General features: G+C 45.5%; 1 protein-coding gene across 1 annotated transcript; it reads left to right on the top strand.

Annotated features, from left to right (window-relative positions):
- The first annotated feature begins 33,426 nt into the window (after positions 1-33,426).
- LOC142432400 (uncharacterized) lies at positions 33,427-46,455 on the top strand. The gene is made up of 5 exons (XM_075537572.1): positions 33,427-33,490; positions 36,683-36,747; positions 39,835-39,964; positions 40,917-40,997; positions 43,420-46,455. The coding sequence occupies exons 2-5, from the start codon at positions 36,733-36,735 to the stop codon at positions 45,384-45,386; spliced, it is 2,193 nt and encodes a 730-aa protein (XP_075393687.1). The 5' UTR covers positions 33,427-33,490; positions 36,683-36,732; the 3' UTR covers positions 45,387-46,455.
- Positions 46,456-56,124: the final 9,669 nt, after the last annotated feature.

The raw sequence follows: 56,124 nt of genomic DNA, 5'->3' as shown, positions 1-56,124 counted from the left end.
GATTATTGGATGCTTATCTTGGTGGCTGCCCCTGCAATGGCCAGGAGGAAAATGAGAGCTGCTATGTTGCAGTAGTGGATGGGAATGCTGCATCTGGAATGGCTTGGGGCGAAAGCCCAGCAGGATCAGCAAGAGGACTGATGGAGCCAGGATCTTCTGGTTCAACCCACGCAGCACCCTAAGGCTAAATGCTCACGAATGGTAAGCGAGTCAGAAGGTTGAGGGAAAAAGAAAGCAAAACTGGAATGTTTAGAAAGACTATATGAATGTTACATATAAATGTACTCTCTTTGACTGAAGGAATGATTTCTCTGCCTGGTGCAAAACCGCTCTGAATGTGTGATGGAAAGGGATGTTGGGTATTTTGTAAGAAAAAACAAAACAACAGCAGAGTATGTAACCCCATGCTTCAGATATGCTCCAGGAGGAAATAGGACATGGAGTTTATGCCCAACATTTGTGAGACCAATAGATGTGCATTTGAGAGACCACTCGATTTTGATTAAGAAGAGTCCGGTGATCGAAGATTTGATTAACCAAAGAGCTGCTCAGTGATTGAATAGTAAAACAATGTGGGGCACAGACCTAGGGAATCAGAAATGTGTGTTGAATAGGACATGTCAGTGCCCACCAGTAGAACCCCTTCCTAAGACTGGAATTTAATGGAAGCTGACAAGTAGATGGCTCGGTATGCGTCCCTCAGTTGACTGCCTGGGTCTACAATGCGAGTGGAGGCAGGGGAGGTGCAGGGATGAAGATGTGGACCTTATCATTAGACAGGTTCCATTGTACTCATTGATCTAGCCCTAGGTGGGTACAGATGAGAGGGAGAGAAAGGCCTGGTTGAAGTGCAGCAAGTTGTGTGGACGACCCAGTGACTTAGCTTGGATGGTGAGGCAGGACCTGGTCTCTGCTAAAAGAGGATGAGATGTGTGGGGTCCAGCCTCCACAACAGAATGGGCCCACAGGGTGGTTGTGTATTTGAAGGGTAAATTAAAGAGGCAAGACATGCAAAGGCTCGCCTCTTCCATGGCAACTGGAACCAGAATGAGCAAGGAGTGTTTTCTCCCATAAGTTTATATAATCTCAGACATGTAAGTCATGGTAAGCAAATACATAACAGGAAGGGGAGGTATTAGATGCATACATGTGACAGGAAGGTATATATGTAACAAGATGGGCAGGTTCTAGAGTTAAGATGGCAGTCCAACCTTGGTCAACTCTGAGCTGGCTTGACCTTAAGTGCCCCTGAACTATTCTCCAGGGGAATAATCTATGATCCTTATCAGAAGGGATTGGGCCCTACTTAGGGTGGGACAGACAATAGGGTCTGATTGCTCTCTGTGGAAGTCAACCTTCAGGCAGATAGCCTTCAAGCATATGGTAGCTACCATGTGTTTACAACTATCTTAAGATTGGCATTATTATGGGAGACATTGTGGGGAACAACTTTTACTTAGGAGAATGTGAGTGGGATGCATCTTCACCCCATGAACAGGAAGGCCTCCCAGACTTCTTAACATATGAGCTTAGAGAATTTGTCCGCATAACCTCTCTTCCCAGTTCTGTTTCCCACAGTGATGACCTGTTCTCAGGTCAAGGAGGAAGAGTGGGAGAGATGGCTGACACCAGGAGTGTAGCTTGAGGCAATTTGATGGCTTGCCTTGGACTGGGCTTTGCTTATGGCTCCAACTTTCAACTGGAACCGAAGATGCTTCAGACCAAGAAACACACTTAGCTCCTCAGATTACCGGTTTGATTAGAATGGGCAATTTAAACACTGGGTGTCTGAAATAGAGGCGATAAAGACACCAAGTGGCTGATTTACACACTTTTGTGAGTGCTTACACTTCAAATGAGGATGACAAGAGAGGACCCACAGAATACATTATTTATCTGATGGGTCTGGGGAAGACAGGATGGAGGATGATGCTGAGCTGTTCATATTCCGCGGTGAGTAATGATCGTTCGCTTGTGTTAAAAACTGTCATTGGAGAAGTGACAAAGAGCAGACAGTGGATTGGAGTACAGTGGCCAAACCTAAAGTTCTGTAAAGGTTTTACTATGCCAATAACTTGGGAGGCCAGAACAAGGGAATACTATCCAGTAAAATTTTTACCTGCCTCCAGAAAGGGAGACGCTGAGGTGACTTTTAGAGAAGCTGAGCAGAGCAGATGGACACCTGAAACAGCTGAGTGGCTGGCACCTGAGTGACTGCACCTGAGAGTTTAAGTTCAATGTTTACGATGGATTTGAACTGGTAAACGCTATGTGAAACAACCATGGTGAAAAGGTGGAACTGTAGGGAAAGGCATCCCTGGTTGTGGTCTTTTGACCTTGTTCTTTGGAAAAAACAGTTTGAGAGATTGCTCCTGAGGCTGCAGCTCTGTGTTTCTTAGCCCTAATTTTCCCATCTCAGAGGGCTTTTTAACTTTTGGCCAGGTGGCTTGGCATGTTCCCAGTTAAGTTGTAAACTTGAGTTTGGTAAACTTGAGTTGTAAACTTGAGTTTTGTTTGGCTCTGGGCTTCCGCCTCTGAGCGATAGGCACCTGACAGGGATTGGACATGAAGCAATGCAAATAAAGTTATTATAACCTACTATGCAAATGAAGTGTCTGGGGCCTACAGAGAGGGGATTGGTCAGTTTGTGGCCCTGGCGGGAGGGCCATACCCTGAAGTGATAGAGAGTTTAGGTGTATATGCAGTCAACCCCACAGAGGTTTCGGAGACAGCAGCCAAGCAGAAGCAGAAAGAAGAGGGAGTAAGCTGAAAAAGAAGAAACGAACCCCCGAAAGGATCTGTCACATGAGTCAAGGGCTGTAACACAGAGCGAGAGACCTGGAAAGTGCCCTACAGCAGAGTTGGTCGTTGGCCCAGGAGGGGCCCAGCAGCAGAGCTGGTGGTGATTGCAGGAGGGCTGACTGTCCTCGGAGCTGAGGAAGCCTGTTCTCAGAGGCCAAATGGAGGCTGAGAATAAGCCTCTCCTTAAGGTACTGTGAGGAGCCTGTCCTGGTGGACTGAGAGGAGGCATACACAGCAGAGAAGGGCCCGTTTCCTTGCATGGTCAAGAGGCACTGAGACACCTGTCATGTAGTGAGTAGGGAGGGATGTGAGGGGAACCATTCATACTTCCTCATTTTCATCCCGAGTTGTAGATTGTTGATCCCGATCTCAAGTTGTATCCTATTAACTTAATAAACCAGTTAATTGTAAATACAGTCTGTGAGTTCTCTGTGGGCATTGCAATGAATTGTCAAGCCCAGGAGAGAAATGGTGTCATGGAGGAACGACTTGACCCGTGTCAGAAAGGTTAGAGAGTCAAAGTATATCTCTGACCACCGCATTAGGAAGGAGCTTGGGGCTGATCTTTAAGTCTCATCTCTGTCCCTAAGAGTTAGTTAGGCAAGGTCTGCCACTATCAATTCATAGAAATAGCTTTAAAATAAATTGAGACCGTTCTTCCCAATAAAACTAAAATACTCTCATACAAGGAACCAACGAGTAGCATTAATAACATTTATTTAAGGCAACAACATTAATTAAGACATTGACCTCAATTCACTGTCATTGATTCATTGCCAACTCATACTACTCTACAGGACAGGGTAGAACTAACTGCCCCTTTGAATTTCTAAGTCTGTAACTGTTTATGGAAGTAGAAACCCTGCCTTCCTCTGTCAGAATAGCTAGTGGTTTCAAACAGCTGACCTTGTGGGTTTCAGTCACTATACCACTAGGACTCTTAAAGACATCAAGTGGAGGAAAATCTCACAATACCGTATTTTGCAGTAACATTGGGTCTGGATCCTGTCTTACCCACCCCATTTTCCAACAGGCTGATGTTTTTATCATTTAGGATGGTCTGTACAGTATACTAACATGTGCAGAGTGAAGAAAAAAAACAACCCAACAGTTGCTGCCAAGTTGATTCCAACTCCCGGTATGTGTGGTGTGTGTGTGTGTGTGTGTGTGTGTGTGTGTGTGTGTGTGTGTGTAGAACCCTGCTCCATTGGGCTTACAGCGGTGGAATTTTCTGAAGTAGATTATCTCCCCTTCCTTCTGGGGGTCTCAAACTAACAATCTGTGTCAGCAGCTGAGTGTGTTAGTGGTGTACCGCACAGAAACTCTATCACAAAACTATAGTTGTCACTTCATGAGAAGTACAGGCAACGGGAGAAAGCTGAGGTATTCCAGATGCTACACCAACCCAACCCAACGGGCCTTGAGTCTATTCTGACGATTGGGCAAAGTAGAACCGCTCCCTAGGGTTTGCAAGGCTGCAAATCTTTCTAGAAGCTGACTGTCTTCAGCTTTCTGCAGAGCAGTTGGTGGGTTGGAACTACTGACCTTGCAGTTAGCGGCCTAATGCATAGCCCACGACACCACCAGGGCTCCTTTCAGGGTGCTTTAAACCAGCGATTCTCAACCGGTGGGTTGCGACCCTTTCGGGGGTCAAACGACCTTTTCACAGGGGTCACCCGATTTATCACAGTAGCAAAATGACAGTGAAGAAATAGCAACGAAAATAATTTTATGGTTGGGGGTCACCACAGCATGAGGAACTGCATGCAAGGGTCACGGCATTAGGAAAGTTGAGAACCACTGCTTTAAACCAAGTTCACTGGCAATGAGTCCATGCCGACTCATTGAAGCCCTACTGGATTGGATAGAACTGCCCCTGATACTAAATCTTTATGAAACTAAAAGCTTCATCTTCTTCCGAGTGGTTGGACTTTGGCAGCGCACTACACCACCAGCTCCTGTCAGGATGCCAAAGGAGAGTATAAACTAGGTCATGCATGGATTCCCAAACTTATTTGGCTTACTAGCCCCTTCTCAGGAAAAAAGAAATTACTCAGTGTCTCCCGCCTGGCAAGGAAAAACTTTTATACTATATATAGCTCATAACCCAGGATAAAGTGGTAGTGGTGGTGGCATTTTTCACCTGATTTTTCAAATTCAGAACCAACACACTTTCACTTGTCCTTAGGAGATTGTTACAAAAAGATTCTGTTTATCGATTTCCCACCTACACCCCACCAAAGCAAAATGACAGCTCCACGAGTGGAGGAAGATTTTTGGAACACATTCTGACATGTACCTATAAGGTTAACAGACAGCCTTTCAAGTGTCAATCTATAATGATAGGATGCTCACTTAAGGAGAAGTAGGTCAGTGTGGAGTACAGAACGATTGCCCCCAAGTTGTCTCCCTCAAATATATGCCAAACCTAAGATGCTGCTTGCTACACATGGTAAATGACTGTACACTGGGAGGTCAACGAAAGTAGGTCAGAGATTATTCTCTCTGGGGGTTATCAGCCATCTAGAGCAATCAGACTGTATAGTCTGTCCCACCCTAAGTAGGGCCCCCTCCCTTCTGACCAGGATACTAGTAAATTGTTTCCCTGAAGAAGAGCCCAGGGAGGTCAAACCCACTCAAGGGTGACCAAGGTTAGGCTGCCAGATTGAGTCTATGGTCCACCCTTCTTGTCACATGTGTACCCCTAGTCCCTCCCCTTCCTATCACGTGCACACCCCTAGCTCATCCCCTTCCTGTCATGCTTATGCCTATTGTACATCCCCTTCCTGTGACGTGTGTGGGTACCTTTAATCACGCCCTTAAGTCTATATGGGCTTTGGCCAGAAATAAAGACGAGACCCTCCTGCCCTCTCGGCCCCCGCTGTGCGTGGACCTGGCTCTTGAGATCATGGCTGTCCAGATGAGCATGTTACCATGAAATGCGTCTGACTCCTTCATTTTACTCTCCTATCTCTATTATTCTCTATGACTTTACTATAATCTTTATATATTTTAACTGTACAACTGTGCCTATGGGACCCGTGATATAGTTGTGAGGGGCTGGCTTCCCCCACAGGTTAGAAATGAATATATGGTAATATATAAATATGCAAAGATATGTAAATCTATGCAATGTGCATAACAGTTGGTTTTGTCTGACAAGGGAGGATTTGGGGTGACTTTAAAAAAATCATTTTATTGGGGGCTCTTATAGCTCTTATAACAGTCTATACGTCAATTGTATCAAAAACATTTGTACATAGGTTGCCATCATCATTTGCCAAAACATTTCTACTTAAGCCCTTGGTATAAGCTCCTCTTTTCCCCCCCTCTCTCCCCCACCTTCCCACCTTTGTGTATCCTTGATTAATTATATATTGTTATTGTCATTTAGTATCTTACACTGTCCATTTTCTCCCTTCACCCACATTTTTGTTATTCATCCCCTTCATGGTGGGGGAGGGGGACTATATATCCAATCTTGTGATGGGTTCCCCCTTTCTCCCCCTTCCCCCTCTCTGCCTATCCCCCTCCCCTGATGATATCGCTCCTCCCATTACTGCTCCTGTTTATCTTTCCTGAATTCCATGTGTCAAGAGCTGTTATCCACACCAATGTATGTTCTCCGCGCTAAACAGATTTATGTTAGAACTGGGTCATGTTAGTGGCGGGGAGGAAATATATAGGAACTCGAGGAATGAGGTGTGATTTGTCGGTGCTATACATCACGAGGGTTGAATCATCGCTTCCTTATACCACTTCTGTAGGGTGGTGTCCATTTATCTACGGATGGGCTTTGCTCTCCACTGCAACCCCTCTCTTTACAGTCATTTATTTCTTTATTAATATCATTATTATTATTTAGCCATGAATGCTATCAAATTCCCCAAAGCAATTGTTGTTAGGTGCTGTGAGTCAGCTCTCTTGAATATGTATAACCTTATGTGTAACAGAACGAGGCATTCCCGGATTCTGCACCATCCTCACTGGGATTGGGCCCACTGTTGCAGCCACGGGTCAGTCCATCTCCTTGAGGGTCACTGTTTTTATGGTTAGTCCTCTACCAAACATAATGACCCTTTCCACAGACTGGCCCCTCCTGAGGATGTGCCCAAAATAGGACAAGGTCTCAGCTACGTGAATCAAATTAAGAAAAATGTAATGAAGTAAATGAAAAATCTCTTAAAGTTATTCAAACTCACTTCCATGGAATCGATGCTGATTCACAGCAACCGTATGGAACAGAGAAGAAGTGCCCGTGTGGTTTGCTGGCTGTAAATCTTTCCAGGAGAACAAAGCCTTCTCTTTGTCCTGTGGAGCTTATGGTGGTGACCTTCAAAGTGCTGACCTTGGGGTTAGCAGCCCACGTACCTACTACACTACCAAGATGCCTCTTTTAACATTTGGGTCCCTTAAAACAATGTATCTCTAATAATGTAAAAAAATAATAATAAGATGTCACCATTCAGCAAGCCACCCAATGTCTTGCCCTATTTCCATTTTTCAGTGTCTTTTCTTTCCCCATATACCTTCTTGAGGAGCCGTTGGGCTGCTCACTGCAAGCTCAGCAGTTGGCAACCACCAGTCACTCTGTGGGAGAAAGATGGAGCTTTCTACTCCCATAAAGAGTTACAGTCTCGATTTCCAGGAAGATGGCGCCGAGTTAGCCCCCCCCCCCTTCCCCTCTTCCCTCTCCCGGCTCTCCAAACAATATGTCGACTCTTCCAAGATGTCTCCAAACTCCGCCAGCCCAATTAGCAAGAAATGTACACCATCTTGTAAGACCCGGAATTACTACCTCCAACCCCATCACCCTGCCAACCTGGTGAGATTGTGGCTGCTAGCTGAAGATCCAGAGCAGGCTGGAGACCTGTGAGAGGCCAGAGATCGGGAGCAGAGCTCTTGTCTTCCCTTGGCTGCAGATACCGAGCTAAGTCAGTATCCGAGGACATCTTCAGCCGATGAGAGCACAGTGGACAAACTGCCCAGCCTCACATCCCCTTGCAACCCCAAACATCAGAAATACAGCCGACTCACTAACTCACTCTCTCACTGACTCACCAACTCACTCTCTCACTCACTCACTCACTCACTCTCTCACTCACACACTAACTCACTCACTCTCTGACCCATTCTCTCACTGACTCACCGACTCACCAACTTACTCTCTCACTCACTCATTCTCTCACTCACTCACTCACTCACTCACTCACTCACTCACTCACTCTCTCTCTCTCTCTCTCACTCACTCACTCTCTCACTCACTCACTCACTCTCACTGACTCTGGAACTCACTCTCTTTAAAAAAAGGAAAAAAAAAAGAAATACAGCCAGTGTGACCCTGAACCACAAAACAATTATGAACAAATTGTTTATAATTTCTCCGTACTGGTCCTCAAAATGACCAATGAAATACTCCACCCCCCCCAAAAAAAAGCAAGTGTACGGGGGTGCGGGGAGGGAGGGGGAAAAAGAGGACTTGATGCAAAGGGCTTAAGTGGAGAGCAAATGCTTTGAAAATGATTAGGGCAAAGAATGTACAGATGTGCTTTATACAATTGATGTATGTATGGATTGTGATAAGAGTTGTATGAGTCCCTAATAAAATGTTTAAAAAAAAAAGCAAGTGTAAATGTAAAAAGAAATTTTTTTCAGATGGTCTCAAGATTCAGGTGGGGAATGCTCAAGATTATACTTGCGCTCTTGTGGACTTATTTTTCTTCAGCTTCAACCTGAACTAACTTATGAGCAAGTGGTCTATTCCACAGTTGGCCCCTGGCCTTGTTTTGCTGCTAAGTTTAAGCTTCTCCATTGCCTCTTCCCACAACTGAAGTCAATTTGAGTTCTGTGTATTACATCTGGAGAAGTCCATATGTACAGCTGCATTTGTGTTGCTGAAAAGAGTTATTGACAGTGAAGTTGTTGGCAATATTCTATTATGTTGCATTTCTATCAAGGCTATATGTTCCTACCCCTTTCCTTCCTCTTTGTTTCCAACTTTTACATTTCAACCATCAATAATTATTGATGCATCTTGATTGCATGCTTTATCTATTTCAGATTGTAGAAGTTGAGAAAATTCTCCAATTTTTTTTTATCACTACTTTTAGTGGTTGGCGCATAAACTTAAGTAGTAGTTGTGTTGACTGTGAAGCGAACTAGTCATAGTAACTCCATTTTGTTGACTGCTAGGTGACCTGTCCCCCTTTCCCTTCCCTTCTTGGAAAGCCCCGCTGACGACGGTTCCTGAAATGTACCCTGCGTACCCAGAACCAGGACGTGGTTCAGAATGTTAAGCTTAATCACGCTGTTCGTACTCTGTAATACCTGTCTGCTTCATAGGAAAGTTCCTATGTGGTTCTTGCCTTTACAAAGTTGCGTGTAACTGCTTTCACTGCAGCTGTTCAGGAGAGCACTTTAGCTTGCTGCGTTGCAGTTGGCTAGCCTAATCAAGACTGCAATTTTTGTTGGACGTTATTGTGGTCATTTACATGAACTCTCAACAGCTAGATTTCTTTTATGTAGTGAGAGATTATCCCATCGCAAACAGCGTTGACTTTCAAGATCGTCAGGGGAAGCCAGCCCCTAACACATCATTACAGGTCCGGTAGGCGCAATTGTACAGCGATAATAAGTAAAGATCATAGTAAAGTTATAGAGAGCATGAGAGATACAAGTATAGAAATAAATGGGAGTCAGTCACAATTTTCATGGTAGCATGCTCACCTCAGCTCCACTTGATGGTCCACGTGGAGGGAGAGTCTTTCTTTAATGTTAGCCCATGCTTTTTATATTCTCTAGGGACGTGTAAGCCTCCTAATCACAGGTGAGTACATACGTCACAGGGAGGGGTTGTACCATAGATAATACAGTAATGAGACGGGGTTGTCTAGGGACATACATGCAACAATAAGAGGAGGAATTGGGGGTATACATGTGATAAGATGGGCGGATAACTTAACTTTGGATGTCACAGAGTCAGTTTGGCCTGTTCCCTGACTCAGTTGATAGAGATCATTATTGGTAGGGTGAGAACACTTGGTCTCAGGCCTCAAGGAGGAATAGTTTATTGTCCCCAGGAGCAGGAAGTGAGGCCTGCCATATAGTCTGGTTGACTAACTGCCCTAGAGGCCTACCCTGTAGTCTGGTGACTAACTTCCCTCGGGAGGATGTCTGTAAGTGTTTGACCTCTCCCCACACAAGATATATCTGGAAATATCAATTTTGATAATGAATGTTACATTAAAGAAAAAAAAGATTTACAATCTCAGAAACCTACAGGGGCAGTTCTACCCTGTCACTATGAGTCAACATGGACTCGTTGACAGTTTGGTGGTGTTTTGTTTTTTAATTTATGTTCTTAGAAATAATAAGCCCCACCCCCACCCCTGGGGACTTCATAATTTACCAGGTTCGCTGCCAATTATACATCTAATAGCTTTGTGTCTACCTTCTGTGGGTTCTAGCAAGGGATGCATGCAGGGAGGAGCTCAGGGGGCCTTAGCCACAGGCCAAGAGCAGCTCTGTTCTGAGCAACTTGGCTTCTACGTTTCAATTGCTTAAGAGCCCAGAAAACTGCTTTCTAAACCTTTCCACCCAGGACTCTGATGAAATGATCTCCTTTTTTGCTTTGGTTCTTGGGAAAAACCAATGGGAAGATTATTGTCTGTTTTGTTGTTGTTGTTGTTTGTTTGTTTTTAATAGCAGCTTAGGGTATGGGTGGTGGGACTTCCAGGTGGTTTTCTACCCCAGAGGGTTTGCTACTTTTGCACAAGACAGTCTCTGGGTTGATTGACATTTCTTGGGTAAGCAGTAAACCACTTGATGATTTGATACATTTGTCTGGCCCTGGACCATAGCCACCCTGCCCCATGATTGGTCTATTTAACTCAACTGGATTGGTCGGTTTAGTATTCAGAAAGGAGGTGGTTAAACCCATCCAATAAGATTGAGCAACTTGTGGTCCACTGAGATGGGTCTGTTCAGGGTCCTCCTGGGAGGGCCGTGCCTTGAAATCGGCAAGAAGTTTGCTGCTCCATAGAGGTTTGCGGTTTGTTGTGGTTGTTTTCTTCACAGTTTATTGGCACCGAATCCACATGTCACACAATGAAGTTGTTGTTTTGAAGAAGGAAGGAGAGCACCTGAAAACAGTAAGAGCCTAGTGTGAAGTGGTTTAGACCCAGGTTCCTGTGTGGAGAACCTCCTAAAAGAGCTGCCATATGGGACCAGGGCTATAAGATCAAAGACAGTATGAGGCCTGAGTGGGGCTTTGGTAGCAGATCCAGCAGCAAGAAACCGGGGAAGAACCTGGGGGCAAAGTTGGAAGCTGAGAGGACCTGCTACATTGGCTATGAGTTGGGCCATTTAGCAGAGTGGCCTACGACAGAGAGCAGCTAAGAGAGCTGTCTGGCTTTGAGGCTGTCATGCATTTTGTTTCTCTAGTCTACCCGGACTGACACACTCTATAACATGTCCAAAGTATGTGAGATGACGTCTCACCAACCTTGCCTCCAAGGAGCATGTGTTAGTCTGGTGTGGGAAACAGGAAGGTTTCACTCCAGGTTGCCATGCTGTTTGCCAGTACATTGTGAGTTCTGCTGCTTAGACTTTTTCTCCCTGAAGGCATCAGCCACCCAGAGCAATCCCACTATTGTCTGATCCACTGTAGGTGGGGCTCACACCCTACTGATAAAAGCATAGTGATCGTTTCCCTGGAGAGCCCAGAGAATAAGTGTAGCCAGCTCAAGGACGATCAAGGTTAGGTTGCCATCTTGAATCTAGGATCCGTCCATCTTGTCACATGTGTACCCCTAATCCCTCCACTTCCTCTTGCACCTACACTCGTAGATCATCCCCATCCCATTGATGTATTGCCTATGGTACAACCCCTTTCTGTGATGTATGTGATTACCTGTAATCAGGGGACTTTCATGCCCCTAACTATATATAAGCCTTGGTCAGAAATATAGTCGCTCTCTCCTCCTCTCATCTCCCACCTCCATGTGGACCACCAAGAGGGGATGAAGTGAGCATGCTACCATGAAATGTGTCTGACTCATTTTATTTTATTCTCTCTCCTATCTCTCTTATTTTTTATAACCTTACTATAATCTTTATATATTATTGCTGTACAATTGTGCCTATGGACCTGTGCTATTGTCTGGGGCTGGTTTGCTCTGACAGTCTGGGTAGACTAGAGAAATTTCACAAACACTCATGTGTATAAGAAAGGGCTTTATATAAAGAGTAATTGAATATTGAGAAAACAACCAAGCCCAGTCCAGATTAAGCCCATAAGTTCGATATTGGCCCACATGTCTGATACCAATCTATAAAGTCCTCTTCAGACTCACGAAACACATGCAATGACGCCAAATGCAGGGAAATCACAGGTCAGTGGGTGGTAAGTCTTGTGGGTCCAGTGGTGGTGGAAGCATCTCAGCATTGGCAGGGGTCTCCACGTGGCTTCTCCAGCTGAGGGCACTAGCCTAGCTTCATGTATCTTGTCAGCTGCAATGTCTCCCAGGGATTGAGTGTCTGTCCTGCCTCCAGTGCGCTATTTATCTCCTTAGTGCCTCCACATGAGGTCATCAAGCTGTGACCTGACTGACATGATAAGTTCCACCCCTTCACTCTTAATCCTCTTAAATTGACAACAGAATATATATTACCACAGAGTATATGTCTGTACTTCTTCCAAGATAGATCAGGTTGTTCTTCTGGCAGCCCATGGTATTTCAATATTGTTCATCAACCCTGTAATTCAAATGCATTGATTTCCTTTGGTCTTCCTTAACAGGCAGACATAGGTTAGAAGGCCACGTGAGTACTCAAGGCGGATGTCCAGTGAGTTTTTAATTAGGCTGAAACAAAGTAAGTTCTAATTTGTTATAAGAGAAATAATTGTGTGGGTGTCATTAGTTTGGTTACCTACCACTGCCGGAGAGGTGGGAGAAGATGAATAAAGTTGAATAGGGGGAAGAAGATATTAGTTATATGCCAATGGTCACGTTATTGTGTTAAATTTGGAAATTAATGAGAGTTTATCTTAATAAAAATGTATCCTTCCTTGTTACCTTAGACTAAAGAAGATGAGAAATCCCTGCCCCATTCATTTGGAGAGATAAAAATATGAGAAATCTTCTCACACAAGACAGAATGCACAGAACAATTTTGGAGAAATATTGAGCCAAAGATCTTGCATGTCAATGGGATTTATAGATATTTGTGTGTGTGTGTGTATATATATATATATAGTGTGTGTGTGTGTGTGTGTGTGTGTGTGTGTGTGTGTGTGTGTGTGTGTGTGTGTGTGTAAAACCATGGACTGTTAGAAGATCAGATTTGTCTTAGAAGAAATTTAGCCAGGTTGCTCCTTCATGGCAAGATTGGTGAGATTTCAGGTTACATCCTTTGGAGATGTTGTCAGGAGAGACCAGTCCCTGGAGAAGGGCGTCATGTCTGGTAAAGTAGAGGGGCAGCGAAACAGAGCAAGACCCTCATTGAGATGGGTTGACCCCATGACTGCTGCAGTGAGATCAGGCATAGGAACAGTTTTGAGGATGGCACGGGATTGGGCAGTGTTTCGTTCTGTTGTGCATAAAGTCACGGTGGGTTGGAGCTGACTTGATTGCACCTAACAACAACAACAAGAACAACAACAACAATATATGTAATGATAATAGCAACAAAAACTCACCGTTCTCCAGTCAATGGTGACCCTATACGACAGAGTAGAACTGCCTCTGTGGGTTTCCCAGACTGGAAATCTTTAAGGGAGTAGAAAGGTGCATCTTCCTTGCTCAGAGCAGCCTGTAGTTTCAATTGTTGAACTTGCAGTTAGCAGCCCAATGCATAAACCGTTATGCCACCAGGGCCCATATATATATTACATATATATATAGATTCACAGGAACAATTGTGGACACTGTTTTGTTCTGTTCTGCATAATGAGATCAAGACGGGTCAGGGGTGACGCGATGGTACCTAATAGCAACAACGACATAAACATATACTTGTTGTACTCTATGGTATAATCACATTGATATATTATTAATATCATTCATTATATAGAACATTATAATGTTTAGAACATTAGAACATTATTTTTATGTATAAATACAAAAATAAGATAACTGGAAAGTAGAATCAATTATAGATAAAATAACACTCTGTGAGTATAGCATTAGATACATGAATGTCACCATACCATGGATTACCTCTCTGTGTGTATTGCTGTTTGAAAATGTTTGTCTATTCTTATGTAGCACAGGCTCATACCGTCTGCTTCACGATTTTTAACTTCTGACCCAAAATCTGCCCGTCTATTTGTTCACACACAAGAGAGCTTCAAAAAGTTGGGGTGGCGGTGGTATTAAAGATAAAGAAAGCTTTCTATGAATTTTTGAAGTCCTCGTGTATTTTTCCCCATCAGTTTTATTGGCACCCCATTTGCATATCATAGTTCCATTGCTCAATCGTTCGAGGCTCTCAAGGAGAATTGCAGTCATTCCCACAGCAGTTTCAGAACACCCCCCATGCCGCCCCTGGGGTTAAATTGCCTTTAAAATGTTGCACCACCACAATCCATTCTAATGCTCCCTCCCTCCTCCTGCCTTCATTATTTAGTCCTGAAATCCCCTTTCCCTTCCTATCATCCACTCCCCACTCTTCATGTATTTTTAGTCCTACTTCTAAACTTGTTAGTTCTGAGAACAGATTCTTTTTTTATATATCAGTAAGGAGCCCGGCAGAACTGCCTGTCCAACTTTTAGAAGAAATTCCAGACACTCCACTCTTCCTTCTCTGCCATCAGGGTGTCCTGGAGTCAAGGATGTGTGTAGACCTCACCCTTCAGGTCCCCCTCTGGATCAATAGCCAGCCCTCATTCTTAGCCCACCCAGCACATCACAGTCTGTATTTCTCTCCTGTGGGAGTGTTCGTCTTTCCTATCTTTGACTGGGATTGACCACAGAGAAGCTCTTGCCTGCTCTTTGGTCCAGAGCTCTGTGCAGAAAAGTTCTGTTCACCAGGATCCCAGGACACCTGGTGGCGTAGTTGTAGGCACCAGGCTCTTCTAGGACCCGGGGACCACTTCTCTATGTCTTTCTGTTGGTAAGTGGATCTTGCTTTATTTGGGGATTCCCTAGCCCTAATCCAAACACGGATCATCTATCTGTCCTTTTCTATTTACACCCAAGATCTGAAGGAATGAGTAGACTCTTTAAAATATGAGTGCAGAGCTAAGTGGCTTTTTTGTCAAGGGCAGAACACAGATCCCAAACAGACCCAAGCTCACTGTCTCAGAGACAACCTTTAAGACACAGAGTTTGTGAAGAATTCTCACATTGGCCCCACTTTCAGAAACTCATCCACACAGGCCCGTCTTTCCTCCATTTCAGATCAGAGCATCATGAGGGCTGTTTGTGGTGAGGGACGTTTGCACCTGTCCTGTACAATGTCATGGCCTCCTGTTGGGCATTCTCCATTTCTTGGCCAAAGCTTAAACCTAAGAAGAGCTCACCTGCCTGTAAATAGACGTAGATTTGCTGCCAATGAGTCCATTCTGACTCAGCAGCACTATAGGGCAGAGTAGAGCTGCCCTAGGTGGGTTTCTGAGGCAGTCAATCTTTGTAGAAACAGAAAGCTCATCTTTCTACTGTGGGGAGGCTAGTGGTCCAAACTGATGAACTTGCTGTTAACAACCTAACATGTAACCAACCCTCTATGGCATGCCACCAGGGTTCCTTAGGCCTGGGTATGGTTATATTAAAATGCATGTGATTAGCATAACTCACCATACAAGAAGACATTAGTGCTAACTATGAAGACATCAGGGAACACTATTATATAAACTATCATCTGTCTGGGAGAGAAAGACAAGGCTTTCTACTCCCATAAACAGTTACAGTCTTACCCCCCGTCCAGGGGGATGGACAACAGTAAAGTGTGTGAGGGAGATGGGTCGGTGTAAGACATGAAAAAAAAAATGATAAAATTATCAAGGGTTCAAAAAAAGCAAAAACAAAAAAATTATCAAGGTTTCATGAGGGAGGGAGAGGAAGGGGGAAATAAGCTGATATCAAGAGCTCAAATAGAAAGAAAATGTTTTGAGAATGATGATGGCAACATACTATACAAATGCGCTTGACACCATGGGTGGATGGATGGAGTGTGATAAAAGCTGCAGAAGCCCTCGAAATGATTTCAAAAAGAAATGTTTGGAAACTGATTGTGGTAGCAAATGTTCAGTTCTGATGGGCATGGTTGAACTAAGGAATGATACGATATATGCATTACTTTCCAATCAATAATAATAAAATTTCTCCTAAAAAAAGGAGTTACAGTCTTGGAAACTCACTGGGACAGTTCTACCCTGTCCTACGGGGTCGCTATGAGTTGGAATTGACTTGATGGCCATGAGCATCTGCTTTACCATGGCATCTTCATAACCACTCCATGTGGATTGCTTTTATTCTCTTCTGCTAGGAAAGTCAAGTCCCCCTTCTCTCTGGCATACCAAATGTGTTGACCAATTCCAGTCAGTTCACGATTCATTCTGTTCTCCTCATTCCACTTCAGCTCTGGCACCCTATACAGTTGCAGCCTGTAGAGTAAACCAGCCTCTAACAACTGAGTGAGATGTGTAGATGTGTACAGTTTGACAATATAAAGGTCATAGTAGAGTCATAGAAGATAGGGGAGAAAGCAAAATAGAGGAGTCAGACACATTTTATGGTAGCATGCTCACCATAATCTCAGCAGCTAGGTCCACGAAGAGAGAGGGAGGAGGAGAGTGCTTTTTTACTTTCTTGGGATATTTGTAGGTAGCCATAAGACATGCATATTCAGTAGTTACATACGTCACAAAGTGGGTGGTAACCACAGTAAAGTCTCTGAGCTCACAGGTGAGGAAACTTAATACCTGCATTGGAGAAAGGCACAAGGTAGGATGGATGCTGAGGCAGGAGGAGATAACAAAAATGTCTGCTTCTAATGGAGACAGAATCAACCATGTGCTCGCTTTAAGGCAGCCTAGCTGTTAGGGGAGATTCTGTGGGGAGGATATTTAATGCAGGATCATGTACTTGGACTTTATCTCTAACTTACCAAAGTGGTGGGTTTCCTACGGTGGAATACTAGTGTCCCAGATTCCCTCTGTGATTATAAGTTAGGGAATAGAGTCCTCGTCCTAGTTCCCTCAGTGTTAGTTTCACACTGCAGCACTTCTTCCTTCCTCTGAGACCCACCACGCAGCGCTAGGTCAGATCTCACGTTACATGACCTTGTCCTTAAGGTTGTTAAGACTGTCCAGGACCTCAAAAGCCTGTCAGCAGGTTGGGAATCACAGGGACAGCTTCACTTGTGATCTACTGGCTACCCATCCAGGGCCCTTTTTCACTACCCCTTCCGGATGCCAGCTGCACGTTCAGGAATCTCCAAGGCTCCTCTGACTCCGGATTTGCTGACTACAGATGTGGGGCAACGATTTCCTCTACTAAAATGCCGTCCAAAATAAGCTCAGGAGTGGGGGAGCACTAGGATGGATTCCAATTGCGTAGCTCATCTCGGAGCTGACTTAACCACAAGAGAGAGGATGTTCTCAACAATTTGATGTGGGGTGATTGTACAATTCTCCTTGATATTGAACGATGGAGCTATTGAATGATATGATATGTAAATTGCTTGCCAATAAAACTGTTGGAAGAAGACCATATGGCCGACCCCACTAAGAGACACGACATCCCTCACTGACCCATAGCCCTACAGGGGACAACACTGGAGACACAGTGTGGGAATTGCGTCCAATCTGATCCCACCACACCGAGGCAAAACACTAAGGGTGTGCAACAGAACAGCAAAGGGAACAGAGCAATGAAGTCCCCGGGGAATGCCAAAAATAGACTTTGGGGCCAGGGTGTGGCACCTCATCAGACTCTACCAGAAAACACTCCCAAAGGCCAACACACAGTCCTGGAACTAATTACCAAGTTTTTCTTTTGTTGTTGTTGTGTTTCTTGGTCATTGGTGGGTTTTTTTTGTTTTTGGTTGTTGTTTTATTTTGTTGCTTTGTTTTGCTCTGTCTTGTTTTTATGCATGTTATTATCTGGGCAGGTCTGTCTAGATAAGATAGGCTGGGTGAACAATCTGGAGGAGAAAAGAACAGGGCCGACAGTTCCGGGGGGACATGGGAGAGGGGGAGGTGGGGGAAAAGGAAGTGGTGTTAACAAACCCAGGGACAAGGGAACAACAAGTGATCCAAATCCGTGGTGAGGAGGGTGTAGGAGGCTTGGTAGGGTGTGACCAAGGATAATGTAACCAAGAGGAATTATTGAAATCCAAATGAAGGCAGAGCATGATAGTGGGACAAGAGGAAAATAAAAGGAAATAGAGGAGAGAACTAGGAGGCAAAGACACTTACAGAGGTCTAAATAAAGGCATGTACATACGTAAATATATTTATATATGAGGATGGGGAAATAGATCTATGTGCATATATTTATAGGTTTAGTATTAAGGTAGGAGAAGGACATTGGGCCTCCACTCAAGTACTCCCTCAAGGCAAGAATATTTTCTTCTATTAAACTGCCATTCTATGATGCTCACCTTTCTGACGACAAATGGGTGCCTAAGCAAATGTGGTGAAGAAAACTGATGGAGCTCGGCTATCAAAAGATATAGTGTCTAAAGTCTTAAAAATTTGAAGGTAAACAAGCGGCCATCTAGCTGAGAAGAAACACAGCCCAAATGGAAGAAGCACACCAGCCTGTGCGATCACGAGGTGTCAAAGGAATAAGTTATCGGGCACCAAAGAACAAATAATCAATGTGAATGAGGGGGAGTGCGGGGTAGGGACCAAAGTCCATCTGTAGGCAACTGGACATCCCCTTATGGAAGGGTCGCAGGGAGGATACGAGCCAGACAGGGTGTGATGTAGCAACAATGAAACATACAACTTTCCTCTAGTTCCTAAATGCTTCCTCTCCCACCCCCACCCCCACTATCATGATCCCAAATCTACCTTGCAAGTCTGGCTAGATCAGAGGATGTTCACTGGTACAGATAGGAACTGGAAACAGGGAATCCAGGACGGATGATCCCTTCAGGACCAGTGGTGAGAGTGGCGATCCCGGGAGGGTGGAGTAGAAAGGGGGAACTGATTACAGGGATCTACATATAACCTCCACCCTGGGGTGTGGACAACAGAAAAGTGGGTGAAGGGAGACATCGGACAGTGTAAGATATGACAAAATAATAAATAAATTATCAAGGGTTCATGATGGAGTGGGGAGAGGTGATGCAATGATGGAGGGGGATAAATGAGAAGCTGATGCCAGGGGCTTACATGCAGAGCGGGCGTTTTGAGAATGATGAGGGTAATGAATGCACAAATGTGCTTTATACAATTGATGTATGTATAGATTGTGCTAAGAGTTGTATGAGCCCCCAATAAAATAAATAAATAAATAATTTTTAAAAAAGAGTTGTATGAGCCTCCAATAAAATGATAAAAAAAAACTGTTGGGGGGGAGGGAGGGGAAAAAAAAGAGGACCTGATGCAAGGGGCTTAAGTGGAGAGCAAATGCCTTGAGAATGATTGGGGCAGGGAATGTATGGATGTGCTTTATACAATTGATGTATGTATATGTATGAACTGTGATAAGAATTGTATGAGCCCCTAATAAATTGTTAAAATTAAAAAAAAAACTGTTGGGAGGGGGAAGCTTATAAATCTCCACTTTCCTTACCTCTAACCTGCTGCCTCCTATTGCTCCTCGAACTTTAGCAATCTACCAAAATAATTCACAGAACTCACACAAAATGCAAAACTTATGAGCACAGTTTTATTGCAGGAAGCAGGCTATCAAGGAAGAGACATGTAAGGTGTGGTCTGGAAGGGTCTGCTCGTGAAATTTCCAAGGGACCCAGTGCTCTCCTCTGTGATCTCATGCCTGTCACCAACCAGGAAGTCCTGGGGTTTATGGATCCAGAGTTTACTGGAGACTCATCCATTGTGATGGTTAATTGAGTCACGTCACCTCTTCCACAGGCCAGCTGACATCACCAGGCAGTCTTTGCAGATAGTCCACCTACCATCTCTTTAACATAAACTCTTGGTTTGGTCTTGGTTTGGTCTGGAGACCTCGTAGATAAGGAAGCATTTCAGTTACAGGGAAATCCCAAAGCTTGAGACTAAGGCTCCTTCTCAGGAGCAGAGGACAAAGATCAAATTCTTAGGGTAATGGAAACCCCACAAGGAGAAAACAGCTTCCTTAGTAACAAAGACCGTATTTGAGTTCATAATTCCATCAACAGACTCTCAGCTCACTCAATCCAGCGTCAGTATTGGATTGACCTCATAAGATCACTACAGATTTTTACATGAAAAATCAGAACTCAGTAAATGAACGGACTGATTGCAGATGCTATAAAGAGATCCTCTTTAGAATTAACTTGATGAGCGTCATGAATCCAAGAATCTCAGCGCTCTGGGATCCCTGAAGATCAACAGAAAGGGGCTAAGAGTAGGAAAACACGAGGCCAACACATGAGAGGTGTACAGCAACCTGAGAGGGGTGTGTACAAAGGTATTCAAATAAAAGCCCAAAATAGAATTCGCTGTGTACAAGTTGACAAAAGGGACCACCAACATCAGGATGGTATAGGTGGCTCTGGTCTCGGGGAGACATCTGTGGGAGTAGTTGGGGGGGTGAATATGCTGCACTTTCTGACGGTGTCTCTGCAGGAAAAACATCATGGAGCCACTGGTCCAGGCCAAGAGGCCAATAAACATGGCGTCGATGACTACACAGAAGGTGAGACTACCTGTTCTGTAACCCAAGGAGGAGCAGAACCACCTGTATTGGGTGTGAGTATAGTTGCGCAGGTCCCGCGGACCAGTGACTTTCAAAAGAATATGGACATTTGTCAAGATGCTGAATATCCAGCAGGTGCAACAAGAACGACCAATCGCCATGGGGGCTGTTCCTCTGAGCATCCTCCACCCTGGTCTCGCGGGCAGGAGAGTGATAGCCTGATAGGTGCTCAGGATGCAGGTGGAGCACAGCGTGGCGCTACGAGCCACTCTACGGACATAGTAGACAAGTTTGCAGCCAAGAGTAGATAGCGGGTTCCTCAGGCCAAAGGCTGCCATCATGTGGGGCATCCCAGAAGAGAGAAGAACGATGGAGTTGGCCATGGCCATGTGGGTGAGAATCACGTGTGTGGGCCTCCTCTTGGGACAAAACAAGATCGGAAAGACATTATAGAAAAAGAGAACGACATTGGCCGCGGTCCCAACACCAATCTGGCAAATAAATACCGTTTTCAGAGCCACTTGCTCTACGGTTCCTAGGGCATGGTTCTGAAAAGGCATGGGAATGGTGTCAAAGTCCCAGCAGGGGAGCCAAGGCGAGCAGAGCGATCACAGGGCAAGCATCCGGAATCATCAACCTTGGCCAAGAAGCCAACGATGTCTTTCTTCTCTTGAAAATGATCCAGGCCTCTGCCACAGAGGAGACTCACCTGCAGAACATCACCAAAGTCGATTTCCATCTCACACTTACAATTTTGCATTTCTTTGTGTTTCCTTTTATGTTTTTGACCACCCCCTTGCCCCAGGAATATAAGGTCCATAAATTCTAGAAGCAGGTCTGTCTTGTTCACCATATGGTTGACATTGTATAGGTTCTTCACACACACACACACACACACACACACACACACACTCATCTCAGGAGTTAGTGAAGAAGTGAGAGTCAAGACAAAGATGCATTGTGCCACTCATTCAACTTGTTCTCCATCCTCCAGAACACCAGGGGTTCACCCCCCAGAATCCTTTGCCTTATTCTCTACAGTTTGTTTTCCGTATCAACTCCCAGCCTGTCTTTCACCCAAACCATGAGTCTTTGCAAAACCAAATAAATTCTTTAGCTTTAAACTTAACTTAGAATTAAAAAAAAAATGAACACATCTTGAGAATTCATGTTCATCCTTCATGTCATAATAATAGTAAATCCAATTGTGGGAAACTGAGAAACAGGAAGAGATTGTATTCAGACAAATTCTTTATTCTCATATGTTAAGAAGCCTGGCAGGCCAGGATTCTGGGTGGAGGGAGGCCTTCGCACTTGTGAGCTAGAGATGAGCCCCAATCACATTATCATAATTAATATTAATCCCCACACGATCCTCCCATCATAGTGCTACCTTAAAGTTACTGCTTACAAGCACCTGGCTGATTGCTATCTGGCGGACAGCTTGATCTCTAGGCACAGGCATGTTGCAATTTTTCTCCCTGCTCAGGGGACAGTCACTCCCCCTTACCTGTCCCCGGCACTGGTGTTAGGTTGCTCCTTCAATGAGCTCAGGGATCTTTAGGGTTAGGGTACAGCCCACCTTGCTACATAGGTGGCTACCTGTAATTAGGGGGCTTGCATACCCTGAGAGTAGATAAGGTGATGTGAAAATACAGTCTCTGTGCTCAGATGTGGCTCCTGGAGGAATGGTGGGGGTGAGCACCCTGAAACTTTTGTCTGTCTCTGAATTTCTTCCCTTCAATTACACAACTCTTCCTTAGGACCCATCCGGACGTGAGGCTGGAGCTCAGAACAGAAGGCCCCGTTTTTCTCCCAAGGAGTGGCTGTGGCATCGAACTGCTGACCTTGCAGATCACAGCCCAGTGCATAACCATGATGTCACCAGGGATCCTTAGAGTTTGCCTGTTGGCTTATTTTCCATGTCTATTTCGATCTCTGTCAAAGCTTCTTATCTCTGGGACTGTGGGGGAGTTACATGTAGTGGTCAATGGTCATTCCCTACAATGAATACTCATCTAAGCCCCTTCCCCAGGTTTCACGATTTCTCCATCCTAAAAATATTGATTGGGGAAAAGCCTGAGGTCATCAAACAAACTCAAGAAGCTAGCTGCTTGCTTTTGCAGTCTTCCTGGCTACCAGAGCTCGGGCACTTGACCCTGTCAATCAGCAGGGCCCACCAGGGATTTTGTATTGGAAGGTCAGAACCCCCAAAAGCAGGATTATGAAAAATCTCTCCTTCAGTGGTTCCCATTGGGAAAGAGCATTTCAGTCCTAATGTGGTCTCCAGTGTCCACTGCGATCGTTCTGTGGTGCCGGCAGTAATGACCTTTCTGGACTAGTTTCTGGGGGCGATTTTGGGTAGTGTTCTTGGTGTCTAACCTCTGAACACATATAGTTATTGTCGACATAATGTGTTGCCTTGTTTTATGACTTATTATAGCCAGGAGTGTTGGCTAAGAGTATTGAATGTGCATTGGACTGCTCAAAGGACAGACGAATCTGTCTCAGAAGAAGTTCAGTCAGAGTGCTCCTTTGGAGACCAGGCTGGCGAGCCTTTGTCTCATGGACAAAGTCGGGAGGGACAAGTCTCTGGAGAAGGACATCCTGCTTGGTAACGGAGAGGAGCAGTAAAGGAGAGGAAGGCGCTCAATGAGATGGACCGACCCAATGGATGCGGCAATGGACTCAAGCCTGGGAACCATTGTGAGTGTGGCGCAGGACTGGACAGTGGAAGAAGAAGAAGAAGAAGAAGAAGAAGAAGAAGAAGAAGAAGAAGAGGAGGAGGAGGAGGAGGAGGAGGAGGAGGAGGAGGAGGAGGAGGAGGAGGAGGAGGAGGAGGAGGAGGAGGAGGAGGAGGAGGAGGAGGAGGAGCATGAAGAGGAGGAGGAGGAGCATGAGGAGGAGAAGAAGAAGATCACTCTTCAAGCCTGAACTGAACTCACCCCCATGCATAAGCTGAAAAATAACATCAGTGCCATCCCGAGAACCCTTTTGTTGTTGTTGTTCCTGATCCAATGTGCCCATCATCAGAGATAAAGCTCAGAAGGCCAGAGGGATAGGAAAGCAGTTTGAATGAACGTGGCAATCCACACAAGGAGGGAGGAGTCAGGAAGCCATCAGTGTTGTGACCGCGGTTAGGGTCACAGAAACGCACATTCATTGTGAAACTTCCACCCAAGCTACAGGAAAAAGTTTTGAAAAGAGAAACGACCCAGATATTCGATTTGGCAGGCAAAGTCTTTAAAATCTGCCCCAAAGCCTAAAGGAAAATATAATCTTTAGCAGTCAACAGATAGAGAAGCTCAGCAAATAAATAGCATTAAAAACAAACAAACAAAAAGTGTAAGATTTTGAAGAAAAAATTCACTGACTGGACTAACCCCAGCCTGGCAACTACAAATGGGGAAAATAAGTGAATTTTGAGGCCAGTAGAAATGACCCAATCTGGAGAGGGTGGACCAAAAAGAGGGGGAGAAAAAAGGATTGAAGAAAAGTGAACAAACTCAGTAATCTGTGGGACAGTGTCAAACAGCCTAGCCTATGCCATCGAGGTTCCAGAAGGAGAGTTGAATGAGATTGGTTAGAAACAATATATATGTTTAAAAAGCTATACATTCCGCAAAGAGGAGAACAGAAACAAACAAAACGTTTGAAGAATTCCAAGTAAGATCAATTTACATTGACCAGCATTATCGTCACCTGCTTAAAAACCAAGGACACGGAGCGCATTGGGGAAGCAGCCAGAGGGTAAAGATACACGATCCACAGGCATCAGTGGTTAGCATGGCCACAGACTTCTCAGAAACAATTGGGGGGGGGGGGAGAAGGGCAAAAGACCGGGGGAAATAATCTTGAAATTGCTAAAAGGAAGAAAAATTTGGCAACTCAGAATTCTATCCCTGGTGAAAACACCCCTCCAAAGTGGGGGTACAAATGGGGACACTTTCCAATAAAGGAAAGCTGAGAGAATGTGTTACCACCAGGTCTGCATGCCAAGAACTGCGGACGGGCGGGCATTCTCCAGACTGAAAAGAGAGGCTGGTAGTGGATTTTGTGAGGCTCAAGTTAAGGCGTTCCGGAAAAAACCAATCGTGCTGTCAACTGAAGTCATCGTTGACTTGCTGACAACATACTTCCTGAAGCTGAGCTCTCCGATGGTGTGCATAATCTAACCATTCACAGGTCACCTTCACACAGACAGGCACAGACATAGAACAAAAAGCCAAGTGTATTACATCCCCTTACACATATGTGCACCGGAACACACTGACACACGTGTCCACGAGTTATCGAAATAGAGGCACCCAAAGGACACATGCACTCATACATAGACATTTGCACACATGCACATGCAGGTCACGGTGGTTTGCCTTGTGAACCCCTTCACTGTGTGGCCTGCTTGGCTTGAAAATAGTCTTGTAAAGACTCCCAGGTGAATACCAGTTGGACAGTCCACCTTTTCTACCTTGGATTGAAGAAGGAGAGAGGAATCCTTGCCCAGCCAGAGAGAGAGCGAGAGAGAGACGAATGCAAGCAGTACCCATGCTCAACATTCAGAAAATGCCCAGGAAGTGACCCCGAGCATCTATGGAAAAATACCGATACCTTTACATCACCTGGAGAGGGGCCGAGAAAGGAAAACTATCCCAATACGGTCACACCGCACACTGTTTCTTCATCGCATGTTTATCCACGTTTGTTCATGGATGTTGTCGGCGTGTCAAAGGATATTGCCTTTGTTTGAATATCTGAGGCCCCGCACAGCACATCCGTGGATCCCCTTGCATTTGCACCCATGCCGTGAATTAGTGATCGGGCTGCTCACCGCAAAGTCCCCAGTTGGAAACTACCGGGGTTCCAAGGGAGAAGGAGGTGGCTTTCCACTCCCCTAAAGAGTGACAGTCTCAGAAACCCACAGGGGCAGGTCTACCCTGTCCTACAGGGTCACTACGAGTATGGGACAGTTGAGTATTGTAAGAGTGAAAAGCTCAGAGACTTGATAGAGATTCCAAAGAAATGCCCTCCCCTTCTCTCTCAGAGCCAGTGTCTAGGACACAGGGATTTGCAGTGATTTCCACATTTTGGTCCTACCCTGAAAGATCATACCACCTACCTTTCCATCGCCAGGCCCAGCCAGACTATAGACAGAGCTGCTCACGATACTCAGGGTCTTGCCTAGGCTTCCCACACCACCTCCAGGCTCTGTCCCGCTCCAGCCGGACATCCCTCGGTCCCGTTCTTCTCCTGAGCTTAAACCAAAGAAAGCACTCACCCAGCTGGTCTTTACGCCAGAGATTTGTGCTGGGAGGTGCCGATCAGGACAGGCCCGGCACATCTGAGGCTATCTTTATAGAGACAGTGTTCCTGGAACTGGTCTCCCCATAGAGATTCCATCATCACGTCACCTGGAGAACAGGTGACAGTGCCTGCATAAGGGATCGGGGGCATCTCCATAAGGAGCAATGTTTATTTCCTGTCAAGTAAGCAGGAGCCACCATGGATGATTAAGGACAACTTTTGACCACTAATGAGAAGCAGCTAATAAGCAACCAAACAGCTGGGACAGAAAGTTTTCTGTGTCATCAATGATAGAATCCTTGTTCATAATCAAAACTCCAGCAAGGATAGAGGGTGCCTGGAAGGTGGGTCAAGGGCTATGTTTACTTGATTTCCAACTGGGTGTACCACAATGCTCATTCACATACCCAAAGTCATGCCAATTACCATGATTAGCTCATAGTGAGCACCACTATTGGATCTGAAGGAGTCCTGACTGGGTAGTGGTTACAGACTGTACTGTTCACCACAAGGCCAGCAGTTTGAAACCATCAGCCGCTCCTCAGGACAAAGGCTTTCTATTCCCATAAAGAATTACAATCTCAGAAACCCACAGGGGCAGTTCTACCCTGTCCTATAGGGTCACCATGAGTCAGAATTGCCTAGGAGGTAAGAGAGATTTGATCTAAAGTCTGTTTGTCTCAAGACTTCAATCCTGATGCTTGTCCAAAAAAGGCATTTATTTCCATATTTACTTTCCCTATTTAGTTTTTCTTCTTTATTATCTAGAGAAGATGTGGGGGTAAATCCAAAGATTTGTTTCATTTAGACCGGCGGTTCTCAACCTGTGAGTCACGACCCCTTTGGGGGTCGAAGGACTCTTTCACAGAGGCCGCCCAATTAATAACAGTAGCAAAATTACAGTTATGTTTGGGGGGGGTGTCACCACCACATGAGGAACTGTATTAAAGGGTCATGGCATTAGGAAGGTTGAGAACCACTGATTTAAACCCTTAAAAAGCACATTTAGTTGATGTGACAGAAATAAAAAGGGGAAATAGTTGGCAATTGGACTGAAAGTTGCTAGGTTATTTACTGGAACAGAGATACACAGGAAAGAGACACATATGAAAAACAGAATACGTAAAAATTATTATTTGCCTTAATTAATTTACTTCACTTCTGTTCACATTTTGTGAAACATTCTACAGTTTTAGCTATACCTCCATGTCCTGTGTGTACCAAGCCAACAATGAAAAGCATGAAGACATTTTCTAAAAACTTTTTTAGCTGACCCAGGAAGTGCTCCCTTTCCCATCAGATACAGAAGACCCACTGGCTGCTTCGGCCAGTTGGGTTTGGCTTGCCCTTGACCTCAAGGAGCATTCAACGCAGGGTGACATGGTCTATAGCAAAAACCCCCAAGCCCTGGAAACAAAGGGAAGGTCAGATACGCTCGTACCTGGCCTGCTGGGGCTGCCAGGTGTCACAGCCACAACTGAGCCCACACAGGGCACCCAGGGTAAGCCAGACTCACCTGGGGCTCTCAAGACCCTGATGCCCTGGCCACATCCTGCTCAGACTACACCTGAACCTCGCAGATTAAAATCCCGGTTGGGATTTTAAAGATCTCCCTATTTCAACTATGGCTTAGACATTGCACGGAGCATACTCTTTTAAAAAAAGGTATTCTCAATCTGAAATTCTAACTGGGCACACTGCATAGTACCGGACAGTCCTGCTACCTGAAGATCAGCACTCCCAACTGAGAAAGAGGAGGAGGAGGCAACTGACTGGGAAGAACACCCCTTTCTTTTCCCACCGAGTCCTGGAACTTGCCCATGGCTTGTGGGCTTTGTGTTCACCTCCCTCGGGATAGTGCCCAACTCCACCACAGTTGAAAAGCGCAGGAAGCCTGGATCATGGTTAACATGGATTGACAGAAGGCGGGGGCGGAATGCATGCAGAGCTCCTTAGCCCAAAGTTGGTTCTATCGCTGGTGTCATCATAGAAAATATCCCCAATATCCAATGCAAAAAAATCCCCATTTGGTGTAACAGAACTTTGTAAAACGTGTCTAAGCAGGGCAGGATCCAGGCTGAGAAGCCAAGGGCCAGAGAGAGGTGCGCTGGTTGGCACGACTAAGAAGAAACGGTCTTGAACCAAGAACTGAACATTCTTGAACCTGAATTGTATTCTTCATGGCAGATACTTAGTAGGAGGGGCCTGGTCACTGTGCTTTGGAATGGGCACAAATATGGATCTATTTCAGCTGGTTGATTAAAAAGCTGTTTCCCAAATTTCCTTTACTGAATGAGGACCTGCAGCGCTACACTGGTTGGCTGAAGCATTTCAGTTGGCATTCCACCAATGCATGGAGCTTTTTTGGTTTTTTTTTTTTGCCAATAATATCAGGGAAACTCAGACTTCTTCCTTCAATATCATTGATTCTTTTTTTGAACAGAATAAAGATTGATTTGTATTTCACACAGTTTTGTCTCAAGGTTTGAATAGCAAGGAGTAGGGGTAGGGGAGTGAGGAAGAGGACATCGTGAGATAGCATTTTACAGCGCAAGCTTTAAGGAGAACCGCAAAACGTGTCTTTCCATATGGTACTCAGTCCAGTAGAGCCCAGGCTTGGGCTGCTGCTCTTAATCCCCAGTCGAGGCTCCACACTTGGCCATACAGCGCGTTCTCCACAGCTCTGGTGACCTGACCAGCACCGAGATTGTTCGAAGACACGTTCTTCTCTTGGCCAAATGCGTAGCGGGCTCAGAGCTTGTACATCGGAGCATTCTTGGATTAGAATAGGTAGGTCAAGATTAGTCTTCTTCAGCTCCACGTATTTGGAATCCCTAACGCCCTGGCTGCGGGATGAGCACTGACATAAGTGGATTCGAACCTCCTGAATGCTTCGAGCAGCAGCAGCAGCCACCGCCATCCTCCACCACTGATTCTTACTCGTAGATTACCTCTTGATATACTTGAACATGGGGCAAGGCTTTTAAAGCAGCACGGCGACTCGGCGTAGCCCGTCCATCTTCTTGGGATGCTTCCGGCTTCGTTCCATGAGTTACTCACAGATTCCTTCATTATGGCAACTCGTGGCTTGATCCCCACCCACCCCTCTCAGTTCTTTCCGTTGCAGACATGCCAAGCACGGGTCTTTCCTTTTGGTTTTGAACTCCGGGTCTCTCAAAGTAAAAGAGCTGGACAGCGATTTCCAAAGGTAGGGCTTGAGAAGGCAAGGTCGTCATTTCTACCGTCCATGCTCGCTACTGAGGAAATGGTACAAGAATCCTGTCTGACGTCCTCTGGTTGGCACAAAGGGGAAGGCGAATCCAGCTGCACATTAAGTCCAAGGTTGATTCCCATAAAGCAGAGGTCAGACAGGCCTCCGCATTCTATACTCCACTTTCCCATATTGTGACATAGTGTTAGTCCGGATGGACTAGAGAAACAAATCCATAGACATATGTGAATAAGAAAGAGCTTTATATACAAGAGCAGTTGAATATTGAGAAAACAACCCAGCCCAGTCCAGATCAAGTCCATAAGTCTAATATTAGCCCATAGGTCCGATACCAATCTACAAAGTCCTCTTCAGACTCACAAAACGCATGCAATGATGCCGAATGCCGGAAGATCACAGGCCAGTGGGTGGAAAGTCTTGGGGATCCAGTGGCAATGTAAGTATCTCATCCCTGGCAGAGGTCTCCATGTGACTTCTCTGGCTCCAGAGGTCTGGCTCCATCAGCCTCTCTCCATGTGTCTTCTCCACAGGGATGTCTCACAGGGAGTGAGGAGAGAGACAGACAGAGACAGAGAGACAAAGAGAGTGTATCTCCCACCTCCAAGGAGGAAATACCAGAGTTTCCAGAATCCTTAGGAGAAGGCCATGCCCACACAGAGGTCTCATTAGCTATATCCTGATTGACAGGCTACACTCCACCCCACACTCTTCATCCTCAAACTGGCACCAGATTATGTAATTAACATATCCATTGTGTGGCCACACAGAACTCAGAATGCCCTATGGTGCCTCGCCCTGCGTGTCTTCCTTCTGCAGCCCTGGGGCCTCTGCTGCCATCACCTCTATACAGGGATCTTGTCCAGAGGCTGCCACACACTGCAGAGGCCCCAGATGCTGCAGTCAGAGCAGTGGGCTTCCCAGCCCATAGAAGAGTAAAGCTGAGTACTCTGGGGCAGGAGGAAGATAAGCAGAGTAGGGCACCCTAAGGCATTTATCAGCATTAAAAAAAACCACTTGTCTGAGCAGGCCAGAGGCAAGGGACCATGTGGCTGAGAGACTGAGGACCAGAGAGATACGCCTGCCAGCATGGCTGAGAAGAGGCACCGCTGCAGACAAGAGGACTGTGTCCTTAATGTTTTTTTTTTAATTTTGGCTTGTTGTGACATGTCAACTTCCCAATAAGCCCCCCATGAGTGTGAGTATTGTCTGTGAGTTCTATGTGCATTTTTTTCTCCTGTAAGTCCATGTTAACCATGATCAAGATTTCCGGAGTTTTTCAACTGTGATGGAGCTGAGCACTACCCTGAGGGAGGCAAATAAACAGACATTTCTAGAAAATACTTGTGTGTTTATAGCTTATAATTGTTCTGCCTGGTACACATGTGGCACAGCGTTATAGCCAGGGCTGTGGAACGTGTCACGAAACGTCAACAAAAGCGAAATAAATTAATTAGGGCAAATTATAATTTTTATGTATTCTGTTTTTCATGTTTGTCTCTTACCTGTGTGTCTCTGTGCCAGTAGTTCTTCTTGAAGGTTGAGAGATTCTCTGTTTCTGCTTCTGAAATGGCTCATTTTATGCCAAGTGGAATGGCAAAGCTGACCAATCCCCAAGTTAGAATCTTCTACACCTTATCGACTCGCTTCCTCCGTGACTGGGTGGGACAAAGACTATGGCTAGAGTCTTTGGCTAGACACCAAAGAATCTCGCTTCACTGAAGCTACTGTACATTCAAGAGCAATTTTCTGTCTCTTTTGACATGGCTGGTCTTTTCTTTCCTGTCTTTCTAATGACCTTTAGCTCTCCCACATATGATATCCTTGAAGTCATCCCACAACACATTTGGTCTTCTGTCATTAGTGTTCCATGCATCCAGTTTCTTATGGAGATAGTGTCAAAATTCTGACGGGATCGACTTGAGATAGTTAAGATTTATTGTGCCAACCTGGCTGATAAACACATGTGGGATTAATTGAAGGGCAGGAAGATAAATGGTTCGGTGAGCCTCGCCTTTCTAGTTCTCGGGTCTCTTGCTTTCTGATGGTCAGACCAGGGTGCAGCTGCCTTAGCCAGTTCCCTGCTTCAGCTGGCAAGGCTCACATCCTGCAAGACATCCCTGAGGAGAAGCCACGTGGACCTACCCTGATGGAGCCCTGGGTGCCAGTGCTGAGATGCTTACATGTTCACTATGGGCTAATGTTGGACGTATGGACTTGGACAGCACTGGGTTGGGATGCTTTCCTAATGCACACTTATCCTTTATATAAAACTCTCTCTTATAGATATGAGTTTCATATGTATATGAGTTTCTGTGGATTTGTTTCCCTCGTTTAACCAGACTAACACAAGACTCAAGGTCATACTTTGGCTCTCATGGACTTGTTTTAATTTCCTTCAGCTTCAACTTGAATATGCATATGAGCAATTTATGAATACTGAATTAAAAGCTCCTGTGCCCCAATGGATCATGGATCAGACACAGAATGCCCAACCCACCTTCTAAATAATCTCTGACAGCCACACACACTCCCACCTTTATTTTGTATCTAAGGGTGAATTGTTATCCAGTCTCTTACTGGGGGAGAAGCCTTAGGCATGGACTCTGACAATTTTATACTGACAGCCCAAGAATCGACTAACACTTTGGTAGTTGTGTTCTTGGGATTGAGAGCTATATTATCTTTGTGATTTCTCCATCCAGCCTGTTCTAATCACAATTACGACTATCAGGCCCAACTTTTACATGGATTAGTTGATACACATCAAGGAGTGCAGGCTGGCAAACTTTAACAGAGGTTTTTAATTCCTTAGCAAGCTTGTAAAAATGTCGTTGCAGTTGTGAAAAACCTTTAGGAGTTTGATGCAATTCCAAGTGTGTCTAAGGAGTAATAGGGCTATGGATCTCCAGTATCTGCAGGGAGGTGAATTTGAAAAGGCATTTCAGGAAAAGACTTTAGATTCCCAGTAGGTTCTTTAGGGGAAGTTCAAAGTATTTGTATAGGGAAATTTACTAGCAAACCTCAGAGAAGCAAAGAGGCAGAGGATACCAATGAGAGGTGACAGTCAAAGAGCAGATGGTCCTGGGACAGCATGGGTAGCTGGAACAGAAACCTGACATTGCAATTCCTTCTTTGGTTTAGTTAATTGTGAAACATTAACGTTTCCTTTAGTAAACTCATTTTACACTGATCCTGGCTTCTAGATGGTTCAAAAACCCTCTGCGTCTGCTTAATTTGTCTTCTCCTGCATTTTCCTAATTGGCTGGACAGAAAATTCAATTCAGTTAACTCAAAAGAATCAAACACGTAGTCAGATGTTTTCCAGACTCTCCTGAGAAAATGCGGCGCAGATTAGGTACAAACAAACAGAATCATAGTGATTGTCCACCCAGCAGGCCAGAGTCCCAGAAAGGAATTTATACATTGCCCTTAGATTCTAAGGCTTAGAAATGACACTTTCTATCTTGCAGGAAAGCTTTCGTTTGTTCAGAGTTTGTTCAAACTCAACAGAAATACTGGTGGAGATTGCCAGGGACTTTGCACAGTGGTTTTTTTCTTTTATTTTTAAAAAACATTTTATTAGGGGCTCATACAACTCTTATCACAATCCATACATATACATACATCAATTGTATAAAGCACATCCGCACATTTCCTGCCCCAATCATTCTCAAAGCATTTGCTCTCCACTTAAGCCCTTTGCATCAGGTCCTCTTTTTTTCCCCCCTCCCTCCCCGCTCCCCCCTCCCTCATGTGCCCTTGGTAATTTATACATTGTTATTTTGTCATACCTTGCCCTATCCGGAGTCTCCCTTCCCCCCTTCTCTGCCGTCCATCTCCCAGGGAGGAGGTCACATGTGGATCCTTGTAATCAGCTCCCCCTTTCCAACCCACTCACCCTACACTCTCCCAGCATCGCCCCTCACACCCTTGGTCCTGAAGGTATCATCCACCCTGGATTCCCTGTGCCTCCAGCTCCCATATGCACCAGTGTACAACCTCTGCTCTATCCAGCCCTGCAAGGTAGAATTCGGATAATGGTAGTTGGGGGGAGGAAGCATCCAGGATCTGGGGGAAAGCTGGGTTCTTCATCGGTACTACCTCGCACCCTGACTGTCAGTCAGGGACTTTTTCTTATACCAAAGGGCTTTGAGCCTAGCAGGCGAACTAGAGGGAGCCGCTAGCTTGCAAAGGATCCTGGGAAGTGTAGTCCTGGAGTTGGTTGACGTAGACGCGTTTCGGCTCAGGGACGCTGGGAAGTGTAGTCCGGGAGCCGTGAGTACCAGGAGCACTTCCGCTCCAGGAAGGCGAGGTCGGGGCTTTGATTGCTCCCCAGGAGGTGAGTCAGGCAGGCACCCCGCGGCCCCTCGGAGCTTTCTGGGCCGGCTGGTGGGGCCGGCGGTGACCTGGTCCTGGGCCTCGGGGAAGAGAAGCCACAGCCACCGTCAGAGAACCGGGTCGGGCGGCGGAGGCGGCACTTTTCGCTTGTCTGTGGAAGTCTTTCGTTTGGGGGCGGGCTAGCGTCGTGCCCTGGGTTTGTGGGTACCCCCAGCCACCGCCCCCCTCTGCCTCCTCTTCCTGGTCACAGATTTACCGAATCCCCCCCCCCCCCCCGCGGTCTCTTCACGTGGCGAAGGATTCGTGCCTCAGTTACACTTGGATGAGATGATGCATGTCAGGGGGTGAAAGTGTCCGTTGGCAGGTGGACTTTATAAGAAATACTCAGGCGTCCAGAGCTTTGGAGGCTCCAATGGCCCTGAGATAAGAAGCCTTGGTGGCGCTGTGGACTGGGCGTCGAGCTGACGACGAGGTCCGTGGTTCAAACCCACCCGCGCCTCTTTGGGAGAAAGACGAGGCTGTCTGCTCCTGGGAAGAATGGCCGTCTTGGAAATCCTCTGTAGGCAGTGGGTTGGTGTTTTATTTTTATTTCCCTTGGTGAACGTGGGAGAAGAGGCTTTGTTGCGTTTCCATCGGCTTAACACAAATTTGCGAGTGGTCACAACTACTGGGGGCGGGGAGCCATGACAATGCACCTGGCATGACGTGAGTGAACGCATTCAGTGGGATGTCTTCTAGCCCCAGAATTCCACACGCCTCCCTGGGTTTTCCCACGTTGCTTGCCTTTGGGAAGGTGCCCTTCTGACCATTTTTCTCTTATTCCTTTTAGTGGAGAATACTTGAGTTTTCCTTTGCTGACAGGTTTCCATCTTACACGGGTTTGGGCTTTCCCAGGTGTAGTAGGTACAGGTGAGACAGCCAGTCCAAGGTACACCTTTTGGAGGCTCCGTCACTTAGCGTTCAGAGCAATCGAGTCCGAATTCTGAGCGGCTTAAAAGATTCACTTTCCGGAAAGACCACTTGCAAGGATGGTTTCAGGCAGCAAAATGGGAGGTGGCATCAAGCCTGCTTGATGCCTAGTGAACCGGGTGCAACAGAGGAAAGTGAAACGTTGCCCAGCCCTGGCCATCGCTATGACCATTAGTGGCCTGGAGGCCATCTATGCAGTCATGGTGCTGTGGGAATGTCTTCCAACCTAGGGCAACTTGGGTGGCACAGTGCGTTTAGCCGGTGGGCAGCGAGCCACAAGCAAGGTGGTTCATGCACACGAGAGGCTGCTGGCGACCCTAAAGATTTACATAAAGAGCAGTTCCAACTCTGTCCTACAGGGTCACTGTGCGTTGGAATGGACTTGGTAGCAGTCTTTTGTTTTTCATTGGGGGAGGGGGGCTCCACATGAGGGGACGCTTCCAGCACTCTATTGGACAATATTCTGTTATGCACTGAGGGGGTTTTATTTTACTTATTTTTTGATGTTTGAGAGTATAATTTTATTGTGAATTTAGAAATAAATCATACTATCACCATAAGTTATTTCCCAGAATGTAGGTGCAGAATATTTTCTGAACAATTAAAATATATCATTGGTCAAACATTAACTTTAATGTGTTCGTTCGGGCCTTCGTCATTTTCACGTACTTGCTTATGTGTGGACAAAGCAATTTATATCAAGATGGAAAGAGTTCTTAATTGTCAAAGCTAGATTTATCAGTCAACAAGAGAAGACGTTATGAAAGCATTAAATACTGGAAGGTGTGGGGGACTCGTTTGTATTCATCAAAGTCGGCTTATTTAAAATGCTTTCAAAATACCGTTAAACTACATTTCATAGTGGAAGTCTGACGGTCTCTTAACTTGTTCAAGCAATTTAAACTTATTCTCTATTTAAATACAAAATAAAAATGCTAATTTTATAATGAATAAAATTCACCATACTCTATAAATTCCAAAAGGTATAATGTTCATCAAGAAAACATTATATTTTATGGACTTATTTTATGGAATTTAATTGTCCACCAGTCCATTGCCAATAAGTTCATTACTATGACTTTTTTTTTCTGTGCTTAAGACAATGATAAGTGGAGAAAGCACAATTAATTTTTCTTTATCTTGATTCAAGTCTCAGACTATTTCATGTGAAGAAATTTCATGGGAACACCAATGTCGAAGAAAATTGATATAATTTTAATAAACATGGTTCATTAAACATTTCCTTAAACTCACTGTGCACTGAAGGGTTTTTAATTGGCTCCTGTTCAAGGAGATCACCAGGTCTTTCGTCCTAGTTTGGTTTCAGCCTGGACGCGTCAGTCAAGTCGGTCCATCGTGGAGCGCCCTGCAGTGGTTGTAAACACTGGTGGCAGAGCTTCCAGTACGTCAGCAACTCACACACAACACACTGGCGCTTCGTGACTGACGCATGACGGGATCTCCTTGAAAACGGAAGGCCGGAGAAGAACGGATGGACTTGGATGAATGGGGCTGGCGGAGAATATTGAGCACACCACGGACTGCCAGGAGAACAAACAAATCTGTCTTGGAAGAAGTGCGACTGGACCGCTCCTTAGGTGCAAGGACGGGGTGACTTTGCCTCGTGGACCTTGGCCGTGTTTGCAGGAGGGACCGGTCCCTGGAGAAGAATGTCATAGAGTCAACAAAAAAGGCAGAAGACTCTCAACAAGATGGGCTGATACCGTGGCTGCAACAGTGGGCGCCGGCACGGCAGCGGTTGTAAGAAGGGCGCAGGACTGGGTAGTGCTTCGTTCTGTTGTACAGAGAGAGGGTCGCTGTGAGACAGAACCCACTCAATGGCATCTAATGATAGCAACAAAACACCCGATGCATGCGGCAGGAAATAGGGAAGACAGGCATGCTTATCCCAACTTCTAAGTGATTGAATAGTGACTCAGAGAGTTTTCATACTCAAGGTTGACACTGCTAATAAGCAGAAAGTAATAAGGAGAAATTAAAATCCAGGCATTTGAGCCCCAGTACATTATGCTGTCCATGTGCCTCTTGTTTGCTCTGAAAGCTGGGTGCAGGGCAAGTATTCTGAGGGCTACAGGAAGCACTGCCAGGGGCTAGAACCCAGCCCCTGCTGTGCTTGAAGCTGTGGGCAGTTGTGTGCGCCTATCAGGTGTCAATGGATCCGAAGCCGCCTCAGCCTCACTCTCACGCCCTCTTTCCCTTCCAGAGTTCCGCTTACCCAGCACGCTGGCTTTCCCCAGAAGGAAGAAGTGAAAAATGACCAATTTCCAGGTAAGTTAGGTTTGCCTTTCTGCTTCTTAAAACCACAGCTTTCAGATCCAAGACCAGCAATCAGGTGGAGCTTTCCCCAGCTTGCGAAGGCAAATGGGCTTCCCAGGGATTGTTCCAGGCCGGGCTCTTGCTTTTGTTGGTGTGCAAATCACAGCAGTTGCCCTGGGGTTGATTCTGACTCACGGTGACCCAAGTGTGTCAGAGTGGAAATGTGTTAGTTTGTTTGGGTGTTCCTCGACTGCCTTTTTAGAAGTTCGTCACCAGGCTTTCTTCCAGGGCGCCTTGAGGTGAACCAGCCCTCTCAACTTTCCGATTAGCAACCGAGCACGTTCAACTACCTGCAGCCAGGTACTCTCTTTGCAAATAACAGTGTCAGCATTCATAGAATCTTTTTTTCTAAATCAACTCCCACGCACATTAAAAAACAACTCCCACGATCATTACCAACATGTTTCCACATCAGTCGCCTTCATCTTTCTACATCCCTTTTTACCCTTTACAGGTACACATTTGGAATCAAGATTTTTAAGTTTATTGTGATATTCCTAGGGCCACATCCTTTCTCATAGTTTACCCAATTTTTTTTTTGTAACTTCACCATTTTAAAGAACTTTACAATGACAGTGTTTCTGTCAGAAATTCCAATTCTGAGAATCTCACTTTTTTTTGACCTCCATAAAGTTCTAATGACTCAATTATTTTTTCATATCTGTTGCCACATGTTTTTTTGGAAAGAACTTCTAAAGTCTGGTTCGGATGACACTGAACTCAGAGAACGTCCTGCTAGTTGTGTTCCTAGATCAGGCGTTAGATTCTTCCTGTAATTCTAAACTAAGCCAGGTGGGTGTGGTTTTAAAGTTTCTATTGTAACCATTACCATGTTACTGCATTCTAGCGGCATCTGTCCTTAGTTGTAGCACTTGTCAGGCCTGTGCCCCATGGAGCAGCAGTTTGAGGATTAAATGGCTTTCTCTGCAGATACTCCCCGAAGTCCTCTAAGTTTTCAGCTGACCCGGAAGTTTCTTACCGAAGCGAGGTTTGAGGTATTCCACCCAGGTGAAAGGAGAGCCCCGGAAAAACAGAGAGTTCCCCGTTTTCCTTCTGGGTTTAGTTTGTTGTTGTTGCAAATTCACCATTTTAAAGAATTTTGCCACAGCCGTGTTTCTGTCGGAAATTCCGATGTTGAGAATCACATTGGGTGGGGGCAGGGGGTGGGGGTGGCTGTTGTGCCCTAGTGAGGAGGGAATTCCAAAAGCATCGCCCTTCACTGGCTCTGTCACTGGCACATCCCTTCATTGTCTGATGCGCCAACGAATCATTCAACACAGAGATGCTCAGAGCTTCAGCTTGAACAGATGCAGAAATGAGCCGTCTTCGGATCAAAATGTTACAACTGCCACACACACAACAGTGTGACACGAGTAGGAAAGGGAGGGGAGTGGGGTGGCGGCGGCGGTGGTGGGTGAATTATTGATTGGGGACTCTTCTAGCCATAGTCCTTGTTAACTCCCACCAAACACCCCTTTTCACTGATGGGTCTGCGTCAGAGAAGGTGGGGGAAGATGCTGATGGGAGACCGTTGTAAGCGATTGTTAGCAGGATTCGTGTGTTGGCCATCCTGCTGGGTATAAAAGGAACCATCTCAGAAGCAGGAAGGGAGGAGCTCACTACCAGCAGAAGAGAAGAGCTGGGAGTGGAGCGTGTCCCTTGGACCTCAGGGTGCCTATGCATTGAGCTTCCTTGATCCCAAAGGCGTGGCAGAAGAGCAGCGGCAGTGGGTCCAGGAGCCAGAGCATAAGATAGTGCTGGTCTTCCCAGGCCACAGAGCAAGTAAAGCTGCGTGCTCTGGGGCAGCCAGCTGCCTTGTGGAATGGAGTGCCTCTGGGCACGTAACAAAGGGAGCTGGGTTTGCTGACCCACAGAGCTGGACTTAAATGTACAACAGAATGACAGACTGCCTGCTCCTGTGCCATCCTCACAATTGCTCTCAAATCTGAGCCCATTGTTGCAGCCACCATGTCAGTCCATCTTGCCCAGGGCCTTCCTCTTTTTTGCTGACCCTCCACCGAGCATGATGCCCTCTCTAGATCTCTCCTGACAACATGTCCAAAGTACATGAGACAAGGTTTCGCCACCCTTGCCTCTAAGGAGCATTCTGGCTGTACTTCTTCCAAGGCGCATTGATGCGTTCTCTTGGCATCTCGTGGTGCTTTCAGTATTCTTTGGCAGCACCGTAATTCAAATGCCTCTGTTCTCTGGTCTTCCTTAGTCAGTGTCCAGTTTTCACACGCCTTGGAGGTGGTTGAAAATACCCTGGCTTGGGCCAGGTGCAAGAGCGGGAGGGGACAGAGACAATTCGATTCCTGACATTCCACCCTTACTCCCACTCAGTCGTGTGTGGAAGTCCCAAAGCCTACGACTAGAGGGGCCACTTGAAAAGGATGACTTGAGCCACAGCTCTTAGCCCTGTCACCATGACTACGCTTGTAATCAAGACAGGGAGTTTGACTTGAGAACACAGAGCCAGCTAGCCCTGGAAGGTTAATGAAGGCCTGTTGGCAAGCATTCATGAACTAGTGGGACTACCCGGTGAGAGAGAGAGGCAGGCAGCATCTCATCATGTGCTGTCAGGATGAAGTCTGGTTCTGTCGGTCACATAGTAAACTGTGTGTGTACACTGTGAGGGACTTGGCTATATAAAGGAAACCGTTTACGGAACAAAGCCATATTTTACTTACTTATTTAGTGGTGCTTTTGTTGTGATTGTGCAATGGGAGTTTCTTTGGGGTGCAGCAAGTTAAAGGGTCAGCTCCTGACAGACTAGAGGCTCTAATCTGCTTCAGAAGAAAGGCCCAGTGACCTACTTCCAAAAAGTCAGCCATTGAAAACCTATGGAGCCCAGGTCTACCCTGACGCCATGGGTGGCCATACATTCTAATCCACTCCACGGCACCTGGTTTTGCTGGTGGAAGGGAAAGGGTGCAACTTAAATCTCCTGTGTCCCATGATCCCTCTCCACCTTCTCAGTGCTGTCCTTCCAGGAGACTTTGGTTGTGAGATTGAGGCTGGTTGTGTTCGGTGCTGCAGGAAGCGGTGACGTTCAAGGACGTGGCTGTGATCTTCACCGAGGAGGAGCTGGGGCTGCTGGACTCCTCCCAGAAGATGCTACACCGAGACGTGATGCTGGAGAACTTCCGGAACCTGGTCTCTTTGGGTGGTGAGGACAGGCGCCCTCTGGAACTGATCATCATCCCCTGGAATCGGGTTTCTTAGCCATGGCACTGTTGACGTTGCCCAAAACCCAAACCCACTGTCATTGAGGCAACGCCAGCTCATAACGAGTGACCCTCTCAGGAAAGGGTAGAACTGTCCTGGTGGGTTTTCTGAGACTGTAACTCTTTACAGAAGTAGAAAGCTCCACCTTCCTTCTAAGGAGAAGCTGTTGGATTTGAACTTGTGGATCCCAGCTCAGTACATAGCCACTATATTACCAGGGCTCCAGCTAATTCACTATTACAGGAAATTGTCCTGTACTCTGTAGGGTATTATCAGCATCCCTGGCTTCTACTCCCTATTTCAAGGCTATACTCTAACCCCCGTGGAGCATGAAGATAAGGCACTTCTGGTCTTTGCGCCAAGACAAAAGTTTATCAAGTGAGCAGGTTGGCTGCTCCTGACTCCTTGTTTCATATCTCCTTCAACAAAGGGGGAGTCATGACCCACTGACAGGGCATGCAACTTGTTGAAGGTGTTGTATCAGCATTTTTGCCCCAGAAGAGAGTAGCAGTCTCAGCGTTCCATAGACTAAATGATAGACATGTATAACAGTCACTGCTTCGATGATACACAAGTACAAGTACAACAGTAGCCATTAGCAGGGTCACGGGAGATCGGAAGGGATGCGATGAACAGAAAAGCAAAAACAACAAAAAGAAACAGGAGATTTAAGCCTTTAATTTCAGTAATTTACCTGTGTGTGTGTGTGTGTGTGTGTGTGCGCGCGCGCGCGCGCGCGTACTGACTCATGACAGTCAGTGAATGTCTTACAGTGGGTCACACGCACGGAGTTTGAAAACCATTCGGGCAGAGGGAGGAACGTCTTCGGTGCTGGGTTTTCCAGTGATCTTTACTGTCTGCTTTTGCTGCAGCAGATTTCCTTGTCTCCACAGGGTCTCAGTCCTTCAAGCCAGATATGATCTCACAGTTGGAGAGAGAGGAGACGCTCCAGACCCAGGGCGGCTGGTGTTCAGGTGAGAACTGGGTGGCTGCGAGTCCCTGGAGGGAACATCCCAGCCTTCTGCCTTCATTCTGGAGAGTGACTTCTCCACAGGAGCCCCAGAGGGAGCCTGAGTCATATCATGTCACGCCTCTGCTTCAGACCCTCCACTTTGGCTTCGCATGTCACCAAGGGACAGTCCTGGCAGGGCCAGTCACGTTTGCATTCTTGCCTCGTGTGTAGTCTGTTGTCGAGTCAATTCTGACTCATGGTGAGCCTACATGGTTACAGAGCAGGACTGTTCCATAGGACGGTCTTGCACTGTCAGTCTCCACAGAAGCAGGTCAGTGGATTTGAACCACCAGCTTTTAGGTTAGCAGTTGAGTGGAAACCGTTCACCCGACCCAAGGCCCTCACCTCACTTGATCATTCAACATTTTAAAAAAGAAAATTCCACTTTATTTTGGGTGAAAAGACACAAAACCCACTCCTGATCCATTGTTTCTAGACGTACTGCTCGGTAACATCGGTGATAGTCTTCACCCTGTATCCACGGGGGGAAAAAGCAACACCTTGTTTCCACGGAGTCATTGCTGACTAATAGTGGTGCCCCGTGGTTTCCAAGACTGTACCGGTTTATGGGAGGTAGAAAGCCCGGTCTCACCTTCAGAGCTGCTGGTGGTTTCAAACTGCCAACCACGCAGATCTCAGTCCAACACATAACCACTATACGACCAGGGCTCTTTTATATTTCTCTCTGTTCTACTTGTTTTACTTTCACTTACTTAAACTCCCTGCCCAGCCCCTTCCAACTTTGTCGTCTGTCCGTAAGACTGATATTCGCCCATATGTCCAATACGAATCTCTAAATTCCTCTTCAGACTCACACAACACATGCAGTGATGCCAAATACAGAACGATCACAGGCCAGTGGGTGGAAAGTCCTTTGGTTCCAGTGGAAGTGTAAACATCTTAGCGCTGGCAGGGGTGTCCAAGTGGCTTCTCCAGCTCCGAGGCTCTGGCTACATCATCCCGTCTCCACGTGGCTTGTCAACAGAGGGTCTCTCAGGGAGCCGGTGTGTGCAGCCTCCAGCGAGCTATTTATCTCCTTAGCACCTCCAAATGAGGTCATTGAGCTGCGACCTGATTGATGGGTAAACTCAACCCCTGATTGGTGGGTAAACTCAACCCCTTCACTTGTAAGTCTCAAATTGACAACAGATTATGTAACCACCACACCTATGTACAGCTCCTTCAGATCAAGTTCTCTCCATCATGCTGAGCCAACTTCTCCTACATGTGGCGTCACATTTCCCATCCCTAACAACAAAAAGTAACTGACACCTGGGGAATAGTACATCCTCTCCCCAACCCCTCACGCCCCAGGTAACCACTTAGGAACATTGGTTTCTTCACAGCTGTAATTGTGTTATTGTTATGAATTGGGCAACTCCTGTGAAAGGGTCGTTTGACCCTCAAGGGGGTCTTGACCCACTGATTAAGAATCCCTGCTGTAAGTGTACAGGAGTAGAAAGGCTCATCTTTCTCCCTCGGAGAGGCTGGTGGTTTCGATCTGCTGACCTTCTTGGTAGCAGCCAAACACACAGCCCACTATGCCACCAGGGCTCCAAGTTGGTTTCTACATATTTATCTACACAGGTCATTTGATGACAGTGAGAACATGCAATGTTTTCCACTCCTACCAGCAATGGTGAAGGGTTCCAGTTTCCCACATCCTCTCTAACACTTGTTATTTTCTGTGTGTGTGTGTGTTAAATCTTACATATTTGTTGGCCGCCTGAATGTCCTCTTTGGTAATATTGGTAATCTGTTCCCGGTAACTTAGAACTGTGTGGGCTCACATGCCAGTCAATCAATAATGGCGGCACTAATTGGGGACAGTCAGGGCTGCCTGCTGGAGAAGAATGTAACCTGAGAGTTGAAGTGTCTAAAATGACTTCTCAAAGACGCCCTGTCTAAGTCTGAAACTTAAAGCAGGAGCTAGCAGGGGTCAGCAGGGGTCCTCAGGCTCCTCGGGGCTCATCTTCCTTTTAACCCAGCCATGAAGTGACAGAGCTCTTCAAGGATGAGGAGACCCTTTCATTGGCTCAGTGACAAAGGCAAAAGTATCCCAAGTCCATGGCTTCCATTTTTACTTACGTGCCAATAACCAGGCCCCACGGGGAACGTCATTCATGTGTCACTGTTTTCAAAGTGTTCCCCGAGACTTGGCCTAAGCCATTGCAAGGACATCTTTCCCGAGGCTGGGGACCCAGAGACCACCTCTTTGGTTCTAGAGGGTGAGAAAGCCAGAGAACACTCAACACTGACGGTCGACAAGCGGAAGATTCTCTTCATGAATGAAAAATGAATATGGAGGCCTAGGTGGAACATTCTGAAATACCCAAACAAAGCATGCGCTTGTCCTCAATGCTGTATCCTCTTTGTCCTTTCAGGAGGCAGAGATCAAAAGGAGATGGAGCCTCCCGAAGCAGCAATAAGATGCCTTTCCCTGGGAGAGCTTTCCTGCCGGCAAATCAGGGGACATGTGAACAAATCCACTCACAGTCAAGACTCTGTGATGAGTGATCAAGGAAAGGGGGCTCGCTTCCCCAAGCAAAGGGATCCCCCCTGCCAAGCCGAGGAAGGTGTTGCTGAAGATGACAACTGTCTAACGAATCATAGAGGGGATGATTCCAATGTTACCAAAACTCAAGAATTTCCAGCTGGGAGAACTCAGAATTCCTGGAACAAAATATACCTGAGTGAGACCCAGAATTTCCAAGGAAATGGTATGCAAACTCAAATGAAAAACAGATTGTGTGTATTTCCTCCCTGCGTTGACATTCTCAACTGCATGTCACACCATCACAACAAGGCCACGCGCAAAAGGGACAAGACTTATCGCAACACTTCCTATGGGAAAGATATCACCTTAACGATATCGTCGCTCAACCAGCATAGTGTCATTCTCCCCGGACAGAAGACGTTCCGGTGTACAGAATGTGACAGTGCCTTCGGCGATCGCTCCAGCCTTGAACACCATTGTCAGCAGGCACACTTGGGAAAGAAGCCCCCTACGTGTGGTGCACGGGGACAGGGCGTCCGTTACGGCTTAGGGATTCCAGAGCAGCGAAGTGCCCACAGGGGGAAAAAACGCTATTGGTGTCAGGAATGTGGCAAGGGTTTTAGTCAGAGCTCCAACCTGCAAACTCATCAGAGAGTGCACACCGGGGAGAAACCCTACACGTGCCACGAATGTGGCAAGAGCTTCAATCAGAGTTCCCATCTTTACGCTCACCTGCCTATTCACACGGGAGAGAAGCCCTACCGGTGTGACAACTGTGGGAAGGGTTTCAGCCGTAGCACAGACCTTAACATTCACTGCAGAGTCCACACCGGCGAGAAACCGTACAAGTGTGAGGTGTGTGGGAAGGGCTTCACCCAGAGATCACACCTTCAAGCCCACCAGAGGACTCACACAGGAGAGAAGCCATACACCTGTGGGGATTGTGGCAAACGCTTCAGCTGTAGCTCCAATCTCCACACCCATCAGAGAGTCCACACCGAAGAGAAACCCTACAGGTGTGACGCCTGTGGCAAGTGCTTCAGTCTGAGCTTTAATCTCCACAGTCACCAGCGCGTCCACACGGGAGAGAAACCCTATAGATGTGAAGAGTGCGGTAAGGGGTTTAGTTCGGCCTCCAGTTTTCAGAGCCATCAGAGGGTCCACACAGGTGAGAAGCCTTTCCGATGTAATGTGTGTGGTAAGGGCTTCAGCCAGAGTTCCTATTTTCAAGCCCACCAGAGAGTCCACACTGGAGAAAAACCCTACAAATGCGAGGTGTGTGGGAAGCGGTTCAACTGGAGCCTGAACCTCCACAATCATCAGCGGGTCCACACAGGAGAGAAGCCCTACAAATGTGAGGAATGTGGGAAGGGTTTCAGCCAGGCCTCAAATCTTCAAGCTCATCAGAGCGTCCACACCGGGGAAAAACCATTCAAGTGCGAAGCATGCCAGAAGCGATTCAGCCAGGCCTCACATCTTCAAGCCCATCAGCGAGTCCATACAGGAGAGAAACCCTTTACATGTGCGACCTGTGGGAAGGCCTTCAGCCAGAGGTCAAATCTGCAAGTCCACCAGATCATTCACACCGGAGAGAAGCCATTTAAGTGCGAGGAGTGTGGAAAGGAATTCAGTTGGAGTGCTGGGCTCAGCGCTCACCAGAGGGTGCACACGGGGGAGAAGCCGTATACATGTCAGCAGTGTGGTAAGGGCTTCAGTCAGGCCTCCCATTTTCACACGCATCAGAGGGTCCACACCGGAGAGAAGCCGTACATCTGTGACGTCTGTTGCAAGGGTTTCAGTCAGAGATCACACCTCGTGTACCACCAGAGAGTCCACGGCGGAGGTCATCTATAGAGGCATGCAGCCTGCAGTTAGCGTTCACATCTTCATTTCCACTGGAGAGCCCATGCTGATAACGGTGCAAAGTTATTCCCTGAGAACTTGGAAGCCCCATCAAAGGATCTTCGTAAGAGAGATCGGTATTGTTTAAGGACTCTCTTGGAAAGGAACCCTTTCTAGCATCAGATCCCACAGAGACGAGAAAACTTTGTTTTATAAACATGGCCAGTATTTGTAGCTCCCGTTTTGGGGTGGAAAATTTTCTTCATCTTAATCTCCACCGCATAGAATATACAGTACCTGTATACCCAGCAATGATTCAATAACAGGGAGGAAAGACCCCACAATTAAGACAAATGTGGAAAGCTTTCATCAGTGTCCTACCCTAAATTTGTATTAAAATCTACTCAGAATTCTGCAAGTCTTCATAACATTACTTCCAAGAAACCAACATTAACCAAGCTGCAAAAGTCATGTAATATCGTTATCCACAATAACACAAATTTGAAAGGCTTTGAATGGCTTCATTCATCCAGCTTCAGTTCTGTGTACAGAATCATCCTTTGCATATGGTAAAACTTTTCATATCATTAGTTTGTATTTTGTAGAATGTTTTCTTTACTAATAAGCCACTGCAGTTTATACAATTGAATTGTTCAGCTCTCACTAAAGTAGGGTTTTCTTGTAACTCTGAAGTAATTACTTAGCAACAAAACAGTTTCTTAGTAAACTTCGAGTTGATAATAATTGCTTACTTCTCATTATTTCTGCTCAGGCTTAGCTCTCTGCTGTCGTCCTTTTCCACTCGGACTTCCTACACAAAGAGACGTTGGCAAATTACAAGGACATCCATTATATCAAATGTTTCATCCCATTCCCATCCCTCCAATACAAGGGAAGAGAACCCTTTTGAATTCTGACTAAAACTTCAGTGCCACTTACACAACATTCTGTGGTGAATGTCTTCTCTCAGTAGCAGTGGATGGACAGCATGAGCTTTTTGAGATTAGTGGGTCCATATGTATGCAAGTACCATCTAACATGGTAATCCTAGCACTAGAATTTTGTGTAGATTGACAGCAAAATCAAGAAAGATTATATACCAAGGTGTTTATCCTAAAGATTAAGTTTTGATATATAATGTAGTCATTAAAATGACAGAGACTTATGAAGGGAAAAGAACTTACATATTCATGAGAAAACAAGGTTAGAGCCTTCCTAGTACAATATAAAAAATTTACCTCAAGATGTGGTTGATAAAAGCGGGACTTCAAAAAGACTGTAGAAATTAAATTTTTTTTCATGAAATTTTTTGGAGCCTTCTCATGTTTAGAGGTAATATGTAGAAAAGTCATTCATATAAGAGCTCACCAAAAAGTATTTCTGCAAAATCATAGAGACCCTTATTGATAAAAAATATCCACATATGGCTCTGTTGTTTCTCAACATCCCCTCCATGTAGATCCATTTACTTCTAAAGGTGATGTTTCCATCTCTCTAACTCTTCTCCAAAGAGTTCTGCCATCTTAAATTCACACTGCATCAAGATGGTAGATTTGGCTTCTCTTCCAGTGCAGTAGCTAAATGGCTCCTATGGAGGTCACCTGTGATGCGTGTGCTCACAAGGAGATGTTTGGGTATCAGGCTCTGAATGAGTAAGCAGATTTTGCTTCTAAATTGTCTGGGGGATGCCTAAAAAATTAAGTCTTTTGGTCTGAACTGGGGCTCTCTGGCAGGGGAGGGAGCAGTGAGCAAAGACTGAAGGCTGATCTGCTTCTGAATTTCTTGGAAGCAGGGCATTAGAAAGCACTGTATTCTGGGGGAGTGAGAAGGTTAACACATTGTGATATACTTTTATGCCTTCAACAATAAAATACACAAGGAAACTGGAAATAATGGCTCAGTTAAAGAACAAAACAAATTGTCTTCACAGAAGCCTGGATAATGAACAGGTTAACCAATGAAAACTCCAACCTACTGTCATCCAGTAGATTTCAACTCATAGTAACCCAGGTTTCCCAGGCTGTAAATCCTTAAGGGAACAGATAATTCATCTTTCTCCTGTGGAGTGGCTGGTGGGGGCTTACATGGCAGTGCAACTAGGGCTCCTTAGTGGACAGGCTAGAGGATTTTAAAACACTATAAAAGAACTAGACTCAACAAATGTATAGAATACCCAACAATAGCATTATGTACATTTTTCTCCAGTGGGCATGAATCGTTCTCCAAAATACACCATAAGCTAGTCTCAAACAAGTCACGATGCATTTAAAAAGATGTGAACCATATAAGGTATTATCTCTAACCACAGTGGAATGAAATGGAAAAACAAGGGAAACAAAAGTAATCATGTGGAACATAATCCAATATTAACCATTGGCTCAAGGAATCGAGATCAGAAGACATGTAGGGTCAAATGAAAACGAAAGCACAATATTCCAAAATCTAGGACGCAGCAAAGACATCACTACGAGTGAAATTTAACATGCTAAATACATTTTAAAAGATCTGAAATCAGCCTAATTTTCTTTATAGCTTCAGGAATTAGAACATGAAGCACAAACTAAACTCAGAGCTGCCAGAGGAAGAAAATTTAAATTCAGACCAGGAATTAAGCAGAAAATAGAAAATTAATGGATGTAATCGATGAAAAATTTTGAAAGATTAAGGTATAAACTAAAATCAGAAGTGGAAGTAGTGAGGACTTTACAACAAATCCTACAGCAATAACTCACTGCTATCGGGTCAAACTGACTCATAATGAGCCCTTGCAGTTTGCAAGACTGTAACTGTTTATGGGAGTAAAAAACCCAGTGTTTCTCCCAAGGAGCTGCTGGTGGTTTCAAACTGCCAACCATGTGGGTTTCAGCCCAACTCTTAACCACTACACCACCAAGGCTCTTAATACCAGAAATAAAAATCTCAAGATTAAGGAACAATTGAACGCTAACATCGTGTATTACATATCAGTGATTAAATGGACACTGGAGACACATAAACCAAGTTCAGAACAAGGAAATCTCCGAAGTAGAAAATATCAGATGAGACTCTGGAACTTCCTCTTCAATAGAGAGACCCGAAAGCAAAAGGAGGAAATGGTGAAAAGCTGGACAGCATATATGTAAAGGATGCCCAGGAAAGCAAGAAGCCTCTCAACTGGACCAATAAGCAATGTCATGATAAATGGAGAAAAGATTGACATTGTTAATGCTTTCGTTTTACTTAGATCAACACTCAGCACTATTCTTCGCATCATAGTGTGGGAGGAAGTTTTTTTTTTTCAATTTCCTACTTTGGAACTTCAGCACACTTGGGTTCTTTCAAACTCGGTGTTTGGGCCCTATCCATTGATCTTGCCACACTGGCAACTTAATATTGTTCTTCAAAGGGAATTTAGAGCACTTGGGACATAATAAACATTCACCCCTCGCCACTACTCCAATCTGTAGGAATCCTTCTCTATCACTAAGTAATTGTTAATCTTGGTTAGCAAGCATTGGGTTTTTCCTTTGTTATTCAAACAGTAACATTTTAATAAGGGGGTAGGAAGCGTATGGCTTTCTTTAAATCCACTGCCATTAAATCTATGCCCACTCATAACGACCCTATAGGACAGGGTAGAACTGCCCCTGTGAGTTTCCAAGACACTACTTCTTTACAGAGTAGAAAACTCCATCTTATTCCCTTGGAGTGGCTGGTGATTTCAAACTGCTGACCTTGAGGGTTGCAGATGAATGCGTGTGTTAGGGTTCTCTAGAAAAACAAAACCAGAATGCTTATATATGTTAAGAAATAAACAATTAATTATAAAGCAGTACAAATGGCTCAATGCAACTCACTCCTGTGAGACAGTTGTGAGACACTGGCAGTCCTTCAAGTCTTGAGGGCCGCCGGGTAGTCCTCTAGAGCAATTCAGGCTATCTGGGCACAGGCAGCAAACAGCAAGGCAGGTCACCAACTGTCAGCCAGATGACAGGGTCTTACAGTCCCTAGCTCAAGAGATGTAAATTCCAATAGTGGGGTGAAGCAGGTCTTGAAGGACACAGTCCACAGGTTAGGTGTCCCACAGCGACACATTCCACAGTTTAGGTGTCCCACAGGTAGTGTAGCTTGCAAATTGAGGCACAGAACAAGCAAGGCTGCCACACACTGGTCTGATGATTAAAGAGCAAGAGACGAGAGACGAGGCTCGCTGAGCCATTTTTCTCTTGGCCTGTCAATTAATCCCACGTGCTTATTGGCCATGCTGGCACAAAAGACGTTAACGGTCTCAATGTGTAACCACTGCATCACAAGGGTTCATCATGGCTTTCTTTAGAAAGGTAGAAATGAACATATTAAAAACAGTTTCAATCTAGGTCTGTAGACACACTCTTCAGTTATGCTCCCAATTCCATTTTTCTAAGGTCCAGCACCACACTCTCAAAAGTAGCAAGCCATGTAGTAGAAAACAAGACAGAGGCAGCACTGTGGAAAGCGAGGGTGGAGTGAGTTAAGGGAGGAAGAAGAGTGGCTGACTCCATCACATCACATATTGTCAGTTGCAAAATAGAATGTCTGTAGAACGTGGCCACCACCAGTCCATCCCTGTGGGGATGTGTGTTTCTGCCATGCTGAACGGTTTTCGTCCAGTATTTCAAATACCTGCAGGGTCATCCGTGGTGGACAGGTTTCAGTAGAGCTTCTAGCCCAACGGTTCTCAACCTTCCCAATGCTGCGACCCTTGAATACAGTTCCTCATGTTGCGGTGAACCCCCTGCCAACCATAAAATTATTTTCGTTGCTACATCTGACTTTGAGGTAACAAAACTCAAACCAAATTCACTGCCATCAACTCAATCCCGACTCATTGCTCCCCTAAAGGACACGGGAAAACTGTCCCTGTGTGTTTTCAAGACTGTAACTCTTTATGGGAGTAGAAAGCCTACCTTTGGCTATGGGATTGACAACTTTAGGGAGTCACCTACAGATGCTTTCCATGAACTCAGGTGTCAGGGTAACCACGGGCAACAACTGTTGACCAGGAGCAAACAAATAGACCAGTGAGGCCTGTTAAATCTTAGGCCAGTCTGAGGATGTCTCTGTTGACTAACTAGATAACAGGGCCTAGCTTTTCCTCACTAATGTCAGGTAAATAAGAGAAGACTCAGTATTATCTGGCCCTTTTAGGTGCCATCTGCATTCAATCTGTTTGCTTTTGAGCAAGGTCGCAAACTCCAAACGTTTAGAACATCCTAAGTAGTTGAAGGGCCTCTTCCATTTGAAAACCTGAGGATGTATGCCACAGAGACTATGTTTAGGGTGCAATATTCCCCCCCAAAAACAATCAAACAAACAAACAGAAACACTACCACCAAGTCAGTTCTGACTGATAGACTATCCTGGGAATTGTCCCTAGGAGGGATACAAAAGAGACTCTCCAGATCTCAAATATAATTTAAAGAACACATTTACTGAGTCTTAAACAGGACAAAGACAAGACAAAGACATATCATCTGCTTGAGGGAAATAATTAGCATGAGGACCTAAAGGCACCCAAGGGTATAGAGAATTGGCAGCTTCAACCGGACAGTGGGTGGGCAAAGGAAAAGGTCACAGTTGCAGGTGGGACTACAGAAGCAGGAATGGGACCATGCTTGGGACCCATGCGCTCTGCTGCCCAAATCTCACTGCCATCCATTCAACAGTGACTCATAGTGACCGCCTTGTGGGTTTCCGGGACCATAACTGTTGACCGGAGTAGAAAGCTCAGTCTTTCTCCCCAAAGAGCTGCTGACAGATTCAAACTGCTGACCCTACAGATCACAGCCCAACCCATAACCACTACACCACCAGGGCCTCATAAAATCAGTCATAGTATCTTATACAGAAGAACTTAGAAGATTGGCTCAGCGCCTTCTGACCAAGGTGGTAATTACCATGTGACCCTACCACCCCGTTTACCACACTCTGGGCAAGACCACAGGGCCAGGGAACTGGCTAGGGAGGTGGTAGTAGGTCCATTCTCTGCGTGAGGGCAAGGCCATTCATCCTTCCGGTAAAATGGTCAGATACGGGGGTTTGAATCTGCATGAAGACCAAGTGGGGTTGGAGCCTTCTCTGCAACCATAGCCATCCTTGAGACCTAGTGCTCAGAAGGTAAACTCCAAAGCATTACTTAGTCGCTCTATGTCAGCTGATCTCAATCATGCTAATGTCTTATTTCCTTCTTTCCTCCTTAATGCTTTATTATAACCGGCTTGAAAGGAGCCCTTTGGTATTCTTCCTCAACCACAGGCTCCCTCTTGCACACAGATTGACCGATGGAGTAAGTTCTACCCGCTTTAATTTCGCTGTGCTTTATTTTTGACAGGCAAGTAGAGGAAGGGGGACAGTTTAGAAGGATATCAGCTTGATTCCACAGCCTTCCTTTAAATTCGGGAACAATTTCAACAATAATTACTCACCCTCTACCTCTTGACCTTCCTATTTTATATTCAAAATCAAGGCCCCAGTCCCATCTTGTAACTAAAATGGGCTCATTCAAGGAAGCGCAAGGCCATGCTTGGTAAAGTAGAGGGGCAGCAAACAGAGGAAGGCCCTCAACAAGATGGATTGACACGGTGGTGGCAAAAACGGGCTCAGGCATAGAAACAATTGTGAGGATGGCCCAGGACCAGGCAGTGTTTCACTCTGCTTTGCAGAGGGTTGCTATGGGTCATGACTGACTCGATGGTACACAACAACAACAACACCATAGGAATACGAATGGAAATAGTAACCAGGGCTTTTAGAAGTGTCACAAATTCTCTGAGGAGAATAAGACAGAAATATGCTGTGTCTTAAGACTGAGTCCAGTCGTGTTCTTCAGATCAATTAGGCTAAAAGTTTTCCCCCCAAAATCAGATAATGTCTTATATTAATTTTTGCTCCCAAAGATGTGCTAGGTCTTATTTTCAGGGGATGTCTTATATTTTCCGTGAAGAAGAATATGGTACACATTTATTGTTTTATTAAAAGAGACCTCGCACTTCCTGTCTGCTCCAGCTGTGCTGTGGCCAACAGTGAGCTGTGCAGCGGCGTCCACTGCTACGGTCCATAGTCTAGAGTTACGGTAGCTTGGGGGGGGGGGCTTATGTTCAGGGAGGTCTTATTTTCAGGGGATGCCGTATATTTCAGTGAGAGACAAAACTGTAAGTGGGTCTTATTTTCAGGGATGTCTTACTTTTGGGGAAACAGGGTAGGAGTGGGAGGGGTGGTAAAAGAAAGAGCTCAGAATCTGTATGTGAGTCATAAAGGAGCCTGGTAGTACAGTGGTTATCAACGTGCTTGGCTGCTAACATTAAGGTGCCTGGTTTGACCCTTATCAGCTGCTCAGCAGAAGAAAGATGTGACCATCTGCTTCTGTAAAGATTACAGTCTTAGAAACTATAGTTCTACACTCCCCATCTAGTCACTCTGAATCAGGATTGACTCTAGCAGTGGCTTAGGTTGGGTGTGGGATTCTTACATTTTAAGAATAAAGTGGGGAAATATTTAACCACAAAACTCAATTGTGTTGAAAGTCTGTCACATAGATATTTTATATATGTAGAACCTATGAACAGATCATATGACCTTTCCATTTATGGAACATGGGTACATTGTGGATATTTCAAACCCTCTGCAAAGGCTTTCTGAGATTTCCAACTACTCAAGCAGTGTCGTGGGCTCCTCTTGGTCCATCTCTGGCCATTACAAGGAGGCGGATGTTGGAACAAATTGTAGGATGTAGGTGTTTTCAGGAAATCTGTTACTTTTCAAGGGATTATTCTTATGTCCGTAGAACTTGGCTCTAGGTGTGAATAATTGAGAGACCCACTCAGCTAACAAGATGTCTTTGATTACCCTCTGGGGGAGTTTCTTTTACAACAAGTGGGAACTATCCTGGATGTGGATATTAGAAATGTTTCTTTTTGTGACGTTAGCAATAGATCTCATGCCTTTAGATTTGTCAAATTTTCTACGACTCAGCCTATTTTTAGTTCCTGCAAATAAAAAAACAATGATCACAACTTCCTGAGCACCTCAACTGAGATCAGTCTGAGCACAGCCAGTCTTCTGGTGTATCCTGAGGCACCAAAATATTTCTAGAAAACCCCTATTTGTTCATCACTTAAAACTGTCCTGCCTGGTACATATGTGGTTCAAAGCTATAGCCGAACATGTGGAATATGTTACAAGTCATGAACGTAAATGAAGTAGGTTGATTAGGACCAATTACGCTTATTATATACTCTGGCTTCCATCTTTGGCCCTCACCTTTATGTTTTTGTTCCAATCAATATTTCCTCAACTCTCAGTTCAGTTTCTAAATATTTCCATACTGATTTCTGCCACACCAACTTAATGTGGTTATAAGCTAACTCTTTGGCTTTACCCAACAGTTTATGTGCTTCTCTAACTAATAAGGGGGAAAAAACAAGGAAAATGATATAGACGTGTAAGTCTCAGTTTGTCCAGCATCAAGAATTGTGGGCTAAAAGTCCCGGCATGATCAGACTCTAGGTCAAATGGTGATGCTCAGGATAAACCAATCCTGGGGAACTGTGGATTTTGAAAATGAGAAAAAGCATCAAAGAGAACACACGGGAACTGAGTAAATAAAGCCTTCAAGTTACCTTTCTGTCCTTGGTAGAACTGGATTCTGAACAAGGATTCTTCCACTGGGACATAAAAAACTTTCTGTCCCAGCTGTTGTCTGCTCATTAGCATCTCCTCATTAATGGCCCGAAGTTGTCCTAATTACCAGTGGTGGCTCCTGATGACTTGACTGGAGGTAAAAATGGCTCCTTATTGGAAATTCCCCAGACTCCCCATGCAGACAGTCTGTCACCTGTCCTACAGGTGACACGATAATGGAGTCTCTATGGAGAGACCAGTTCCAGAAATGCTGTACCTGTAACTATGGCCTTAGGGGCCCCAAGCTCATCCTGGATGACACCTCCCTGCATAAAGCTCTGGGGCAAAGACCAGCTAGGTGAGTGTTTACTTTCTTTCAAACTTTTTATTATGAATTAGGTGGGGGTTTACATCTTAGATCATCCTTTTTGAATTCAACAACATATCTAATAGCTCCAGTAGCTTGCCCCGCCCCTTCTCTCCCCTCCCCTTCTCTGCCCTCCCCTTCTCTCCCCTCCCCTTCTCTGCCCTCCCCCCGCCCCTTAACCCTCTCCTCGCTCTTCTAGGATATTTTCTTCTTTTTCCCTGGGTTAATAGCCTGTCTACTCTCTAGCTTATTGTTTTCCTTGCCCGCCTCCCCCTCCCCCTCCCCCCCCCCCGACCCCTGCTAACCATCAAAACCTGCTTGTTTTGCTAGGAAAACATTTATCTTGATTTTTTTTTTTTTTGTTGCTTTTATAAGTGACCTCATGCACTATTTGTCCCTTTGTGGTTGATTAACTCCACTCCGCCTAATGTCCTTCAAATCCATCCATGCCATGAGCTGTTGGACGGTTTCATCATGGTGCCTTCCCAGACCAACCTCACTGCCAACAAATCCATGCTGACTCATGAAACCCCACTCTGGGTTTCTGAAACTTTTAACTGTTCACGGGAGTAGAAAGCTCTGGCTTTCTCCCTGAGGAGCTGCTGGTGGTTTCGAACTGCTGGCCATGCAATTGCAACCCAATGTATAACCACTAAGCCACCAGGGCTCGCCATCATTGTGCCTTAGCAATGCGTAATATTCTGCAGATGCGTGTGCCAACGTTTCTTTATCCATTCTTCCGCTCATGGCCATTTAGGTTGTTTCTGTCTTCTAGGTGGGCATGCATTTGCCCACATGTTGTTCCTTATTTCATCAGTCTATATTGAGTCTAGGGATTAGTGGGTCATATGGTATTTCTATTCCTATCCCAGATATGATAGGATCTTCACAGTGCCATATGCTTTCCATAGTGGGAGCTGTGAGTGCTTTTGTTTTCTCAATATTGATTTATGTATTATCCATACTGAAAGCTGTAATCATTGATGTCCATCAGCAAGCGAGGTTGAGTCCTCTACATATCAAAAACTATTAATGAGCCTTCCTCCATCCTGGTGCCTTCTTCGTCTTCCGGATTCTCAGATCATTTGCTCAGCATTTCGACTGAAGGTGTGTGGTGAGAGGATAGAACCCTGACACGCACCTTTCCTGATTCTAAGCTGTGTCGTCTCCTCTTGGTCTGTTCAAGCCTCTGCCTTGGTTGATGATGTTTGCTTCTCTGTGGCCTCTTTCCACAGATGTAGTTAATTTGATTCCTGTGTATTCCATTGGGCAAAGCCCATGTAATTGCTGTTTATATTGTTGAGAAAGAAGTAGTTGGAATAAACTGCATGTGATCGCCAAAAGTAAAATTTCATGTGATCTATCTGTCACCAAGGCCATATTTTCCCAACTACCCATCCCATCCTTCTCTGTTTCCAACTTTCTCATGTAGATCACCAGTAATTATCAATGCGTCTTGATCGCATGTCTGATCAATTCCAGACTGAAGAGGTTAGTAGAATTCTTCAGTTTCTTCTTTATTGGTGTTAGTGGTTGGTTCACAAATTTGAATACCAGACATATGATGTGGTTTATGGCACTTATCTTATCACAGACAGTGGAGTGGGTAGTGCATGGTAAAATCTGATCATATGAGAATGAAAGCTGATTCATAGGAAGAAGGGGGAGAAATGAGTGGGAAGAGGCATTAGAGAACACATAAGCATACTCTCCAGGACTAGCATCAGGGCTGCGTACCAGCGGCAT

This window comes from Tenrec ecaudatus, chromosome 18, assembly GCF_050624435.1.
Source record: "Tenrec ecaudatus isolate mTenEca1 chromosome 18, mTenEca1.hap1, whole genome shotgun sequence".
NCBI classification, from domain to species: Eukaryota; Metazoa; Chordata; class Mammalia; order Afrosoricida; family Tenrecidae; genus Tenrec; species Tenrec ecaudatus.
Note: the sequence above shows the minus strand (reverse complement) of the source record. Positions and strands in the feature narration are given on the sequence as shown.

Excerpts from the sequence above, each read along its gene's own strand:
- LOC142432400 (XM_075537572.1), top strand. Across the intron at positions 39,965-40,916 it reads GAACCTGGTCTCTTTGGGTG|GGTCTCAGTCCTTCAAGCCA; the intron begins GTGAGGACAGGC and ends TTGTCTCCACAG. Across the intron at positions 40,998-43,419 it reads CCAGGGCGGCTGGTGTTCAG|GAGGCAGAGATCAAAAGGAG; the intron begins GTGAGAACTGGG and ends TTGTCCTTTCAG.